At 47.3% G+C, this 72089-nt stretch overlaps 1 protein-coding gene and 1 long non-coding RNA gene across 2 annotated transcripts; one reads left to right on the top strand and one right to left on the bottom strand.

The window, feature by feature from the left end:
• Positions 1–33209: 33209 nt before the first annotated feature.
• On the bottom strand, positions 33210–33840 carry LOC120968084 (uncharacterized). Its single transcript, XR_005762168.3, has 2 exons — positions 33712–33840; positions 33210–33425 (listed from the first exon to the last, which is right to left on the bottom strand). It is a non-coding gene; the product is annotated as an uncharacterized lncRNA (long non-coding RNA).
• Positions 33841–34353: 513 nt separating this feature from the next.
• On the top strand, positions 34354–35828 carry LOC109764181 (spermidine synthase 1). The gene is made up of 2 exons (XM_020323033.4): positions 34354–35293; positions 35386–35828. Exons 1-2 carry the CDS (start codon positions 34515–34517, stop codon positions 35579–35581), a joined length of 975 nt encoding a protein of 324 aa, XP_020178622.1. The 5' UTR covers positions 34354–34514; the 3' UTR covers positions 35582–35828.
• Positions 35829–72089: the final 36261 nt, after the last annotated feature.

Consider the following 72089-nt stretch of genomic DNA (forward strand, 5'->3'; position numbering starts at 1 on the left):
TGTCATGTTGAAATAATATTTTTATAAGGTGGTTAAATACCCTAAAGTAATTAAAACAATGGCTTAAACAATTATTTAAATGCATTTCAAATAAGAAATAAATGCAAACTATTTTATTAAAGTGCCAAGTTATTTGTGGCAGTGTCCTAATTACTAATTCTAATTTAGGGGCTTAGACCATATTTTATAAAACCTAAAATAAAATAAAACTAATTAGAAAACAGAAAGGTTTTAAAAGGAAAAGAGAAAACAAAAGATAAGAAAACGCATAAAGAAAAAGAGATAAGGCCCCTGCCTTTTCCCCTGGGCCAAGCCCACTGGCCGGCCTAGCTCCCCTGCACCAGGTGCTCCCCTCCCCTGTTCCTCAAGCGCACCCGACCGTGCCCGCGGTCGCTGCCGGACCCTCTCGTCGGCAGCGCCGGGAGAGGATAAGGGCGCCACGCCCCGACTCCTCGAGCCCTTCCCCCTCTCGCCCAACATATCTCCATCTCGCTCTCTCTCTTTCCTGCGCCCCTCCTCCAGATCCGCTTCGCCAACGCGCCCGACGACGTCCGCCTCGTTCCGCCGCGGCCACCGGCCACCTCCCCGCGCCTCGCCGGCACGTCCACGAGACGCGACGTCATCCTCTACCTTGCCTGCGACGACCGCTTCGAGCCCGACGCTTCTGCATCGGCAGATCGGCGTCGTCTTCTTCCTCTACGGCCCCAGGCATTCCTCGACGAATTCGGCGACGCCGACCACCTCTGCTGCTCCTAAGCCACTCGACGGGCCTCCTTGTGCCTCCTCTGTGAGCACCGCGTCCAAATTCCCTCTCCTCCTCTTCGATTTGACGCCGTAGGATGCTCTGACCGCCACGCACGAAGCTCCATGCGACCGTTCCTCCCATGTACACGCTCGCGCCCTGCTGGCCAACCCGCGACCCCGTGCGTGGCTTCCGCTGCCTACCATCGCTCAGTGTTGCTGTTGCATCGGTGCGCTGCTGTCGCTGCTTCCAGCCGCCCGAGCACTGTGCCCTGGCCTCACCCAACCTTCCTCCCCCGCGCAGCTGCAGCCTCCCGCTCCGGCGCCTGCCCGCTGCTGGTCTCGTGCGCGTCGCGTCGTCCCTCGCGCGCGCCCCCTTCCCCCGCATGCTTCCCCTGCTGCGTGCCTCTCACGCACGCGACCCGCTCACCCCCCCCCCCACTACTACTGCCTGTCGCTGCCTGTTGCGCTCCTGCTTGCCGTCGTGCTCCGCCCGCCTCTTGCTGATGCCCACGACCACCACGCCCACTGCTCGCCCACTGCTGCCGCTCTGCGTCTTCTTATTGTTGTCGTAGCACGCCGCTGCCTGTCCCGTACCGCGTCTGCCCTCGCCCGGCCACGCCATAGCCGGTCACCGCTGCCTGTCGCCCGCTGATTGCCGCCCTCGCTCATGCCCACCCCGCGCCGGTGCCTCACTCGCCCGCGCGCCTCACCATGGCCCCGCAGCACACGCACACCGTGCAGCGCCGCGCCCCGCGCCCAGCTCGTGTGCATGCCGTTGCTGCTCTACTAAATGTACTGATGCTGCTGAATGTTACTGTAGCTGCACTAGCTAGCTCTTGTATTTCTACAATGGCTAGCCCTCTAAACAACCCCTAAGCAGCGATAAGACAAGTCCTAACATGGGCAAAAATTATATGAATGGAAAGTAGACATAACAAGCTTCATTTTGTTCCATTGGAGCTGCTTCAGATAATGCGTGGATTAATTCCTACGAAAATCACAATGTTCAATGTTCTGTTAACAAAAACTGAAAAACAGCTTTATTTTCACAGCTACTTTAGAGCTGTTGATGATCAAGCAAATGAACTCTAATATGGATGTAATTGGTACCAACATGTAGATAACAGAAAAATGCTCAAAATTGATATAAGGCACAAAATCATAGGAGATACAGATCCATAGTTGAAGCATTTTGAAAACAGCTAAAAGATGTTTAAAAATGGCGGATTCTCAGACATAGCAGAATTTCAGGGATTTTCATAATATTATTTAGTATTTGGAAAATCATATAAAATAATCTGTAACTCGGATGAAAAAGTTTTATACATGAAAGTTGCTCAGAAAAGCGAGGCGAATCGGAATACGCTCTCCCTTCATCTGTCACATGCCCCTAGCACAGCAAACATCGAACTTTTCCCCTCCGGTCCGTCTGTCGGAAAAAGCCAAACTTCGGGAAAACTTTCCCGGATGTTATCCCCCTTCGTCGGTATCGTGTAGCACCGTGTTAGAACACCCCTCGCGCTGCTTTTGTCTTGTCATGCTTAGTATTGCACTTGTTTGCTCTGTATTTATTGTTTCTTCCCCCTCTTCTCACGGTAGACCCCGAGACCGCTGTTGATGCCCCTGTGATCGACTACATCATCGACGACCCTTCTTCCCTTTCAGCAGAGCTTCCAGGCAAGCCCCCCTTTAATCATCCCGATATCGCCCATTCCATTCTCTCATGCTTGCATTAGATTTTGCTACTGTATTTAATTTCTCCTATTCTGATGCATAGCCTGCTTTTGTACCTGCTATTGTTACCTACCTGCTTACCCTAAACTGCTTAGTATAGGTTGGATAGTGATGCATCATTGACCCCCACCTTGTCCTTGTTGCCCCTGCTTAATCATCGACGACTCGATCAACGTGATCGACGACCAGAGCCCGACACCTCACATCACATCACGCCCCTTTTTGTTGCTCGACTCTGCAGAGTTACCATCGAGTGTCGAGGGTGGAACCTCATACATCACTCCTGATGAGATCTCTGTAGTGTAGCTATTCGGTTGTGGTCAACGAGGGTGATTTCCTCCTTCACCATTCCTGATACAGCTCTGACGTGCAACAACTCAAGTGTGAACCTCGAGGGTGGATCCTCATACATTCACCTTGATGATTACATCGAGTGGAATCCACTGAGGGTGATTCCTCGGGTTTTCCCCTTGATGTCTGGACACACAGTTACCTTTACTTTACTTGAAACCGTTGTGAAAGCCGGGCGGGCCCGAAGAGCACCCGTGCGATGTGACGGTGGCGGCTGGCTGTTTAGCGGTATCACCCAGGAGGGTTGATAGCTCCGGACTTGTCCCGACAGCCGTCACTTCTTTTAATAATGCACTAACAGGTTTGGGTATTTGTTCTGAATTGGCCTCTGGCCTTTACGCACTAACCACCACGCGAGAATAGTTATGGGCCTCGACGTCGTGGTATCAGCCGAAGCTTTGTCAGACGTCCAGTTTAGCATTGTGGTCGGGCCGGATCGTGCCATCCACTTCACGGGTGGTGCTGGTATCCCCTTGCGCACAACGACCCAGAGTGCAACGGGCGATGGGCCCAGACCCCGGAGTGCTTAGGATGTAGACCGGCGGGGACCTCTCTGCTGAGCCTAGGTAGGGCTGCGACGTGTTGATCTTTCGAGGCCGGGCATTGACCCAGAAAAGTGTGTCCGGCCAGAGTAATCAAGCGTGTTGGAAAACATGGTGCAACCCTGCAGGGAAGACATATATTCGAATAACGTGTCCATGATAGTGGACGTTCAGACTTATATCCTGATCTTATACAACTAGAAATGGATACTTGATATGTGATGGATATGTTGGCTCCGTGATTGCTTTCTCGCAGGGAGTCGACGAAGGATCTCTGGGCATTAATGTTACAACATGCTTGTTAATTAAACTACTATTCTTTACTCTTCTACATGCTGCAAGATGCTTGGAGCTGCTTGAAGATGGTAGTCTTCCATAGGCTAGGCCTTCCCCTCTATTCTGGCATTCTGCAGTTCAGTCCACAGATACAGCCCTTCCATTTGATACCAATGCATACTTAGTATAGATCTAATGCTTGCGAGTACTTTGGATGAGTACTCACGGTTGCTTTGCTCCCCCTTTCCCCCCTTCTTTCTTCTTTCTGGTGGTTGCAACCAGATGGTTTACCCCAGGAGTCAGATGCCACCCCCGCCGACTACGACTACTACCCCGAGGGTGCCTACTACTACGTGGAGCCCGCCGACGAACAGGAGTAGTTAGGAGGTCCCAGGCAAGAGGCCTTGCCTCTTCGATCGTTGATGTTTGTGCTAGCCTTCTTAAGGCAAAACTTGTTTAACTTATGTCTGTACTCACATATTGTTGCTTCCGCTGGCTCGCTTGTATTCGAGCTTCTGTATTCGAGCCGTCGAGGCCCCTGGCTTGTAACATGAAGCTTGTATTATTTTAATTTGTGTCTAGAGTTGTGTTGTGATATCTTCCCGTGAGTCCCTGATCTTGATCGTACACGTTTGCGTGTATGATTAGTGTACGATTGAATCGGGGGCGTCACAAGTTGGTATCAGAGCCGACTACCTGTAGGAACCCCCTTTCCAACTCCTTGGCCGAAGTTGAGTCTAGTCTTTGAAAAACTGATTTACTAACATGGCTATGTGGCTTACGGGCCCACGTTGCCAAATGGGTGGTGTTAGGATCTTTTACTCCTTGACCTTTACTCTGGGACTCTGATCTGTCTTCTATTCGGGTTAAATGATTTTGCTAACTCTAACAATAGGATCTCGTGATCACATCCACCCGGTGATTTGTGTTATGCCTTTCTCGAATTGATGGCCAAGATCTGCTTCACAATGTTCACTGCCCGCAGGATCCTTTTATCGAGGGCACCCTGCGCCGTCACATGCAAATCCCTCACTCTAGTGGTTATCTTCGACGTTGATGTAGCCTTTGCTATGTCCCGCTATTGTATCCCTCCCTCGCGTGCATACGCGCCGCCTAGTATGTCTGTGATGTTTCTCTTGTCCGAAACTCATATGAATAGCGTGTAATTGGCTCTGTATATGTATCGGTATGTCTCCAATGACTACTGCTTTGTACATACTGCGCCTTTGCTCATTGATCTGATTACACCATGAATGACTCCATACACTTGTTCCACCCCTTGCTAAACTATGCACTGTTGCATTTAAGCAAGATGGTTAGACCCGCTGGTCGTGGCCGTGGTGGCAACGCTCCACCACCGCCTAAATACATTTCCAGAATGATACATCGTTGAGCTAAATTGCGAGTTCATGGAAGGAGTCATGGCTCAGTTTCCACGTCCCAATATGAATGAGCAACCAGCCCCAGTTACTCTGCAATACTTTGCGCGTCTTAACCCTGTCATCTACCGCAGCTAAACACAGCCCCTTGATGCTGATGACTGACTCCATGACAACACTCCCAAGTCAGAGTCTGCTGATGTAGCCCCTTCCAACTATGTCGCCTTTGCGGTATATTACCTGAAAGGTCCCGCTGCTCAATGGTGGGACAGCCACATGCGTTCCTTACCTGTTGGAACCGCCATCACTTGGCCGGAATTCGAAGTTGGATTCCATCGGCCAATGACGAACCACCATGGTTAGTCTCAACGCCCACATTGAAATTGAAGGGATGAAATTCCATGTTCGCCCCATTGTTTTGAAGTCGTCCAATATCGACCTCATTCTGGGAATGGAATGGTTGAAAACGCATACACTTCTATCATTTGCGCCACTTAAACCGTCCATCTACTCCATCCTTCGAGTGAGATAATAAGCTACCATGCTCATCGTGTTCGAAATGCCGAAGCACGGATTTATTCCTTGAACGCGTAAATGCTTCTCTTATGAGAATTGAAAATGCTCCAATCGTTTGTGAATTCCGAGATGCCTTTCCAAAAGAACAACCCAGTCCATGGCCTTGAACTTGATGTAGTTAAATTTGCATTGAAGTTATGGCGGCATTTCCTTTTGGTACTCGTTGCGAGATCTTCACCGATCATTGAAGTCTGGCTTATCTGTTTACTCAGCTAGACCTCGATCTCTGTCAGCACGGATGTATGCAAACAATTACAGACTATGACTATGGTATTTCTTATACCCCTGACAAGGCTATTGTCATGGTCGATGCCCTTGAGTCGCAAGTCTTATTGCAACAACCACATGGCTTATAAAGCTCAACCCCTGCAAGATGATCTCACTTACAGAGAGCATCCGGTCCGCGTTCTCCATCAAGCTGAACGTCGTACCTATCTGAGGGCTATCAAAATTTTAAAGTCCAGTAGTTAAATCCTTCTGAAGATGAAGCCATTTGGGAACGCAAGGATTGTCTTCGTGATGAATACCCCGCTCTGTTTCCTTCTACCTCTTAAATCTCGAGACGAGATTTCTTGTAGTGGAGGAGAATTGTGACGCTCGGTTAATTAAGCTATAGTAATCCCAAGTTAATGGTGCCACGTCACCACTCTTACTGTTGCTAATCCTCGGTTGATCCAAATCGCAATTAAAATTAAAATTCAAGTTAAAGTCCAAATTCAAATTTCCCAAACATTCAAAATAAAATGTTCAAAGTGTGTCGAATAATCCCTGGATATTTGTCATGTTGAAATAATTTTTTTATAAGGTGGTTAAATACCCTAAAGTAATTAAAACAATGGCTTAAACAATTATTTAAATGCATTTCAAATAAGAAATAAATGCAAACTATTTTATTAAAGTGCCAAGTTAGTTGTGGCAGTGTCCTAATTACTAATTCTAATTTAGGGGCTTAGACCATATTTTATAAAACCTAAAATAAAATAAAACTAATTATAAAACAGAAAGGTTTTAAAAGGAAAAGAGAAAACAAAAGATAAGAAAACGCATAAAGAAAGAGAGATAAGGCCCCTGCCTTTTCCCCTGGGCCATGCCCACTGGCCGGCCTAGCTCCCCCGCACCAGGTGCTCCCCTCCCCTGTTCCTCAGGAACACCCGACCGCGCCCGCGGTCGCCGCAGCACCCTCTCGTCGGCAGCGCCGGGAGAGGATAAGGGCGCCATGCCCCGACTCCTCGAGCCTTTCCACCTCTCGCCCAAAATATCTCCAGCTCGCTCTCTCTCTCTCTCTCTCTCGCATGCGCCCCCTCCTCCAGATCCGCTTTGCCGACGCGCCCGGCGACGTCCGCGTTCCGCCGCAGCCACCGGCCACCTCCCCGCACCTCGCCAGCACGTCCACGAGACGCGACGTCATCCTCTACCTCGCCTACGACCAACGCTTCGAGCCCGGCGCTTCTGCATCGGCGGATCGGCATCGTCTTCTTCCTCTACGGCCGCGGGCGTTCCTCAACGAATTCGGCAACGTCGACCACCTCTGCTGCTCCTAAGCCACTCTAAGGCCTCCTTGTGCCTCCTCGGTGAGCACCGCATCCAAATTCCCTCTCCTCCTCTTCGATTTGACGCCGTAGGATGCTCTGACCACCACGCACGAAGCTCCGTGAGACCGTTCCTCCCCTGTACACGCTTGCGCCCTGCTCGCCACCCCATGACCCCGTGTGTGGCTTCTGCTGCCTACCGTCGCTCGCTGTTGCTGTTGCATCGGTGCGCTGCTGCCGCTGCTTCCAGCCACCCGAGCACTGCGCCCTGGCCTCGCCCAACCTTCCTCCCCTGCACAGTCGCAGCCTCCTGCTCCGACGCCTGCCCGCCGCTGGTCCCGTGCGCGTTGCGTCGTCCCTCGCGTGCGCCCCCTTCCCCCGCATGCTTCCCCTGCTGCGAGCCTCTCACGCGCGCGACCCGCTCACCCCCCGCTACTACTGCCTGTCGTTGCCTGTTGCGCTCCAGCTTACCGTCGTCCTCTGCCCGCCTATTGCTGATGCCCACGACCACCACGCCCACTGCTCGACCGCTGCTGCCGCTTTGCTGCTTCTTATTGCTACCGTAGCGCGCCGCTGCCTGTCCCGTACAGTGTCTGCCCTCGCCCGGCCACGCCGTAGCCGGTCACCGCTGCCCTGCCGCCCGCTGACTGCCGCCCTCGCTCGTGCCCACCCTACGCCGGCGCCTCACTCGCCCGCGCGCCTCACCATGGCCCTGCAGCACGCGCACGCGTGCAGCGCTGCGCCCCGCGCCCAGCTCGTGTGCATGCCGTTGCTGCTCTGCTAAATGTACTGCTGCTGCTAAATGTTACTGTACCTGCACTAGCTAGCTTTTGTATTTCTACAATGGCTAGCCCTCTAAACAACCCCTAAACAGCGATAAGACAAGTCCTAACATGGGCAAAAATTATATGAACAGAAAGTAGACGTAACAAGCTTCATTTTGTTCCATTGGACCTGCTTCAGATAATGCGTGGATTAATTCCTACGAAAATCACAATGTTCAATGTTCTGTTAACAAAAACTGGAAAACAGCTTTATTTTTTTAGCTACTTTAGAGCTGTTGATGATCAAGAAAATGAACTCTAATACGGATGTAATTGGTACCAACATGTAGATCACAGAAAAATGCTCAAAATTGATATAAGGCACAAAATCATAGGAGATACAGATCCATAGTTGTAGCATTTTGAAAACAGCTAAAAGATGTTTAAAACTGGTGGATTCTCAGACTTACCAGAATTTCAGGGATTTTCAGAATATTATTTAATCTTTGGAAAATCATATAAAATAATCCGTAACTCGGATGAAAAAGTTTTATACATGAAAGTTGCTCAGAAAAGCGAGACAAATCGGAATACGCTCTCCGTTCATCAGTCGCATGCCCCTAGCACAGCAAACATCAAACATTTCCCCTCCGGTCCGTTTGTCCGAAAAAGCCAAACTTCGGAAAAACTTTCCCGGATGTTATCCCCCTTCGTCGGTATCGTGTAGCACCGTGTTAGAACACCCCTCGCGCTGCTTTTGTCTTGTCATGCTTAGTATTGCACTTGTTTGCTCTGTATTTATTGTTTCTTCCCCCTCTTCACTCCGGTAGACCCCGAGACCTCTGCTGATGCCCCTGTGATCGACTACATCATCGATGACCCTTCTTCCCTTTCAGCGGAGCTTCCTGACAAGCCCCCCTTTGATCATCCCGATATCGCCCATTCCATTCTCTCATGCTTGCATTAGATTTTGCTACTGTATTTAATTTCTCCTATTCTGATGCATAGACTGCTTTTGTACCTGCTATTGTTACCTACCTGCTTACCCTAAACTGCTTAGTATAGGTTGGATAGTGATCCATCAATGACCCGCACCTTGTCCTTGTTGCCCCTGCTTCATCATCAACAACTCGATCAACGTGATCGACGACCAGAGCCCGACACCTCACATCACATCACACCCCTTTTTGTTGCTCGACTCTGCAGAGTTACCATCGAGTGCCGAGGGTGGAACCTCATACATCACTCCTAATGAGATCTCTGTAGTGTAGCTATTCGGTCGTGGTCAATGAGGGTGATTTCCTCCTTCAACATTCCTGATACGGCTCTGACGTGCAACACCTCAAGTGTGAACCTTGAGGGTGGATCCTCTTACGTTCACCTTGATGCTTACATCGAGTGGAATCCACTAGGGGTGATTCCTCGGGTTTTCCCCTTGATGTCTGGACACACAGTTACCTTGACTTTACTTGAAACCGTTGTGAAAGCCGGGCGGGCCCGGAGAGCACCCGTGCGATGTGACGGTGGCGGCTGGCTGTTTAGCGGTATCACCCAGGAGGGGTGATAGCTCCGGACTTGTCCCGACAGCCGTCACTTATTTTAATAATGCACTAACAGGTTTGGGTATTTGTTCTGAATTGCCCTCTGGCCTTTACGCACTAACCACCACGCGAGAATAGTTATGGGCCTCGACGTCGTGGTATCAGCCGAAGCTTTGTCAGACGTCCAGTTCAACATTGTGGCCGGGCCGGATCGTGCCATCCACTTCACAGGTGGTGCTGGTATCCCCTTGCGCACAACGACCCAGAGTGCAACGGGCGATGGGCCCAGACCCCGGAGTGCTTAGGATGTAGACCGGCGGGGACCTCTCTGCTGAGCCTAGGTAGGGCTGCGACGTGTTGATCTTCCGAGGCAGGGCATTGACCCAGAAAAGTGTGTCCGGCCAGAGTAATCAAGCGTGTTGGAAAACATGGTGCACCCCTGCAGGGAAGACATATATTCGAATACCGTGTCCACGGTAATGGACGTTCAGACTTATATCCTGATCTTATACAACTAGAAATGGATACTTGATATGTGATGGATATGTTGGCTCCGGGATTGCTTTCTCGCAGGGAGTCAAGGAAGGATCTCTGGGCATTAATGTTACAACATGCTTGTTAATTAAACTACTATTCTTTACTCTTCTACATGCTGCAAGATGCTTGGGGCTGCTTGAAGATGCTAGTCTTCGATAGGCTAGGCCTTCTCCTCTATTCTGGCATTCTGCAGTTCAGTCCACAGATACAGCCCTTCCATTTGATACCAATGCATACTTAGTATAGATCTAATGCTTGCGAGTACTTTGGATGAGTACTCACGGTTGCTTTGCTCCCTCTTTTCCCCCTTCTTTCTTCTTTCTGGTTGTTGCAACCAGATGGTGGACCCCAGGAGTCAGATGCCAGCCCCGCCGACTACGACTACTACCCCGAGGGTGCCTACTACTACGTGGAGCCCGCCGACGACCAGGATAGTTAGGAGGTCCCAGGCAGGAGGCCTTGCCTCTTCGACCGTTGATGTTTGTGCTAGCCTTCCTAAGGCAAAACTTGTTTAACTTATGTCTGTACTCAGATATTGTTGCTTCCGCTGACTCGCTTGTATTCGAGCTTATGTATTCGAGCCCTTGAGGCCCCTGGCTTGTAATATGAAGCTTGTATTATTTTAATTTGTGTCTAGGGTCGTGTTGTGATATCTTCCCGTGAGTCCCTGATCTTGATCGTACACGTTTGCGTGTATGATTAGTGTACGATTGAATCGGGGGCGTCACATCTTCATAAGAAAGGTTGCATGGCCATGATAGATTTGGATTCTGACATTTGGGACCCACAAGGAAAAAGCCTATCCAAGGTCGTGTCGACTTAGTCAACAAACGATTATGCCTACTAGCCGTTGGATTGACACCCAACATTTATCGTGTTTCTTCTATCTCTTGTCTTCTTCCTCCAGCTGCCCAAACCTAACCATGCCATCGGTCCCACCTGCTCTCGCCTCACATGGCTGGCTGCGCCTCCGCCGCCCTATCGTACGCTCAAACGTTGGCCAGTCCATCCCTCTATTCCTCCAAACATCCTATTATTCTCCAGTGACGTCAGCCCCAACCCGCACTCGCACCCAAACCAGTCAACCCTCGTACTCCTCTCCGCATGCGACTAGACTATCGCATTTTCTACGACTCATGTTCGTTCCCGTCCGAGGCATCGCTGTCGTCCTCCGCCTTGGTTCGCTCGCCGTGCATTGTGCACCGCCGTCTGACATTGTCAACATGGTCAATAATCGAGAGGAATCAGTAGATGACTGTACGCGGAGAGGATGACAATAGGGACCCACCAGAGTCATGGCAGTATGGAAGCAAGTGCCTTGTTATTACAAGCCAAAAAATGCTTCCTCCTAATGGTTTGACATCTAGGTCCCACGCCATTGTCAATGTATAGTCAATAAACGAGAGAATTACACAACAAGCGGCTAACACTAGGGACCCAGCAGCTCACGCAATTGTTTTCTAGTTTTAGAGACGGATCAGGGTATCAACGGGGATGTGCAGAGCTGTGGCCCGTCTAGCTCAGGCTTTTATTTTATGTTTACCACATGATGAGCCCAGTTGTTATTTTTTCAGAAAATGGCTAGCCCAGTTCTATTTCTTTTACAGAATACCCAACCGAGACCTACTTGCTTTTCTCAGCCCTGCTGGGCTGCAAATCATTCAAGATGACGAGGGATGTATTCGCTTGCCCAAAAAATGGGCTATAAGTAGTAAGAAATGGGATGTAAGTTTTAAAAATACAACAAACCGATAATTAGTTTCAAATTTCTTTTTTTAGGATTTCGAGATTTAAATTTCATTGATTTTTTTGCGGGGAAATTATGTTGGATTTTAAATTGATATAAATTTATTTTTCAAATTAGTTTGAATGTGACTCAAAATTTCGGAATAAAAACAGCGTGGACCGCACCGAAATATGCAAAATTTCGTTGTATTTTTTAACCGTGGCCAGAATATGGACTGTAATGCTACAAAAAGAATATGGGCTCCAAAAGGATCCTTAATAATTAGCAAATGGTTTGTAAAGTATTATAAATAATGGCAGATGAGATGTATATTGTTTTCCACATATTTAAGGATGACTTATGGGCTTACTAGGTTGACGCGTACGCTTTCCTAAAATAAATAGGTTGAGTGTGCACGCAAGGCTATGTCAACTTAGTCAACACACGATAGCAGTGACTGTCGGATGTCCATCCAACGGTCATCATGCTTCTTCAATCTCTGATCTTCCTGCTCCAGCCGCCCAACCGACGGGACTGCCTGCTCCCTCCTCCCGTGGCTGGTTGTGCTGCCGCTAAGGCCTCACCAGCCCACCCTACTTCCACCGCTGATCAGGCCATCCCTCTACCCACCCGCACCTCCTGTTATTTTTCGGCGACGACAGCCTCACCACGTAGCTGAACCTGTCAGCCCTCGTACTCCCCTCAATGCGGGCATCCACTGATGTGGGTTCGCTGACTCCGGGTCGTTCCCTTCATAGGCCTCGCCATCATCCACCACATTGATGTTGTCGGCACGACGTGGTCAATGTGGTCAACAAACGGCAGCCATCAAAAGAGGGGTGTAAGTGGAGAGGCTGACAGTAGGGACCCACATGGTCCATGGCCACACACTTGCAAGTGCCTCTTTATTATACGAACAAAAATGATTGCTCCTTCTGACAGCTGGGACCCACCAGCTACATCTTCGCATGCAAGGAAAGTGCCTCCTTATTACATAGGAAAAAAGTTTCCTCCACCTGACAGCCGAGACCCACCGTCTACATCTTTGCACGCAAGGAAGTGCCTCCTTATTATGCACAAGAAAAATGATTCCTCCTGCTGCTAGCTGGGACCCACCATAGTTGGTGGTTGGCTTGTGGGCCTACTAAGTTGACGCATACGCAGGGCTTTGTCAACTTAATCAACAAACAATTCTTGCAGCAGTGACCGTTAGATGTTAATCTAACGGCCATGCTGCTTCTTCAACCTCTGATTTTCTTGCTCCAGCCATCCAAACCAGCGCCGACCGTATCTCTTGCTTCTGCCTCCCGTGGTCGGTTGTGCAGCTGCACAGGCCTCACCGCCCCACCCTACTCCAACTGTTGGCCAGGCCTTCCCTTTACTCACCCACACCCCTGTTATTTTCCCACGACGACAGCCTCACACCGCAGCCGAACTAGTCAACCCTCGTACTCTCCTTTCCGTGGGCAACCATTGCTGAGTGTTCCCCGGCTCCGGGTTGTTCCCTTCCTAGGTCTCGCTGTCATCCACCGCGTTTGTGCTCTCAGCGCGGCGTGATCATCGAACAACGGCCATCGGAAGAGGACTCTATGTGGTGAGGCTGACAGCTGGACCCACCAGCTACATCTTCGCATGCAAGGAAGTGCCTCCTTATTACGCGGGAAAATAACGATTCCTCCCCCCGACAGCTAGGACCCACCAGCTATATCTTCGCATGCAAGGAAGACAGTCCTTATCCTGTCTAACAATTGGGATCCAACCGGTCTGAAAGTGCTAGTGATCGACTAGAGGGGGGTGAATGTTCGATATTTATGAAAGTCTTCCAAACACGAGGTCTCTGAAGACAAACAATCAATATGAACCTATATGATATGCAACGGAAGATGAACTACTCTAGAGAGGCCATAGTCAAGTAAGCAATATAGTGAAAGCACGAAGACTAATAGCGGCTAGGTAGTGCGGACCGGAATGGAAGACAGTATGAAGCAAAACAGGTAATAGTCTTCGCACAGTGAAGTCAAACATATCCGGCAAACAAGCAATGACTTCATGAAGACAAACTGAAATGTAAATGAGTTGGAAGATAGAACCAGTAGCTTGACGAAGATAAGTATTTGGTAGACCAGTTCCAGTTGCTGTGACAACTGTAGATCTGGTTAGGGAGGCTGAGATTGAACTCAGAAGACTGTGTCTTCACCTTATTCCCCTTGAGCTAAGGACACCTAGTCCTCGCCCAATCACTCTGGTAAGTCTTCAAGGTAGACTTCCAAACCTTCACAGACTTCGTTCACTGGCGATCCACAATGACTCTTGGATCCTCAGAAAGTGACGCCTAACTGGCTGGAGGATGCACAGTCCTCAAGTGTAACAAGTCTTCAGGTCACGGGGACAGAAAAACTTCAGTGATGCCTAACACTCTTTGGCTCTGGGTGTTTTGGGCTTTGTCCTTGCAAGGATCTCTCTCTCAAAGGCTTCAGAGGTGGTTTGCTCTCAAACGACAAAAGCCGTGCACTAACTCTGAGCAGCCACCAACTTATGGTGTAGGGTGGGTTATTTATAGCCAGGAGGCAACCCGACATGATATGTCCGAAATGACCTGGGTCAACACGTGTCCAACAGTCGGATTTCAAACACACGCGGCAGCTTAGCTTGGGCTACAAGCAAAGCTGACTCATCCAACTCTGGATAAGATTTGCTCTCATTGTCTTCGCTCGAAGACATAGGGTTTTGGTTGAGCATCACATCAGTCATCTGACTTTGTTCACTTGGACCCCACTTACCAGTTCGGTGGTTCCTATGACTCAACAAATAAGAAAAGAAAACTACAAAAGAAACTATGTCTTCGCACTCCATAGTCTTCAAGTGAATGTCTTCATAGGTCATTATCTTCAACGTGAATGTCTTCACGAACCACCATTGTCTTCAATGTCTTCATACATTTTTAGGGGTTATCTCAGGTAGGTAAACCGAATCAATGAGGGACCACTTCCTGTGTTATCCTGCAATTCTCACAAACACATTAGTCCCTCAACCATGTTTGTCGTCAATACTCCAAAACCAACTAGGGGTGGCACTAGATGCACTTACACGGACGAAGAATACATAGCGTTGTCTGTCTGGTCACAAACCTGTATGCACATACTGGTCGATCGGTCTGTCTACCACGATGAACCGTGGCCGAGTAAGGACGGTAGCAGTTCAGGAAGTCCCGTCTAAATCGTGTACATATTCACACAGCCATGCTACAAAAAAGACGGCCACGTACGTACAGACGGGCGTGGTCTCGAACGCGTACAACAACAGCGTCCTGTTCATCGGCAGCCAACCAGCTAGGGCGAAATGGAGAAACATCGTCTTGTTCATTGGGAGGCGCCTGACTGGGTCGGAATGCGTCCTGTTCAATGGGAGCCAGCCGGCTTGGACGGAATTGCCGAAATGGGGTCTGGTGTACCGCAGAATGGAGGAAACGGCTTTCTGTTCGACCGCCTATGGTCGAAACGGGATCCTGTTCATCGGGAGGGGTCTAGCATACCGCCAAACAGAGAAAGGAGACTTCTCTCCAACCGCCTACGGTCGAAACGGGGTCCTTTTCATCGGGATGGGTGTGGCGTACCGCAAAACGGGACTCCACGGGCTATTGTTCATCCACCATCGACTTCCTCCAGCCTCCACCTGCTACTGTTCATCCACCGTCGACTTCCTCCAGCCTCCACCAGCCACTATTCATCCACGGGCTACTGTTCATCCAACCTCCATCGAGTACTGTTCAACCAGCCTCCATGGGGTCCTGTTCATCCACCCCAACCGGCTGAGGTGTGGTGGCCTCTCCTCGTGTTGGGGAACGTAGTATTTCAAATAATTTCCTACGATCACGCAAGATCTATCTAGGAGAAGCATAGCAATGAGCAGGCAGAGTGTGTCCACATACCCTCGTAGACCGAAAGCGGAAGCGTTAAGTAACGCGGTTGATGTAGTCGAACGTCTTTGCGATCCAACCGATCAAGTACCGAACGCACGACACCTCCGCGATCTGCACACGTTCAGCTCGGTGACGTCCCTCGAACTTCTAGATCCAGCTGAGGCCGAGGGAGAGTTTCGTCAGCATGACAGTGTGTTGACGATGATGATGAAGTTACTGACGCAGGGCTTCGCCTAAGCACTACGACAATATGACCGAGGTGGAAATCTGTGGAGGGGGGGCACCGCACACGGCTAAGAAATCAACTTGTGTGTTCATGGGGTGCCCCCTTCCCCCATATATAAAGGAGTGGACGAGGGGGCCGGCCGGCCTCATGGGGTGCGCCCTAAGGGGGGAATCCTACTCCTACTACGAGTAGGTTCCCCCTTTCCTAGTCCAACAAGGACGGGAAGGAAAGGGAAGAGGGAGAGAAGGAAAGGGGGCCGGCCCCCTTCCCAATTAGGATTGGGCTTGGGGGGCGTGCCCCTCCACCTGGACACCTCCTCATCTCTTCCACTAAAGCCCATGTAGGCCCATTAACCCCCCCGGGGGGTTCCGGTAACCCCCCGGTACTCCGGTAAATACCTGATACACCTCGGAACCATTCCGGTGTCCGAATATAGTCATCCAATATATCAATCTTTATGTCTCGACCATTTCGAGATTCCTCGTCATGTCCGTGATCTCATCCGGGACTCCGAACTACCTTCGGTACATCAAAATACATAAACTCATAATACCGATCGTTATCGAACGTTAAGCGTGAGGACCCTACGGGTTCGAGAACTATGTAGACATGAACGAGACTCATCTCCGGTCAATAACCAATAGCGGAACCTGGATGCTCATATTGGCTCCTACATATTCTACGAAGATCTTTATCGGTCAAACCGCATAACAACATACGTTGTTCCCTTTGTCATCGGTATGTTACTTGCCCGAGATTCGATGGTCGGTATCATCATACCTAGTTCAATCTCGTTACCGGCAAGTCTCTTTACTTGTTCCGTAATGCATCATCCTATAACTAACTCATTAGTCACATTGCTTGCAAGGCTTATAGTGATGTGTATTACCGAGAGGGCCCGGAGATACCTCTCCGGCAATCGGAGTGACAAATCCTAATCTCGATCTATGCCAACTCAACAAACACCATCGGAGACACCTGTAGAGCATCTTTCTAATCACCCAGTTACGTTGTGATGTTTGACAGCACACTAAGTGTTCCTCCGGTATTCGGGAGTTGCATAATCTCATAGTCATAGGAACATGTGTAAGTTATGGAGAAAGCAATAGCAAAAAACTAAACGATCATAGTGCTAAGCTGACGTATGGGTCAAGTCAATCACATCATTCTCTAATGATGTGATTCCGTTCATCAAATGACAACTCTTGTCTATGGCTAGGAAACTTAACCATCTTTGATTAGCGAGCAAGTCAAGTAGAGGCATACTAGTGACTCTCTGTTTGTCTATGTATTCACACATGTACTAAGTTTCCGATTAATACAATTCTAGCATGAATAATAAACATTTATCATAGTATAAGGAAATATAAATAACAACTTTAATATTGCCTCTATGGCATATTTCCTTCAGTCTCCCACTTACGACGAGCTCTTTGTCACCTCCATAAACGAGAAACATATCCTTAGTCCTTTTTAGGTATTTCAGGATGTTCTTGACTACTGTCCAGTGATCCACTCTTGGATTACTTTGGTACCTCCCTGCTAAACTAATAGCAAGGCACACATCAGGTCTGGTACACAGCATTGCATACATGATAGAACCTATGGCTGAAGCATAGGGAATGACTTTCATTTTCTCTCTATCTTCTGCAGTGGTTGGGCATTGAGTCTGACTCAACTTCACACCTTGTAACACAGGCAAGAACCCTTTCTTTGCTTGATCCATTTTTAACTTCTTTAAAACTTTATCAAGGTATGTGCTTTGTGAAAGTCCAATTAAGCGTCTTGATCTATCTCCATAGATCTTGATGCCCAATATATAAGCAGCTTCACTGAGGTCTTTCGTTGAAAAATTCTTATTCAAGTATCCTTTTATGCTAGTCAGAAATTCATTATCATTTCCGATCAACAATATGTCATCTACATATAATATCAGAAATTCTATTGAGCTCCCACTCACTTTCTTGTAAATACAGGTTTCTCCAAAATTCCGTATAAAACCATATGCTTTGATCACACTATCAAAGCTTATATTCCAACTCCGAGAGGCTTGCACCAGTCCATAAATGGATCACTGGAGCTTGCACACTTTGTTAACACCTTTTGGATCGACAAAACCTTCTGGTTGCATCATATACAACTCTTCTTTAAGATATCCATTAAGGAATGCAATTTTGACATCCATATGCCAAATTTCATAATCATAAAATGCGGCAATTGCTAACATGATTCAGACGGACTTAAGCATCCGTACGGGTGAGAAGGTCTCATCGTAGTCAACTCCTTGAACTTGTTGAAAACCTTTCGCAACAAGTCCAGCTTTGTAGACAGTAATATTACCGTCAATGTCGGTCTTCTTCTTGAAGATCCATTTATTCTCTATGGCTTGCCGATCATCGGGCAAGTCAAGCAAAGTCCACACTTTGTTCTCATACATGGATCCCATCTCAGATTTCATGGCCTCAAGCCATTTCGCGGAATCTGGGCTCATCATCGCTTCCTCATAGTTCGTAGGTTCGTCATGGTCAAGTTACATGACTTCCAGAACTGGATTACCGTACCACTCTGGTGCGGATCTTACTCTGGTTGACCTACGAGGTTTGGTAGTAACTTGATCAGAAGTTTCATGATCGTCATCATTAGCTTCCTCACTAATTGGTGTAGGAATAACTGGAACTGATTTCTATGATGAACTACTTTCCAATAAGGGAGCAGCTACAGTTACCTCATCAAGTTCTACTTTCCTCCCACTCACTTCTTTCGAGAGAAACTCCTTCTCTAGAAAGGATCCATTCTCAGAACTGAATATCTTGCCTTCGGATCTGTGATAGAAGGTGTACCCAACAGTCTCCTTTGGGTATCCTATGAAGACACATTTCTCCGATTTGGGTTCGAGCTTATCAGGTTGAAGTTTTTTCACATAAGCATCGCAGCCCCAAACTTTAAGAAACGACAACTTGGGTTTCTTCCCAAACCACATTTCATATGGTTTCGTCTCAACGGATTTAGCTGGTGCCCTATTTAACGTGAATGCAACCGTCTCTAAAGCATAACCCCAAAACAATAGCGGTAAATCAGTAAGAGACATCATAGATCGCACCATATCTAATAAAGTACGATTACGATGTTCGGACACACCATTACGCTGTGGTGTTCCGGGTGGCGTGAGTTGCGAAACTATTCCGCATTGTTTCAAATGAAGACCAAACTCGTAACTCAAATATTCTCCTCCATGATCAGATCGTAGAAACTTTATTTTCTTGTTACGATGATTTTCCACTCCACTCTGAAATTCTTTTAACTATTCAAATGTTTCAAACTTATGCTTCATCAAGTAGATATACCCATATCTGCTCAAATCATCTGTGATGGTTAAAAAATAACGATACCCGCCGCGAGCATCAACACTCATCGGACCGCATACATTAGTATGTATTATTTCCAACAAGTCTGTTGCTCGCTCAATTGTTTCGGAGAACGGAGTCTTAGTCATCTTGCCCATGAGGCATGGTTTGCAAGCATCAAGTGATTCCAAAAGTCCATCAGCATGGAGTTTCTTCATGCCCTTTACACCAATATGACCTAAATGGCAGTGCCAAAAATAAGTTGCACTATCATTATTAAACTTATACCTTTTGGCTTCAATACTATGAACATGTGTATCACTACTACCAAGATTTAGTAAAAATAGACCACTCATCAAGGGTGCATGACCATAAAAGATATTATTCATATAAATAGAACAACCATTATTCTCTGATTTAAATGAATAGCCGTCTCGCATCAAACAAGATCCAGATATAATGTTCATGCTTAACGCTGGCACCAAATAACAATTATTCAGGTCTAAAACTAATCCCGAAGGTAGATGTAGAGGTAGCATGCCGACGGCAATCACATCGATTTTGGAACCATTTCCCACGCGCATCGTCACCTTGTCCTTAGCCAATCTTCGCTTAATCTGTAGCCCCTGTTTCGAGTTGCAAATATTCGCAACAGAACCAGTATGAAATACCCAGGCGCTACTGCGAGCATTAGTAAGTTACACATCAATAACATGTATATCAAATATACCTTTCACTTTGCCATCCTTCTTTTCCGCCAAATACTTGGGGCAGTTCCGCTTCCAATGACCAGTCCCTTTGCAGTAGAAGCACTCAGTCTCAGGCTTAGGTCCAGACTTGGGCTTCTTCACTTGAGCAGCAACTTGCTTGCCATTCTTCTTGAAGTTACCCTTCTTCCCTTTGCCCTTCTTCTTGAAACTAGTGGTCTTGTTGACCATCAACACTTGATGCTCCTTCTTGATTTCTACCTCCGCAGCCTTTAGCATTGCGAAGAGCTCGGGAATCGTCTTATCCATCCCTTGCATATTATAGTTCATCACGAAGCTCTTGTAGCTTGGTGGCAGTGATTGAAGAACTCTGTCAATGACACTATCAACCGGAAGATTAACTCCCAGCTGGGTCAAGTGATTGTGGTACCCAGACATTTTGAGTATATGCTCACTGACAGAACTGTTCTCCTCCATTTTGCAGCTGTAGAACTTATTGGAGACTTCATATCTCTCAACCTAGGCGTTTGCTTGAAATATTAACTTCAACTCCTGGAACATCTCATATGCTCCATGATGTTCAAAACGTCGTTGAAGTCCCGGTTCTAAGCCGTAAAGCATGGTACACTGAACTATCGAGTAGTCATCAGCTTTGCTCTTCCAGGTGTTCATGACATCTGGAGTTGCTCCTGCAGCGGGTTTGGCACCTAGCGGTGCTTCCAGGATGTAATTCTGCTGTGCAGCAATGAGGATAATCCTCAAGTTATGGACCCAGTCCGTGTAGTTGCTACCATCATATATCAACTTAGCTTTCTCTAGGAACGCATTAAAATTCAACAGAACAGTAGCACGGGCCATTTATCTACAACAACATAGACATGCAAAATACTATCAAGTACTAAGTTCATCATAAATTAAAGTTCAATTAATCATATTACTTTAAGAACTCCCACTTAGATAGACATCCCTCTAATCATCTAAGTGATCACGTGATCCATATCAACTAAACCATGTCCGATGATCACGTGAGATGGAGTAGTTTTCAATGGTGAACATCACTATGTTGATCATATCTACTATATGATTCACGCTTGACCTTTCGGTCTCAGTGTTCCGAGGCCATATTTGCATATGCTAGGCTCGTCAAGTTTAACCCAAGTATTCTGCATGTGCAAAACTGGGTTGCACCCGTTGTATATGAACGTAGAGCTTATCACACCCGATCATCACGTGGTGTCTTGGCACAACGAACTGTAGCAACAGTGCATACTCAGGGAGAACACTTGTACCTCGAAATTTAGTGAGAGATCATCTTATAATGCTACCGCTGTACTAAGCAAAATAAGATGCATAAAGGATAAACATCACATGCAATCAATATAAGTGATATGATATGGCCATCATCATTTTGTGCCTTTGATCTCCATCTCCAAAGCACCGTCATGATCACCATCGTCACCGGCTTGACACCTTGATCTTCCATCGAAGTATCGTTGTCGTCTCGCCAACTATTGCTTCTACGACTATCGCTACCACTTAGTGATAAAGTAAAGCAATTACATGGCGATTGCATTTCATACAATATAGCGACAACCATATGGCTCCTGCCAGTTGCCGATAACTGTTACAAAACATGATCATTTCATACAACAATTTATATATCATCACGTCATGACCATACCACATCACAACAAGCCCTGCAAAAACAAGTTAGACGTCCTCTACTTTGTTGTTGCAAATTTTACGTGGCTGCTACGAGCTTTAGCAAGAACCGTTCTTACCTATGCATCAAAACCACAACGATTTTTCATCAAGTTTGCTATTTTAACCTTCAACAAGGACCGGGCATAGTCACACTTGATTCAACTAAAGTTGGAGAAACAGACACCCACTAGCCACCTGTGTGCGAAGCACGGCGGTAGAACAAATCTCATGAACGCCGTCATGTAATGTCGGTCTAGGCCGCTTCATCCAACAATACCGCCGAATCAAAGTATGACATGCTGGTAAGCACTATGACTATTATCGCCCACAAATCTTTGTGTTCTACTCGTGCATATAACATCTACGCATAGACCTGGCTCAGATGCCACTGTTGGGAAACGTAGTATTTCATGAAAATTCCTACGATCACGCAAGATCTGTCTAGGAGAAGCATAGCAACGAGCGGGGAGAGTGTGTCCACGTACCCTCGTAGATCGAAAGCGGAAGCGTTAGCACAATGCGGTTGATGTAGTCGTACGTCTTCACGATCTGACCGATCCAAGTACCGAACGTACGGCACCTCCGAGTTCAGCACACGTTCAGCTCGATGACGTCCCACGAACTCCGATCCAGCAGAGCTTCACGGGAGAGTTCCGTCAGCATGACGGCGTGATGACGGTGATGATGTTGCTACCGACGCAGGGCTTCGCCTAAGCACCGCTACGATATGATCGAGGTGGAATATGGTGGAGGGGGGCACCGCACATGGCTGGAATAGATCAATAGATCAACTTTTGTGTTCTAGGGTGCCCCCTGCCCCCGTATATAAAGGAGCAAGGGGGGAGGCGGCCGGCCAGGAGGAGGGCGCTCCAGGGGGGGAGTCCTACTCCCACCGGGAGTAGGACTCCTCCTTTTCCTTGTTGGAGTAGGAGAGGGAAGGAAGGGGGAGAGGGAAGGAAGGGAGAGAGGAGGAGAAGGAAAAAGGGGGGCGCCGCCCTGGCCGCCCCTCCTCTTCTCCCACTAAGGCCCATGAGGCCCAATTAACTCCCCGAGGGTTTCCGGTAACCCCCCGGTACTCCGGTTTTTATCCGAAACCACTCGGAACATTTCCGGTGTCCAAATATAGTCGTCCAATATATCAATCTTTACGTCTCGACCATTTCGAGACTCCTCGTCATGTCCTTGATCATATCCGGGACTCCGAACTACCGTCGGTACATCAAAACACAAAAACTCATAATACCGATCGTCACCAAACTTTAAGCGTGCGGACCCTACGGGTTCGAGAACTATGTAGACATGACCGAGACATGTCTCCGGTCAATAACCAATAGCGGAACCTGGATGCTCATATTGGCTCCTACATATTCTATGAAGATCTTTATCGGTCAAACCGCATAACAGCATACGTTGTTCCCTTTGTCATCGGTATGTTACTTGCCCGAGATTCGATCGTCGGTATCTTAATACCTAGTTCAATCTCGTTACCGGCAAGTCTCTTTACTCATTCCGTAATGCATCATCCCGCAACTAACTCATTAGTCACATTGCTTGCAAGGCTTATAGTGATGTGCATTACCGAGAGGGCCCAGAGATACCTCTCCGACAATCGGAGTGACATATCCTAATCTCGAAGTACGCCAACTCAACAAGTACCTTCGGAGACACCTGTAGAGCACCTTTATAATCACCCAGTTACGTTGTGACGTTTGGTAGCACACCAAGTGTTCCTCCAGTAAGCAGGAGTTGCATAATCTCATAGTCATAGGAACATGTATATGTCATGAAGAAAGCAATAGCAACATACTAAACGATCAAGTGCTAACCTAACGGAATGGTTCAAGTCAATCACATCATTCTCCTAATGATGTGATCCCGTTAATCAAATGACAACTCATGTGCATGGCTAGGAAACTCAACCATCTTCGATTAACGAGCTAGTCAAGTAGAGGCATACTAGTGACACTATGTTTGTCTATGTATTCACACATGTATTATGTTTCCGGTTAATACAATTCTAGCATGAATAATAAACATTTATCATGATATGAGGAAATAAATAATAACTTTATTATTGCCTCTAGGGCATATTTCCTTTAGTCTCCCACTTGCACTAAAGTCAATAATCTAGATTACATAGTAATGATTCTAACACCCATGGAGTTTTGGTGCTGATCATGTTTTGCTCGTGGAAGAGGCTTAGTCAACGGGTCTGCAACATTCAGATCCGTATGTATCTTGCGAATTTCTATGTCTCCCACCTGGACTTGGTCCCGGATGGAATTGAAGCGTCTCTTGATGTGCTTGGTCCTCTTGTGAAATCTGGATTTCTTTGCCAAGGCAATTGCACCAGTATTGTCCCAAAAGATTTTCATTGGACCCGATGCACTAGGTATGACACCTAGATCGGATATGAACTCCTTCATCCAGACTCCTTCATTTGCTGCTTCCGAAGTAGCTATGTACTCCGCTTCACACGTAGATCCCGCCACGACGCTTTGTTTAGAACTGCACCAACTGATAGCTCCACCGTTCAATGTAAACACGTATCCGGTTTGCGATTTAGAATCATCCAGATCAGTGTCAAAGCTTGCATCGACGTAACCATTTATGACTAGCTCTTTGTCACCTCCATAAACGAGAAACATATCCTTAGTCCTTTTCAGGTATTTCAGGATGTTCTTGACCGCTGTCCAGTGATCCACTCCTGGATTACTTTGGTACCTCCCTGCTAGGCTAATAGCAAGACACACATCAGGTCTGGTACACATCATTGCATACATGATAGAGCCTATGGCTGAAGCATAGGGAACATCTTTCATTTTCTCTCTATCTTCTGCAGTGGTCGGGCATTGAGTCTGACTCAACTTCACACCTTGTAACACAGGCAAGAACCCTTTCTTTGCTTGATCCATTTTGAACTTCTTCAAAACTTTGTCAAGGTATGTGCTTTGTGAAAGTCCTATCAAGCGTCTTGATCTATCTCTATAGATCTTGATGCCTAATATAAAGTAGCTTCACCGAGGTCTTTCATTGAAAAACTCTTATTCAAGTATCCTTTTATGCTATCCAGAAATTCTATATCATTTCCAATTAGCAATATGTCATCCACATATAATATTAGAAATGCTACAGAGCTCCCACTCACTTTCTTGTAAATACAGGCTTCTCCAAAAGTCTGTATAAAACCATATGCTTTGATCACACTATCAAAACATTTATTCCAACTCCGAGAGGCTTGCACCAGTCCATAAATGGATCGCTGGAGCTTGCACACTTTGTTAGCTCCCTTTGGATCTACAAAACCTTCTGGTTGCATCATATACAACTCTTCTTCCAGAAATCCATTCAGGAATGCAGTTTTGACATCCATTTGCCAAATTTCATAATCATAAAATGCAGCAATTGCTAACATGATTCAGACAGACTTAAGCATCGCTACGGGTGAGAAAGTCTCATCGTAGTCAATCCCTTGAACTTGTCGAAAACCTTTCGCAACAAGTCGAGCTTTATAGACAGTAACATTACCGTCAGCGTCAGTCTTCTTCTTGAAGATCCATTTATTCTCAATGGCTTGCCGATCATCGGGCAAATCAACCAAAGTCCACACTTTGTTCTCATACATGGATCCCATCTCAGATTTCATGGCCTCAAGCGATTTTGCGGAATCTGGGCTCACCATCGCTTCTTCATAGTTCGTAGGTTCGCCTTGGTCAAGTAACATGACCTCCAGAATAGGATTACTGTACCACTCTGGTGTGGATCTTACTCTGGTTGACCTACGAGTTTCAGTAGTAACTTGATCTGAAGTTTCATGATCAATATCATTAGCTTCCTCACTAATTGGTGTAGGTGTCACAGGAACCGATTTCTGTGATGAACTACTTTCCAATAAGGGAGCAGGTACAGTTACCTCATCAAGTTCTACTTTCCTCCCACTCACTTCTTTCGAGAGAAACTCTTTCTCTAGAAAGGATCCATTCTTAGCAACGAATGTCTTGCCTTCGGATCTGTGATAGAAGGTGTACCCAACAGTTTCCTTTGGGTATCCTATGAAGACACATTTTTCCGATTTGGGTTCGAGCTTATCAGGTTGAAGCTTTTTCACATAAGCATCGCAGCCCCAAACTTTAAGAAACGACAACTTTGGTTTCTTGCCAAACCATAGTTCATAAGGCGTCGTCTCAACGAATTTCGATGGTGCCCTATTTAACGTGATGCAGCCGTCTCCAAAGCATAACCCCAAAACGATAGCAGTAAATCAGTAAGAGACATCATAGATCGCACCATATCTAATCAAGTATGATTACGACGTTCGGACACACCATTACGCTGTGGTGTTCCGGGTGGCGTGAGTTGCGAAACTATTCCGTATTGTTTCAAATGTAGACCAAACTCGTAACTCAAATATTCTCCTCCACGGTCAGATCGTAGAAACTTTATTTTCTTGTTACGATGATTTTCCACTTCACTCTGAAATTCTTTGAACTTTTCAAATGTTTCAGACTTATGCTTCATTAAGTAGATATACCCATATCTGCTCAAATCATTTGTGAAGGTGAGAAAATAACGATACCCGCCGCGAGCCTCAATATTCATCGTACCACATACATCAGTATGTATGATCTCCAACTAATCTGTTGCTCGCTCCATTGTTCCGGAGAACGGCGTTTTAGTCATCTTGCCCATAAGGCATGGTTCGCAAGTACCAAGTGATTCCAAAAGTCCATCAGTATGGAGTTTCTTCATGCGCTTTACACCAATATGACCCAAACGGCAGTGCCACAAATAAGTTGCACTATCATTATCAACTCTGCATCTTTTGGCTTCAACATTATGAATATGTGTATCACTACTATCGAGATTCAATAAAAATAGACCACTCTTCAAGGGTGCATGACCATAAAAGATATTACTCATATAAATAGAACAACCATTATTCTCAGATTTAAATGAATAACCGTCTCGCATCAAACAAGATCCAGATATAATGTTCATGCTTAACGCTGGCACCAACTAACAATTATTTAGGTCTAAAACTAATCCCGAAGGTAGATGTAGAGGTAGCGTGCCGACGGCGATCACATCGACTTTGGAACCATTTCCCACGCGCATCGTCACCTCGTCCTTAGCCAGTCTTCGCTTAATCCGTAGTCCCTGTTTCTAGTTGCAAATATTAGCAATAGAACCAGTATCAAATACCCAGGTGCTACTGCGAGCTCTAGTAAGGTACACATCAATAACATGTATATTACATATACCTTTGTTCACCTTGCCATCCTTCTTATCCGCCAAATACTTGGGGCAGTTCCGCTTCCTGGGTCTAATCTGCTTGCAGTAGAAGCACTCAGTCTCAGGCTTAGGTCCAGACTTGGGTTTCTTCTCTTGAGCAGCAACTTGTTTGCTGTTCTTCTTAAAGTTCCCCTTCTTCTTCCCTTTGCCCTTTTTCATGAAACTGGTGGTCTTGTTGACCATCAACACTTGATGCTCCTTCTTGATTTCTACCTCCGCAGCCTTTAGCATCTCGAAGAGCTCGGGAATTGTCTTATCCATCCCTTGCATATTATAGTTCATCATGAAGCTCTTGTAGCTTGGTGGTAGTGATTGAAGAATTCTGTCAATGACACTATCATCCGGAATATTAACTCCCAGTTGAATCAAGTGATTGTTATACCCAGACATTTTGAGTATATGTTCACTGACAGAACTATTCTCCTCCATCTTGCAGCTGTAGAACTTATTGGAGACTTCATATCTCTCAATCCGGGAATTTGCTTGAAATATTAACTTCAACTCCTGGAACATCTCATATGCTCCATGACATTTAAAACGTCGTTGAAGCCCCGGTTCTAAGCCGTAAAGCATGGCACATTGAAGTATCGAGTAGTCATCAGCTTTGCTCTGCCAGACGTTTTTAACGTCTTCAGTAGCATCTACAGCAGGCCTGGCACTCAGCGGTGCTTCCAGGACGTAATTCTTCTATGCAGCAATGAGGATAATCCTCAAGTTACGGACCCAGTCCGTGTAATTGCTACCATCATCTTTCAACTTTGCTTTCTCAAGGAACGCATTAAAATTCAACGGAACAACAGCACGGGCCATCTATCTACAATCAACATAGACAAGCAAAATACTATCAGGTACTAATTTCATGATAAATTTAAGTTTAATTAATCATATTACTTAAGAACTCCCACTTAGATAGACATACCTCTAATCATCTAAGTGATCATGTGATCCAAATCAACTAAACCATGTCCGATCATCACGTGAGATGGAGTAGTTTTCAGTGGTGAACATCACTATGTTGATCATATCTACTATGATTCACGCTCGACCTTTCGGTCTCAGTGTTCCGAGGCCATATCTGCATATGCTAGGCTCGTCAAGTTTAACCCGAGTATTATGCGTGTGCAAAAATGGCATGCACCCGTTGTAGATGAACGTAGAGCTTATCACACCCGATCATCACGTGGTGTCTCGGCACGACGAACTTTGGAAACGGTGCATACTCAGGGAGAACACTTTTATCTTGAAATTTAGTGAGAGATCATCTTATAATGCTACCGTCAATCAAATCAAAATAAGATGCATAAAAGATAAACATCACATGCAATCAATATAAGTGATATGATATGGCCATCATCATCTTGTGCTTCTGATCTCCATCTCTGAAGCACCGTCATGATCACCATTGTCACCGGCGCGACACCTTGATCTCCATCGTAGCATCGTTGTCGTCTCGCCAACTATTGCTTCTACGACTATCGCTACCGCTTAGTGATAAAGTAAAGCAATTACAGGTGATTGCATTGCATACAATAAAGCGACAACCATATGGCTCCTGCCAGTTGCCGATAACTCGGTTACAAAACATGATCATCTCATACAATATAGCATCATGCCTTGACCATATCACATCACAACATGCCCTGCAAAAACAAGTTAGACGTCCTCTACTTTGTTGTTGCAAGTTTTACATGGTTGCTACGGGCTTAGCAAGAACCGTTTTTACCTACGCATCAAAACCACAACGATAGTTCGTCAAGTTAGTGATGTTTTAACCTTCTCAAGGACCGGGCGTAGCCACACTCGGTTCAACTAAAGTTGGAGAAACTGACACCCGCCAGCCACCTATGTGCAAAGCACGTTGGTAGAACCAGTCTCGCGTAAGCGTGCGCGTAATGTCGGTCCGGGCCGCTTCATCCAACAATACCGCCGAACCAAAGTGTGACATGTTGGTAAGCAGTATGACTTGTATCACCCACAACTCACTTGTGTTCTACTCGTGCACATAACATCTACGCATAAAACCTGGCTCGGATGCCACTGTTGGGGAATGTAGTAATTTCAAAAAAAAATCCTACGCACACACAGGATCATGGTGATGCATAGCAACGAGAGGGGAGAGTGTTGTCCATGTACCCTCATAGACCGAAAGCGGAAGCGTTAGCACAACGCGGTTGATGTAGTCGTACGTCTTCACGGTCCGACCGATCAAAGTACTGAACGTACGGCACCTCCGAGTTCAGCACACGTTCAACTTGATGACGTCCCGCGAACTCCGATCCAGCAGAGCTTCACGGGAGAGTTCCGTCAGCATGACGACGTGATGACGGTGATGATGTTGCTACCAACGCAGGGCTTTGCCTAACCACCGCTACGATATGACCGAGGTGGAATATGGTGGAGGGGGGCACCGCACACGGCTGGAATAGATCAATAGATCAACTTTTGTGTTCTAGGGTGCCCCCTGCCCCCCTATATAAAGGAGCAAGGGGGGAGGCGGCCGGCCAGGAAGAGGGCGCGCCAGGGGGGAGTCCTACGCCCACCGGGAGTAGGACTCCTCCTTTTCCTTGTTGGAGTAGGAGAGGGAAGGAAGGGGGAGAGGAGGAGAAGGAAAAAGGGGGGCGCCGCCCCCTTCCTTGTCCAATTCAGACTAGAGGGGGAGGGGGCGCGCGGCTGCCCTGGCCGCCCCTGCTCTTCTCCTACTAAGGCCCCTGAGGCCCAATTAACTCCCCGGGGGTTTTCGGTAACCCCCCGGTACTTCGGTTTTTATCCGAAACCACTCGGAACACTTCCGGTGTCCGAATATAGTCGTCCAATATATCAATCTTTACGTCTCAACCATTTCGAGACTCCTCGTCATGTCCGTGATCATATCCGGGACTCCGCACTACCTTCGGTACTTCAAAACACAAAAACTCATAATACCGATCGTCACCAAACTTTAAGCGTGCGGACCCTACGGGTTCGGACCAATAGCGGAACCTGGATGCTCATATTGGCTCCTACATATTCTATGAAGATCTTTATCGGTCAAACCGCATAATAACATACGTTGTTCCCTTTGTCATCAGTATGTTACTTGCCCGAGATTCGATCGTCGGTATCTTAATACCTATTTCAATCTCGTTACCGGTAAGTCTCTTTACTCGTTCCGTAATGCATCATCCCGCAACTAACTCATTGGTCACATTGCTTGCAAGGCTTATAGTGATGTGCATTACCGAGAGGGCCCAGAGATACCTCTCCAACAATCGGAGTGACACATCCTAATCTCGAAGTACGCCAACTCAACAAGTACCTTCCGAGACACCTGTAGAGCACCTTTATAATCACCCAGTTACGTTGTGACGTTTGGTAGCACACAAAGTGTTCCTCCGGTAAACGGGAGTTGCATAATCTCATAGTCATAGGAACATGTATATGTCATGAGAAAGCAATAGCAACATACTAAACGATCAAGTGCTAAGCTAACGGAATGGGTCAAGTCAATCACATCATTCTCCTAATGATGTGATCCCGTTAATCAAATGACAACTCAAGTCCATGGCTAGGAAACTCAACCATCTTCGATTAACGAGCTAGTCAAGTAGAGGCATACTAGTGACACTATGTTTGTCTATGTATTCACACATGTATTATGTTTCCGGTTAATACAATTCTAGCATGAATAATAAACATTTATCATGATATGAGGAAATAAATAATAACTTTATTATTGCCTCTAGGGCATATTTCCTTCAGATGTAGTCGAACGTCTTCGCGATCCAACCGATCAAGTACCGAACACACGACACCTCCGCGATCTGCACACGTTCAGCTTGGTGACGTCCCTCGAACTTCTAGATCCAGCTAAGGCTAAGGTAGATTTTCGTCAGCACGACGGCGTGTTGACGGTGATGATGAAGTTACCGACGCAGGGCTTCGCCTAAGCACTACGACAATATGACCGAGGTGGAAATCTGTGGAGGGGGGCACCGCACACGGCTAAGAAATCAACTTGTGTGTCTATGGGGTGCCCCTTCCCCCGTATATAAAGGAGTGGAGGAGGGGCCGGCCGGCCTCATGGGGTGCGCCCTAGCTAAGGGGGGGAATCCTACTCCTACTAGGAGTAGGTTCCCCCCTTTCCTAGTCCAACTAGGAGGGGAAGGAAAGGGAAGAGGGGGAGAAGGAAAGGGGGTGCGACCCCCTTCCCAATTCGGATTGGGCTTGGGGGGCGCGCCCCTCCACTTGGCCACCTCCTCCTCTCTTCCACTAAAGCCCATGTAGGCCCATTAACCCCCGGGGGGTTCCGGTAACCCCCCGGTGCTCCGGTAAATACCCGATACACCTCGGAACCATTCTAGTGTCCGAATATAGTCATCCAATATATCAATCTTTATGTCTCGACCATTTCGAGACTCCTCGTCATGTCCGTGATCTCATCCGGGACTCCGAACTACCCGCGGTACATCAAAACACATAAACTCATAATACCGATCGTCATCGAACGTTAAGTGTGCGGACCCTACGGGTTAGAGAACTATGTAGACATGACCGAGACTCATCTCCGGTCAATAACCAATAGCGGAACCTGGATGCTCATATTGGCTCCTACATATTCTACGAAGATCTTTATCGGTCAAACCGCATAACAACATACGCTGTTCCCTTTGTCATCGGTATGTTACTTGCCCGAGATTCGATCGTCGGTATCATCATACCTAGTTCAATCTCGTTACCGGCAAGTCTCTTTACTCGTTCCGTAATGCATCATCCCGTAACTAACTCATTAGTCATATTGCTTGCAAGGCTTATAGTGATGTGTATTACCGAGAGGGCCCAGAGATACCTCTCCGACAATCGGAGTGAAAAATCCTAATCTCGATCTATGCCAACTCAACAAACACCATCGGAGACACCTATAGAGCATCTTTATAATCACCCAGTTACGTTGTGACGTTTTATAGCACACTAAGTGTTCCTCCGGTATTCAGGAGTTGCATAATCTCATAGTCATAGGAATATGTATAAGTTATGAAGAAAGCAATAGCAAAAAACTAAACGATCATAGTGCTAAGCTAACGGATGGGTCAAGTCAATGACATCATTCTCTAATGATGTGATCCCGTTCATCAAATGACAACTCTTGTCTATGGCTAGGAAACTTAACCATCTTTGATTAACGAGCAAGTCAAGTAGAGGCATACTAGTGACACTGTTTGTCTATGTATTCACACATGTACTAAGTTTCCGGTTAATACAATTCTAGCATGAATAATAAACATTTATCATGATATAAGGAAATATAAATAACAACTTTATTATTGACTCTAGGGCATATTTCCTTCACCTCGGGGTCCTGTTCATCCAGCGGCAACCACCTATACTACCACGGGGTCCTGTTCATCCAACCCCCATCGGGAACTGTTCATCACAGCTAACAACCAACCAACCGGCTGGACTCACCACGTCTCGACTCATTCTACGTATCGCGCGCGCGGCAGCAACAGGCACTGTTCATCCAGAGGCAACCCAACACACCGGGTGGCTACGTCTCGCACGAGGGCTCGATCGGCTTCAGTATAAGCAGCGGCAGCGACCGATCGCTCGGGTTCAGGTAGCAGCACCAGTGAAGGAAACGCTCGGGTTCAGTTAGCAGCGAAGGAATCGATCGGCTTCAGTACGTAGTGGGATCGATCGATCGCTCGGGTTCAGTAAGAGAACAACTCGCTCGGGTTCAGTTATAGCGAACATGGCTCGTACCACGCGCGCGTACGAGAGAGAAACACGCAAACCACACTGCATTGCTCGGCCCCGACCACCCATTGTAACCGGGAACTCCGCGAAAATTTCCTCGCCCTCACTCCTACCACGATTTTTTATGTCATGGACGACCCAAAGAATGTCATGCAGGTGCGTACCCTGCCCGCCCAGGACGAAAAGCCCATTTTCTCTCATGATTTTTTGTCATAGAAGTAGGAGCCCATCACATCTATGACGATACGTGTTTTTGTCACAATTATTGTAATAGAAGTGTCATAACCATGACAATCTTTTTTCGTTCGGGCCATAATGTCACGGATGTGCCTTTTTTGTAGTGGACATCATGTAGTTCAACCCCCTTTACTCGTGCATCAACACGACATCTTTGTCGTACGGTCCCGGGTTGCAATAAATGACATCATTTATTTCAAGGACCCAAGCCCAACGAGAAGCCTGGCTAGGTATCGGCGATGATGGTTGCCTAACTAGCCAATCAATGATCTGGTCAGGGTTTTTAAAGTCCATCTGACGCACTTCATCCCTTGTTTCGCACAATGCGATTTGCCTTGCAAGAGCACGTCTATGAAATTTCTCTTGCTTATCTTTTTTCTCTTTAGCTTCGTACATCTTCTCATTGTCGTCGCACTTGGACACATAGTACTTTAAAAGTCTCTACAAGCCGTATTCAACACATAGACGACTTCGACCCACGGCTTCATCTTTTCCTCAATGACTTCGCGTTCACGCTTTGCCGCCACCTCCGCAGAAGTCTCAAAGAAGGTGATCGGTCCCATCCTACAAGTCGAGGGGTAACTATAACGGTCATCCAAGGCAAAACCTTAACCCTAGCACTAACCCTAACCATTTCTTGACAAAACTACTAACCCTAGCACTAGATCGAGCTACCCCCAACAATGATAGGCACACAATACATAGTGTAAACACAAACATAACCCTAAAAGCATCATATAACTTGATTTTACCACAACACAATGATGAACTAGGGTTTCAAAGAATGTGAGCAAATCCAACAAAAAACATGATTCCAACCAACCAAAAGAAGGGAGAATGGGAGAGGTACCTTGGGTGATGAAAGTGCTCTGGATCCACCGGACAAATCTCAAGCAAATGAGAGAGATTTGGAAGGCCCTTGAGTGAGGAAGAGAGGGGGAGAAGGCTTGAGCTCGGGTGAGTGGAGGAGAATGAGGGCGATTGGTTGTGTGGGGTGGGGAGGGGCACAACCCCCACCACACAATCTTATCCACTGCGCAACACCCTACCGCCAGGGGTTTTGGCGGTAGCCTAATAGAGCCTACCGCGAGGGTCCATGTCGGTAGGGCCCTTTGCCTCGTTAGCACACGAAGACGTCCGTTCGTGCCTGCCGTTACACCTATCGCCGAAGACCATGTAGGGTGTGTGAAGCTATCGCCGAGGACTATGACAGTAGCAACAAGTCAGATCGGGAAATACTTTCAGATGAAATCAGATCCGGCTAAACTTTGCCAAAAAAATCAAACCATTAAATTTGGCTCCGTGTAGTATAGGCCATGCTCTGAGTGCTATGGACACGTGACCGGAAAGAAGACAAGGGGAAAACTCGGCAAGAGATAAGCTCGGATGGGAAAGCGGTGGGTGGTCCTACGTTGACACGCCCCCACACAGGTGGGGCAGCCGATGCAGCCCGATTTCCAGAATATCAGCCGGATGCTTTTCACGCGGAGGCAAAAGCGAAAACCCTAAAGCCGCCGCCCACACATCCCCAAGAATAAAACCACAAGGCCGCGGCTGACATCCCTCCCCAGCTTACACCTAGCCGCCGCCGCCGACGAAATCCACCCAAGCCGCCGAGCTCGTCTCGTCGTCGTCGCGCTCTAGGCTTTTGGGATGGAGGCCGAGACGGCGGCGAAGAGGGCGCGGGAGAGCGAGGTCGCTGCGGCGGCGGACGGGGCCGGTGAGCAGGCGGGGATCTCGGCCGTCATCCCCGGATGGTTCTCCGAGATCAGCCCCATGTGGCCCGGCGAGGCGCACTCGCTCAAGGTGGAGAAGGTCCTGTTCCAAGGCAAGTCGGACTACCAAGACGTGCTGGTTTTCCAGTCCTCCACCTACGGGAAGGTGCTCGTCCTGGATGGGGTGATCCAGGTGACGGAGAGGGACGAGTGCGCCTACCAGGAGATGATCACCCACCTCCCTCTCTGCTCAATCAAAGATCCCAAGAAGGTCCTGGTCATCGGGGGCGGAGACGGCGGCGTTCTGCGGGAGGTCTCACGGCACTCCTCGGTGGAGCAGATCGACATCTGCGAGATCGACAAGATGGTGGTCGATGTGTCCAAGCAGTTCTTCCCTCATCTGGCCCTCGGGTTCGAGGACCCTCGCGTGTCCCTGCACATCGGAGACGGCGTCGCCTTCCTGAAGAATGCTCCAGAGGGCACCTACGATGCAGTGATAGTCGATTCCTCCGATCCAGTAGGTCCTGCTCAGGAGCTGTTCGAGAAGCCGTTCTTCCAGTCCGTCTCCAGGGCTCTGCGTCCGGGCGGGGTCGTCTGCACCCAGGCGGAGAGCATATGGCTGCACATGCACATCATAGAAGACATTGTCACCAACTGTCGCCAGGTTTTCAAAGGCTCCGTGAACTACGCATGGACTACGGTACCCACATACCCAAGGTACGCGTAACTGATCCTGTCTTCTATGTGATCGAACTGGGTTCTCATTTCTTTAGCCACTGAGTTTATATGATTTTTGGTTTTTGTTGCAGCGGAGTGATAGGTTTCATGCTCTGCTCCACCGAGGGGCCTAGTGTTGATTTCCAGCATCCTGTCTTCAGCATCGAGGAGGACGAATACTCCACAAAATCCAAGGGGCAGCTCAAGTTCTACAACTCCGAGTTCCACACCGCATCGTTTTGTTTGCCATCATTTGCGAGGAGGGTCATTGAGGCCAAGGCTAACTAGATTCTTATGAAGATGGTCACTGAAACCAAGGCCAACTAGAAGAGCTGGTTTGGTTTCAACACAGGGAGCAATCTGTCTTAGCGTAGACAGAGGAGAAACCCCCCCCCCCCCCCCCCCCCCCCCCCCTTTTTTTAGCTTGCAATAAGCCCACATGGAAATTATTGGTACCTGTGATTCTGTGTTGTATGTCTCAGGTTGTATTTCCTGGCTATACCTGGTGGTATGAGAACCTTCTGAATTTAGTTTTTGCCCTGCAGTTTTCTTATCTTATCTTATGCTTCCTCTGTATCAAAATATAAGACATTTTTTGACATTATGATAATGTCAAAAACGTTTTATATTTTGATACGGAGGGGTATTAAAGAAAGGACGAACGAAGCGAGCAGTTTTTAATGTGTTTATATATGGGGGCAGGGGTGACAGTTTCTGTCATGGCAGTTCGTTTGGATTTTTGGAATAAGACCCTGCCTTGTGGACACAACACGGTTAGATTAAATTAGTTACATTTTTGGTATAAGACCCTGCCTTGTGGACACAACACGGTTGGATTTTTGTATCAGAGGAAGACTATTTGTTAATTATAGTATATGCTTGTTACATCAAAAAGGTGACCACTAGGCGCCGGCCCAAATTTGGGCAAGTGGCACCGTAATCGTCCGATATGTTGTGTTTTAACCGTTAGATCAGGGCCTTCCTCAAAGCGCTCTTTCCCTTGGCTTTTCGCCCAAATTTTTTTAACCGTTACTTTTCCCCCAAATCATGCTAGCGTAGTGCGGGACGAGCCACCGGGTCGCCGGATCCCCATTGCTCGTCGGCTTGCCGCCCTTGCTACCGGGTTGCATCAAACCTCCCCCCTCCCGGGACCGCCGTTCCAACAGCCCCGGCGACCTTGTAGTGCGTCTTGCCGTGGTGGCCGTCACAGCTCACATCGGTGACCCATCACGGCTCTAAAAAAAGCTTTGGTTGTCGCATGCTCGGAATTGCTGGTTCCAGCAAGGCTTTTCCCCCAAATCACGCTAGCGTAGTGCGGGATGAGCCGCCGGACCACCGGATCGCCATTGCTCGCCGGCTTGCCGCCCTTGCTACCGGGTTGCATCAAACCTCCCCCCTCCCGGGACCGCCGTTCCAACAACCCCGGCGACCTTGCAGTGCGTCTTGCCGTGGTGGCCGTCGCAGCTCACATCGGTGACCCATTACGGCTCTGAAAAAAGCTTTGGTTGTCGCATGCTCGGAATTGCTGGTTCCAGCAAAACTAGACGCTGGTTGAAGCAAATTTTCTCACCGGTTGAATCAAAAATTGTTTTGCAAGTCCCAACGAAGAAGAATGCTTTGCATCTCTGGAAAACATAGGCTCCAGCTAAAAAAGATACTTGTTGAAGCAAAAAGAGTAAAATGCACCCGCGGTCATTGAACTTGTGTAAAAAGCTCATTTTGGTCACTGTAGTTAAGAATACGGTCAATACGGTCACTATATATGACTTGAGGTGATTATACAGTCACTGGGTCACCATATAGCTTCGTATTTTACTCTGTTGACTGGTCAAACATCACAGCACCCTTTCTCTATCTATGTGGGCCCCAACTGTCATTGAAAAAACGCCATGCGTGGCAGGAGAACCAGCGATCATCTGCTGAAGCCCACGTACGCTAACAACTGTGCCCACACAACCTCGTTTTAATTTGTCAATAAAAGAACACAACTTCTTGTTCAACATATATACTCAGAGAACACACATACTACACACTTAAACGCATATTTAATTAACACACACAACACACTTAAACGCATGCACGCAACACTTTCACAAGTCGTTGGGCTACTTAGAAAACACGAGGTCGAGGCGCGACGTTGTATTATCTCAGTTCTTCGTCGGTGTCGCCATCCTTCTGGGGTGGTGCACATCCTCGGCGCCGTCACCATCATGGGTTTCGTTTACGTGTCGCCGGTGGCATGGCGAAGCTGCGGGGCAAGGTCTAGATGTGTGAACCTTCGCCGTGCTCATCATGGTGTCCATGTTGTCGAGCTAAGGCCTGTGCAGTTGCACGTGCATGCCGGTGAAAGGGAACATGGCCATGTTTAAGCGAGCACACCGGTCTCAGCTGCTTGTGCCGAGATGTTGGTCGAGAATGTAAGACGAGATAGCACGAGAGAGACTGCAACTGCAACTATTTTCAACTGTATTCATTCACCATGCTCAACTATATTCACCATCGTCGCACGAGAGAATGTACAGGGATGATGAGCACGTAGAGTGTGGCCACTACGCTAACAACCTCCGTATCTAACTCATCTAGATAAGATCATGCAATCATGTACGTGAGATTAGATCTAGTGGTTACAGTTTCTCTAAAAAAGGTCTAGTGGTTACAGGGAGAGAGCTACGTGAATGAATCTTACGCTGGTGCAGCTGGTCTTCTAGGGGTATACCAACAGAGAACACGCTATTCCTCGTTGTTGGCTGCGTGCATAGCCTGCGCGTGGAGCTCAAGAAGTGAAGAAGATGATGACAGGGGGCAGGGAGCTAAGAGGATACTAGTACCTGCTTCCAGCGTGGAGCTGCTGTTGGCTCAGTCCGTATTGCCCAGTACTTTTCGATGACACATGACGAACAACGACGAACGACACTGACAATCGCGGTGAAGTTCTTTTTTACACCGAGAGACACCATAGTATGCAAAGCTAGCTTGTACTAGCTAGTCTGCTCCCGATCGATCGTTTCACAAGCAATAACAAAAACACACACGTGGCGAGCCGCCGGAAAACAAACACACGCACGCGATATTTGGATAGCCACATGAACGTGTCGTTCCTGTTTATCTTTATCTGCTTCACATCTCGATGCAAGTTTTTAGAAGGGGATATACTACAAGCTAAGCCAACTAGTACGTCTCGTACACGATGATGATTTAGAAACCTATACGGACACGGCAACTACTCGTGTACTGAACCGGACAAGATGTCCACATCGTGTTTAATTCTGACGGCTGCGCAATGCATGCAGCTATGCTGGCCAGGCTCGTCGGGATGCAGGTGGCGATGGCGTGCGGCATGGAGTGGAGCGGCACGCCCTGGGAATGTGTCCGCGTGGGAGAAGATGGCGAACGTCCTATATACGTACAGTAGGTAGCATGCAGAGGGAGCTACGACACTAACAAAACTAATCGCACAAATTGTGCACACAAAGATCCTGCGGTTAACTGGCTAGCAGGCATAGTGATTTATTTCTTTTTTTTGCTGAAAGGTGGGACCCATGCAAAAGGGTTCCGTGGCGTTTGACCGGTCAATATAGTGAAATACGGAGCAATACGGTGAGGCAGTGACCGTAGAATCATCTCAAGTCGTATATGGTGACCGTATTGACCGCATTCTTAAGTACAGTGACCAAAGTGAGCTTGCGGTACAAGTTCAGTGACCACGAATGCATCTCACTCAAGCAAAAACTGCTCGCTGGTTGTAGAAGAAATGGCTTGCCGATCCCAACGAAGAAGAATGCTTCTATACTCGCATCCATGAAAAATTTGTTGGTTCCAGCAATAATGCCTAATGGTTCCAGCAAAAGCAATGGCTGGTTGAAGCAAAAAACAGAGTCGCGAACTCACATGTCATGAAGATGGATGTAGGAAAAATCCACAAAACACCGGTAGTAACAAAAACCAAAATGGTTGTAGCAAAATGGCTCGCCGGTTCTAGCAAAAATCACCGTGGTAGCAGATTTTGGGTAGGTGGGTTGTAGCAAAGACACAGATTGATTTCAGCAAAAACAAAATATGGTTGTAGCAAATTCGTGCTACGACGGTCATGGAGAACAGAGCACCCAATCGCGGGTTGCCATGGCGACGAGCGCTTGCAGCCCGCTCAGTTCTAGACGCGCTCGCGGCAGCGGGCGGCCATGGCCACGAGCGCTGGTTGCAGCTCCGGTCACCGCTTGCAACAGCGGGTGGCTCTGTTTCCAGCATGAAACGGCCACTCCTCACCCCTACAGTAACTCCGGGCACCGCTCGCCGGAGCAGCAGATCGTCGGGATCGGAAAAATGAAGGGTGCGGTGCTCATGGCTTGTTTACAAGAGAGATGAGGGGGAATAGATGAGGATCGTGCTGGAAGAAAGAAAAGTAGTGGAGGGGAAGAGATAAGACAAGGGTCCCACGAGATTACGTGTCGCTTGGAAAACGGAAACACAGCATAGCGGACGCGTGGGTGAGGCGCCGGCCCAAGCTTCGGCCGGCCTGCCAATCCCAAACATTTCCCCATCAAAAAACATAAATGAGTGCTATAGGAGTGCATGTTTAACGGAGTAACATGGTTGTTGGGGTTGGGGTGGGGTGGAGAGAAGCATTTCCTGGCATATCATGAACAACCTGAAATGACATTTTGTACTCTCTTTGCTCCAAGATGTTGGCAAACGAAGCAAACATTCGATATTTGATGAATCCATTAGGCAGGTTAATTGTTACTCCCTCCATTCATAATATAAGACGTTTTTGCAGTTCAACAGAGGTAGTATAAGCTATAGTACAACTTAGAAAATAGTGATAACTGTGGCGTACGCAGCCGGCAGCATATGAACTAACAGGTACAACCCATATCATTAGCAGTACAACACATTCTAAACCAAGATGGATCCAGTGAAACCATCCGGTCCATCAATCCGTGTTCATCATGCCTATATTGCTAATCAGTTGACCTGCTAATAACATCTAAATCAGCCAAAAAGGTGTATCTGTTCTACCATTTGTCCTACTTTTTCTTCTTTTTCTGAGCTATGCCGCTCCGAGCTAGGGATAGAGGCCGACCCAAGGTTACAGGGGGGAGAGGGGGGGTTGTGAGGTAAGTGCCTTAAGGATTATCATACTCAATCTTTTTCCTCTCAGTGAACTTGTTGTCCGTGCCAAACTCTTCTGCAAACATCTCGATGTCACATGCAATTTCAGAGCAATCCTTTCGACCGACAAATGTGGGGGTTCTGTGCCGCATCGCTCAAGCCCCATAGAACTGCCAATTTGGCTGTGTAAGTCCTCCATGTTTTCTGCACCCACGGCTTGCCTCTTCGTGCCCATCTCAAGGTCCATGCTTTGAGGGTCCACATCCATTAGTCCATGCCATGTCAATCATTGATCTTTTCTGAAATCTATCATCAATGTTCATTAGATCAATGACATATATGTTGTTATTAATTACCAAACCCACCCGGGGATTAGTTTCACTTTCACAACTCAAACCAATCAAGATCATCAATCAATCCAAAGGACAATATAAATCTACTCAAACATCATAGGATGGCAACACATCATTGGATAATAATACGTGGCATAAAGCACCATGTTCAAGTAGGGGATTACAGCGGGGTGCAGGAGAGTGGACAGCCGAAAAGACATGAGGGAGGGGATGAAGACGGTGATGTTGATGATGACAATCACCGCGCTGATGGTTCCCCCGGCGGCACTCCGGCGCCACCGAGAGATAGAGGAAGAGAGGCTCCTCCTCCGGCTTGCTCCTCCATGGCCTCCCCCTAGATGGGGAGAGGTTCTCCCTCTGGTCCTTGGCCTCCATGGTTCCCGGAGGGGCGAGAGCCCCTCCGAGATTAGATCTATCTATGCGTTTCCTTCTGTTTCTACGCCCCTATTTCTGGCCGAAAACCATTTCTTATATTCCCGGAGATCCATAACTCCGATTTGGCTGAAATTTTTAGGGGATATTTATCTGGAAATTATCTTTCTTGCGGCAAAAGAAGAGCATCAACCGACCTACGAGGTGCCCACAAGGCAGGAGGGCACGACCAGGGGGTAGGCCGCGCCCTCGTGCCTTGTGGGGGCCCTCAAGCACCGTCTTGTGTTGATTCTTCCTCCCAAAAATCACATATATTCCAAAATAGACCTCCGTAAATTTTTATCGCGTTTGGCATGGTATTTCTACGAAACAAGAAACATAAAAAAACAGGAACTGGTACTGGGCACTAGATTAATAAGTTATTCCATAAAAATAATATAAAAGTGGGTTTCTCAAAAAAATATAAAAGTGCACCAAAACATACAAAATTATAATAAACATGGCATGAATACTTCATAAATTATAGATACATTGGAGACATATCAACCGCCCGGACGACCGTTGTGGTCGCATCAAAGCCCGTCTTTTGATCTCTTTCTTTTGAAACTTCTTTTTTCTTCTTCGTTTTCCTGTGGCTAGTTCCAACACATTACATAGGCATATTTCCAGGCATCCAAATTTCAATACAACATATAATTCAATTTGCACATAGCAATTCATTAGAGAAATTCTTTCAAACTCACTTCTTTATATAGAAATTCAATCATTTTTTACTGAAACAAAAATAAAAACTCTTGTCTACTTCATTTGCGCGGGTTGCCTCCCACAAAGCGCTTGTTTTCGGTCGGTTAGTGATGAGCGACAAGTATAGGGGATCGATCGTAGTCCTTTCAATAAGTAAAAGTGTCAAACCCAACGAGGAGCAGAAGGAAATGACAAGCGGTTTTTGGCAAGGTATTTTCCGCAAGCACTGAAATTATCGGTAACAAATAGTTTGATAGTAAGGTAATTCGTAACAAGTGACAAGTAACAATACTAACAAAGGTGCAGCAAGGTAGCCAAATCCTTTTATAGCAAAGAACAGGCCGAAACTTTCTCTTATAGAAAGCAAAGCGTTCCTGAGGACACATGGAAATTCATCTAGTCACTTTCATCATGTTTATTTGATTCGCGTTTGCTACTTTGATAATTTGATATGTGGGTGAACCGGTGCTTGGGTGTTGTTATTACCTGAACAAGCCTCCCACTTATGATTACCCCATCTCTCAAGCATCCGCAACTACAAAATAAGAATTAAGATAAATCTAACCAAAACATGAAACATATGGATCCAAATCAGCCCCTTACGGAATAGCACATAAACTAGGGTTTAAGCTTCTATCACTCTAGCAAACCCATCATCTAATTACTACTCCACAGTGCCTTCCCTTAGGCCCCAGTATGGTGAATTGTCGGTAGTCAACGTTCACATGACACCACTAAAGGAAGCAACAACATACATATCATCAAAATATCAAACGAATACCAAATTCACATGATTACTTGTAACCGGACTTCTCCATGTCCTCAAGAACAAAAGTAACTACTCACAAATCATATTCATGTTCAAGATCAGAGGGGTATTGAATATCATTAAGGATCTGAACATATAATATTCACCAAATACACCAACTAGCATCAACTACAAGATGTAATCAACACTACTAGCGACCCACAGGTACCAATCTGAGGTTCTAAGACAAAGATTGAATACAAGAGATAAACTAGGGTTTGAGATGAATGGTGATGGTGAAGATGTTGATGAAGATTGGTCATCCCATGATGAGAGGATCGTTGGTGATGTCGATGGCTTTGATTTCCCCCTCCCGGAGGGAAGTTTCCCCGGCGGAATTGCTCCAGCCTAGGTTCCACCTCGAGACGGCGGCGCTTCGTCCTGAAATCTTTTCCTTGATTTTTTCTAGTTCAAATGGCATCATATAGCAGAAGATGGGCTTCAGAGGCATGCAGGGGCCCCACAAGCTTGGGGGGCGCGCCCCCAAGGCTTGTGGCTGCCTGGTGAGTCCCCCTCTGGTAATTCTTTCACCAGTATTTTTTATATATTCCAGAATAAATCTTTGTAAAATTTCAGATCATTAGGAGTTGCTCAGAATAGCTATCTCTGTTGCACCCCTTTCCGGTCCAGAATTCCAACTGCCGGCAATCTCCCTCTTCATGTGAAACTTGCAAAATAAGAGAGAAAGGCATAAGAATAGTATCACAAAGTGAAATAACAATCCAAATTGCAATAAATATCAATCGGAAAACATGATGCAAAATGGTCGTATCAACTCCCCAAGTTTATCATGATCACATGTTTAGAGAGAGAGAGAGTTGTCGATAAAAACAAAATATGGGCATGAAATAATCATGGTCATTATCATAACAGCAATATATCATCATAAAACTTATCATGCTAAAGTAACAATTCACTCACAAGCTAAAGTATTAAACATAAACTTCATTGGAAACTAACAAACTATGTTTTAGTAATTGTAACGATCACAATCCATCATAATTTCAGAAAGAGTCTATGTAAGAGCTTTGTTTAGCAAGTTCACATACTCAGCTATCATTTAGTCTTGTATGATTGCTGACACTCAAGGCATATTTATACAGCAAAAATTTCAGTCAGACGCATAGAAAGATATGGGCTTATGGTTTCACCTCCCAACTTATTTACCTCAAGGGTAACATCAACAATAATAACTCATGACCACCTACACTGTACGGGACACACACACACACAAACACACACACTTGCGAATAAAGAGTACATAGAGAGGAATAGGGATGATCATTATTGACTCTTGCATAAAAATAAATACATGAAAGTAAAAGATAGGCCCTTCGCAGAGGGAAGCAGACGTTGTCATACGCTTTTTGTTTTTGGATGTGCAATCTCTTAATGTAAAGGAATGATCACTTTATATTGCCCCTTGTGATAGCAATCTTTATTATGAAGTCTATCGCTTTTATTTCGTTACCATCACAAGGTCATACAAAGCTTATTTTCCCATAAAATAAAAGAACATACATATTAGAAGCAATTTTTATTGCTTTATGCACTAATGAAAACTTACTTGAAGGATCTTATTGAAGGAAATATGTCCTAGAGGCAATAATAAAGTTGTTATCTATATTTCCTTATATCATGATAAATGTTTATTTCATGCTAGAATTGTATTAACCGGAAACTTAGTACATGTGTGAATACATAGACAAACAGAGTGTCACTAGTATGCCTCTACTTGACTAGCTCGTTAATCAAAGATGGTTAAGTTTCCTAGCCATAGACATGAGTTGTCATTTGATGAAAGGGATCACATCATTAGAGAATGATGTGATTGACTTGACCCATCCGTTAGCTTAGCACTATGATCGTTTAGTTTATTGCTATTGCTTTCTTCATGACTTATACATGTTCCTATGACTATGAGATTATGCAACTCCTGAATACCGGAGGAACACTTAGTGTGCTATCAAACGTCACAACGTAACTGGGTGATTATAAAGATGCTCTACAGGTGTCTCCGATGGTGTTTGTTGGGTTGGCATAGATCGAGATTAGCATTTGTCACTCCGAATGTCGGAGAGGTATCTCTGGGCCCTCTTGGTAGTGCACATCACTATAAGCCTTGCAAGCAATGTGACTAATGAGTTAGTTACGGGATGATGCATTACGGAACGAGTAAAGAGACTTGCCGGTAACGAGATTGAACTAGGTATGATGATACCGACGATCGAATCTCGGGCAAGTAACATACCGATGACAGAGGGAACAATGTATGTTGTTATGCGGTTTGACCGATAAAGATCTTCGTAGAATATGTAGGAGCCAATATGAGCATCCAAGTTCCGCTATTGGTTATTGACGGGAGATGAGTCTCGGTCATGTCTACATAGTTCTCGAACCCGTAGGCCCCGCACGCTTAACGTTCGATGACGATCGGTATTATGAGTTTATGTGTTTTGATGTACCGAAGTTAGTTCGGAGTCCCGGATGAGATCACGGACATGACGAGGAGTCTCAAAATGGTCGAGACATAAAGACTGATATATTGGATGACTATATTCGGACAACGGAATGGTTCCAAGGTGTATCGGGTATTTACCGGAGTACCGGGGGGTTACCGGAACCCCCCGGGGGGTTAATGGGCCTACATGGGCTTTAGTGGAAGAGAGGAGGAGGCGGCCAAGTGGAGGGGCGCGCCCCCCAAGCCCAATCCGAATTGGGAGGGGGGCCGGGCCCCCTTTCCTTCTCTCCCTCTTCCCTTTCCTTCCCCTCCTAGTTGGACTAGGAAAGGGGGGGAACCTACTCCTAGTAGGAGTAGGATTCCCCCCCTTGGGGCGCACCCCATGAGGCCGGCCGACCCCCCTCCTCCACTCCTTTATATACGGGGGAGGGGGGCACCGCATAGACGCACAAGTTGATCTCTTTGCCATGTACGGTGCCCCCTCCACAGATTTCCACCTCGGTCATATTGTCGTAGTGCTTAGGCGAAGCCCTGCGTCGGTAACTTCATCATCACCGTCAACACGCCGTCGTGCTGACGAAACTCTCCCTCAGCCTCAGCTGGATCTAGAAGTTCGAGGGACGTCACTGAGCTGAACGTGTGCAGATCGCGGAGGTGCCGTGCGTTCGGTACTTGATCGGTTGGATCGCGAAGACGTTCGACTACATTAACCACGTTACTTAACGCTTCCGCTTTAGGTCTACGAGGTACATGGACACACTCTCCCCGCTTGTTTCTATGCTTCTCCTAGATAGATCTTGCATGATCATAGGATTTTTTTTGAAATACTACGTTCCCCAATAGTGGCATCAGAGCCAGGTCTATGCGTAGATGTTATATGCACGAGTAGAACACAAAGAGTTGTGGGCGATAATAGTCATACTGCTTACCAGCATGTCATACTTTGATTCGGCTGTATTGTTGGATGAAGCGGCCCAGACCGACATTACATGACCGCGTTCATGAGACTGGTTCTACTGCCGTGCTTTGCACACAGGTGGCTAGTGGGTGTCTGTTTCTCCAACTTTAGTTGAATCGAGTGTGACTACGCCCGGTCCTTGTTGAAGGTTAAAACATCAAACCGACATTACATGACCGCAGCTGGCGAAAAATCATTGTGGTTTTGATGCGTAGGTAAGAACGGTTCTTGCTAAAGCCCATAGCAGCCACGTAAAATTTGCAACAACAAAGTAGAGGACGTCTAAATTGTTTTTGCAGGGCTTGCTGTGATGTGATATGGTCAAGACGTGATGATATATAAATTGTTGTATGAGATGATCATGTTTTGTAACAGTTGTCGGCAACTGGCAGGAGCCATATGGTTGTCGCCTTATTGTATGAAATGCAATTGCCATGTAATTGCTTTACTTTATCACTAAGCGGCAGCGATAGTTGTAGAAGCAATACTTGGCGAGATGACAACGATGCTACGATGGAGATCAAGATGTCAAGCCGGTGACGATGGTGATCATGACGGTGCTTTGGAGATGGATATCAAAGGCACAAGATGATGATGCCCATATCATATCACTTATATATGTTGCATGTAATGTTTATCTTTTATGTATCTTATTTTGGTTAGTATGGCGGTAGCATTATAAGATGATCCCTCACTAAATTTCAAGGTACAAGTGTTCTCCCTGAGTATGCACCGTTGCTACAGTTCGTCGTGCCGAGACACCATGTGATGATCGGGTGTGATAAGCTCTACTTCACATACAAGGGGTGCAAGCCAGTTTTGCACACGCATAATACTCGGGTTAAACTTGACGAGCCTAGCATATGCAGATATGTCCTCGAAACACTGAGACCGAAAGGTCGAGCATGAATCATATAGTAGATATGATCAACATAGTGATGCTCACCATTGAAAACTACTCCATCTCACGTGATGATCAGACATGGTTTATTTGATATGGATCACGTGATCACTTAGATGATTAGAGGGATGTCTATCTAAGTCGGAGTTCTTAAGTAATATGATTAATTGAACTTAAATTTATCATGAACTTAGTACCTGATAGTATTTTGCATGTCTATGTTGTTGTAGATAAATGGCCCGTGCTACTGTTCCGTTGAATTTTAATGCATCCCTAGAGAAAGCTAAGTTGAAAGATGATGGTAGCAACTACACGGACTGGGTCCATAACTTGAGGATTATCCTCATTGCTACAGAGAAAAATTATGTCCTGGAAGCACCGCTAGGTGCCAAACCCGCTGCAAGAGAAACTCTAGATGTTATGAACACCTCGCAGAGCAAAGCTGATGACTACTCGATAGTTCAGTGTGCCATGCTTTACGGCTTAGAACCGGGACTTCAACGACGTTTTGAACGTCATTGAGCATATGAGATGTTCCAGGAGTTGAAGTTAATATTTCAAGCAAATGCCCGGATTGAGAGATGTGAAGTCTCCAATAAGTTCTACAGCTGCAAATGGAGGAGAACAGTTCTGTCAGTGAGCATATACCCAGAATGTCTGGGTACCATAATCACTTGACCCAGCTAGGAGTTAATCTTCTGGTTGATAGTGTCATCGACAGAGTTCTTCAATCACTGCCACCAAGCTACAAGAGCTTCGTGATGAACTATAATATGCAAGGGATGGATAAGACAATTCCCGAGCTCTTCGCGATGCTAAAGGCTGCGGAGGTAGAAATCAAGAAGGAGCATCAAGTGTTGATGGTCAACAAGACCACCAGTTTCAAGAAGAAGGGCAAAGGGAAGAAGGGGAACTTCAAGAAGAACAACAAGCAAATTGCTGCTCAAGTGAAGAAGCCCAAGTCTGGATCTAAGCCTGAGACTGAGTGCTTCTACTACAAAGGGACTGTTCACTGGAAGCGGAACTGCGCCAAGTATTTGGCAGAAAAGAAGGATGGCAAAGTGAAAGGTATATTTGATATACATGTTATTGATGTGTACCTTACTAATGCTCATAGTAGCGCCTGGGTATTTGATACTGGTTCTTTTGCTAATATTTGCAACTCGAAACAGGGGCTACAGATTAAGCGAAGATTGTCTAAGGACGAGGTGACGATGCACGTGGGAAATGGTTCCAAAGTCGATGTGATCGCCGTCGGCATGCTACCTCTACATCTACCTTCGGGATTAGTTTTAGACCTGAATAATTGTTATTTGGTGCCAGCGTTAAGCATGAACATTATATCTGGATCTTGTTTGATGCGAGACGGTTATTCATTTAAATCGGAGAATAATAGTTTTTCTATTTATATGAATAATATCTTTTATGGTCATGCACCCTTGATGAGTGGTCTATTTTTACTAAATCTTGATAGTAGTGATACACATGTTCATAGTATTCAAGCCAAAAGATATAAGTTTAATAATGATAGTGCAACCTATTTGTGGCACTGCCATTTACGTCATGTTGGTGTAAAGCGCATGAAGAAACTCCATGCTGATGGGCTTTTGGAATCACTTGATGCTTGCGAACCATGCCTCATGGGCAAGATGACTAAGACTCCGTTCTCCGGAACAATGGAGCGAGCAACAAACTTATTGGAACTAATACATACTGATGTATGTGGTCCGATGAGTGTTGATGCTCGCGGCGGGTATCGTTATTTTCTAACCTTCACACATGATTTGAGCAGATATGGGTATATCTACTTGATGAAGCATAAGTCTGAAACATTTGAAAAGTTCAAAGAATTTCAGAGTGAAGTGGAAAATCATCATAACAATAAAATAAAGTTTGTATGATCTGATCGTGGAGGAGAATATTTGAGTTACGAGTTTGGTCTTCATTTGAAACAATGCGGAATAGTTTCGCAACTCACGCCACCTGGAAAACCACATCGTAATGGTGTGTTCGAACGTCGTAATCATACTTTATTAGATATGGTGCGATCTATGATGTCTCTTACTGATTTACCGCTATCGTTTTGGGGTTATGCTTTAGAGACTGTTGCATTGACGTTAAATAGGGCACCATCTAAATCCGTTGAGACGACACCATATGAACTGTGGTTTGGCAAGAAACCCAAGTTGTCATTTTTAAAGTTTGGAGCTGCGATGCTTATGTGAAAAAACATCAACCTGATAAGCTCGAACCCAAATCGGAGAAATGTGTTTTCATAGGATACCCAAAGGAGATTGTTGGGTACACCTTCTATCACAGATCCGAAGGCAAGATATTCGTTGCTAAGAATGGATCCTTTCAAGAGAAGGAGTTTCTCTGGAAAGAAGTGAGTGTGAGGAAAGTAGAACTTGATGAGGTAATTGTATCTGCTCCCTTATTGGATAGTAGTTCATCACATAAATCAGTTCCAGTTATTCCTACACCAATTAGTGAGGAAGCTAATGATGATGATCATGAAACTTCTGATCAAGTTACTACCGAACCTCATAGGTCAACCAGAGTAAGATCCGCACCAGAGTGGTACGGTAATCCTGTTCTGGAAGTCATGTTACTTGACCATGACGAACCTACGAACTATGAGGAAGCGATGATGAGCCCAGATTCTACGAAATGGCTTGAGGCCATGAAATCTGAGATGGGATCCATGTATGAGAACAAAGTGTGGACTTTGGTTGACTTGCCCGATGATCGACAAGCCATAGAGAATAAATGGGTTTTTAAGAAGAAGACTGGCACGGATGGTAATATTACTGTCTACAAAGCTCGACTTGTTGCAAAAGGTTTTCGACAAGTTGAAGGAGTTGACTACGATGAGACCTTCTCACCCGTTGCAATGCTTAAGTCCGTCCGAATCATGTTAGCAATTGCCGCATTTTATGATTATGAAATTTGGCAAATGGATGTCAAAACTGCATTCCTTAATGGATATCTTAAAGAAGAGTTGTATATGATGCAACGAGAAGGTTTTGTTGATCCAAAAGGTGCTAACAAAGTGTGCAAGCTCCAGCGATCCATTTATGGACTGGTGCAAGCCTCTCGGAGTTGGAATATACGCTTTGATAGTGTGATCAAAGCATATGGTTTTATACAGACTTTTGGAGAAGCCTGTATCTACAAGAAAGTGAGTGGGAGCTCTGTAGCATTTCCGATATTATATGTAGATGACATATTGTTGATCGAAATGATACTGAATTTCTGAATAGCATAAAAGGATACTTGAATAAGAATTTTTCAATGAAAGACCTCGGTGAAGTTGCTTATATATTGGGCATCAAGATCTGTAGAGATAGATCTAGACGCTTAATTGGACTTTCGCAAAGCACATACCTTGATAAAGTTTTGAAGAAGTTCAAAATGGATCGAGCAAAGAAAGGGTTCTTGCCTGTGTTACAAGGTGTGAAGTTGAGTCAGACTCAATGCCCGACCACTGCAGAAGATAGAGAGAAAATGAAAGTCATTCCCTATGCTTCAGCCATAGGTTCTATCATGTATGCAATGCTGTGTACCAGACCTGATGTGTGCCTTGCTATTAGTTTAGCAGGGAGGTACCAAAGTAATCCAGGAGTGGACCACTGGACAGCGGTCAAGAACATCCTGAAATACCTGAAAAGGACTAAGGATATGTTTCTCGTTTATGGAGGTGACAAAGAGCTCGTCGTAAATGGTTACATCGATGCAAGCTTTGACACAGATCCGGATGACTCTAAGTCACAAACTGGATACTTATTTATATTAAATGGAGGAGCTGTAAGTTGGTGCAGTTCCAAGAAGAGCGTCGTGGCGGGATCTACGTGTGAACCGGAGTACATAGCTGCTTCGGAAGCAGCAAATGAAGGAGTCTAGATGAAGGAGTTCATATCCGATCTAGGTGTCATACCTAGTGCATCGAGTCCAATGAAAATCTTTTGTGACAATACTGGTGCAATTGCCCTGGCAAAGGAATCCATATTTCACAAGAGAACCAAGCACATCAAGAGAACCTTCAATTCCATCCGCGATCAATTCAAGGAGGGAGACATAGAGATTTGCAAGATACATACGGATCTGAATGTTGCAGACCCGTTGACTAAGCCTCTCTCACGAGCAAAACGTGATCAACACCAAGACTCCATGGGTGTTAGAATCATTACTGTGAAATCTAGATTATTGACTCTAGGGCAAGTGGGAGACTGAAGGAAATATGCCCTAGAGGCAATAATAAAGTTGTTATTTTTATTTCCTTATATCATGATAAATGTTTATTATTCATGCTAGAATTGTATTAACCGGAAACTTAGTACACGTGTGAATACATAGACAAATAGAGTGTCACTAGTATGCCTCTACTTGACTAGCTCGTTAATCAAAGATGGTTAAGTTTCCTAGCCATAGACATGAGTTGTCATTTGATGAACGGGATCACATCATTAGAGAATGATGTGATTGACTTAACCCATCCGTTAGCTTAGCACTATGATCGTTTAGTTTATTGCTATTGCTTTCTTCATGACTTATACATGTTCCTATGACTATGAGATTATGCAACTCCTGAATACCGGAGGAACACTTAGTGTGCTATCAAATGTCACAACGTAACTGGGTGATTATAAAGATGCTCTACAGGTCTCTCCGATGGAGTTTGTTGAGTTGGCATAGATCGAGATTAGGATTTGTCCCTCCGATTGTCGGAGAGGTATCTCTGGGCCCTCTCGGTAATGCACATCACTATAAGCCTTGCAAGCAATGTGACTAATGAGTTAGTTACGGGATGATGCATTACGGAACGAGTAAAGAGACTTGCCGGTAACAAGATTGAACTAGATATGATGATACCGACGATCGAATCTCGGGCAAGTAACATACCGATGACAAAGGGAACAACGTATGTTGTTATGCGGTTTGATCGATAAAGATCTTCGTAGAATATGTAGGAGCTAATATGAGCATCCAGGTTCCGCTATTGGTTATTGACCGGAGATGAGTCTCAGTCATGTCTACATAGTTCTCGAACCCGTAGGGTCCGCATGCTTAACGTTCGATGACGATCGGTATTATGAGTTTATGTGTTTTGATGTACCGAAGGTAGTTCGGAGTCGCGGATGAGATCACGGACATGACGAGGAGTCTCGAAATGGTCGAGACATAAAGATTGATATATTGGATGACTATATTCGGACACCGGAATGGTTTCGAGGTGTATCGGATATTTACTGGAGTACCGGGGGGTTACCGGACCCCCCCGGGGGGGGGGGGGGGGGTTAATGGGCCTACATGGGCTTTAGTGGAAGAGAGGAGGAGGCGGCCAAGTGGAGGGGCGTGTCCCCCAAGCCCAATCCGAATTGGGAGGGGGGACGCCCCCCCTTTCCTTCTCTCCCTCTTCCCTTTCCTTCCCCTCCTAGTTGGACTAGGAAAGGGGGGAACCTACTCCTAGTAGGAGTAGGGTTCCCCCCTTGGGGCGCACCCCATGAGGCCGGCTGGCCCCTCCTCCACTCCTTTATATCCGGGGGAGGGGGCACCCCATAGACACACAAGTTGATCTCTTAGCCGTGTGCGGTGCCCCCTCCTCATATTTCCACCTCGGTCATATTGTCGTAGTGCTTAGGTGAAGCCCTGCGTCGGTAACTTCATCATCACCATCAACATGCCGTCGTGCTGAAGAAACTCTCTCTCGGCCTCAGATGGATCTAGAAGTACGAGGGGCGTCACCGAGCTGAACGTGTGCAGATCGCGGAGGTGCCGTGCGTTCGGTACTTGATCGGTTGGATCGCGAAGATGTTCGACTACATCAACCACGTTACTTAACGCTTCCGCTTTCGGTCTACGAGGGTACGTGGACACACTCTCTCCGCTCGTTGCTATGCTTCTCCTAGATAGATCTTGCGTGATCATAGGATTTTTTTTGAAATACTACGTTCCCCAACACTTATTCAATCCATAGGTAGATATGGTGGACACTCATGGAAAAAAAACTAGGTTTAAGGGCTTTGGATGCACAAGTAGTATCTCTATTTAGTGCGATTTTTTGGCTAGCAAAAGATCCTAGACAAGCACCACATGTTAGAGGATCCATGACAATACAACTTCTTTGTGAATATAAGCAACCATTACTCATTACGTCGTCTTCCTTGTCCAACACCAACTAATTAATATAGAATATTTGATGAGGGCTCACAATCATAAAAGATATCTAAAATAGTGTATTTATATGTGATACCTCTCTTTCTTTATTACTTTTTTCATGGATTGCACGAATGACCAATGCTATGCTTGTCAACTTCCAACAAATTTTATTAACTATACTTCTTTTATGTGAAATCATTACTTCCCATGGGATTAGCATACGATTTTTTATTCTCTTATTATTTTTCTTTCAATGCTATGATCGAAACAAGAAAGCAAAGCAAAAACTTAAAACTACTCTTTATTATATAACTCGCACATGATTACATAGATAGATAGATCACTAAGCAAGCACTCGAAAATAGATCAAACTAAAACTTTATTCTTCTAAATCATGAAATAACTAAGGATCAAACTAAGACAGATAATGATGATAAAAGTGATGATGATACGATACCGGGGCACCTCCCCAAGCTTGGCACAAGCCTAGGGTGGTGCCCATACCCGTGTACTCAAGTCTCCTTCTTTGATGGTGGTTGTGGTGATGAAGTAGCAGGCTTGTCCTCCAGCTTCCAAGGCATAGGCTACCCATCATAAAAAGATGAGCGTGTCTCTAGGGTCCTGAAATTTCCAGCTGGCCTCATACTCAAAATTCTGATTTTGCAGATCATAAATTTGGGCCAGAAGGTGATCGATCCTGTCATTGAGCTTGAAGATTGTTGGGAAACGTTGCATGGAAAACAAAAAAATTCTACGCACATGCAAGATCTATCCATGGAGATGCATAGCAACAAGGGGGAGAGTGTGTCTATGTACCCTCGTAGACTATAAGCGGCAGCGTTTAACAACGCGGTTGATGTAGTCGAACTTCTTCGTGCTCCAACCGATCAAGTACCGAACGTACGACACCTCTGCGCTCTGCACACAGTCAACTCGGTGACGTCTTCCGCCTTCTTGATCCAACAAGACTGCGAGGTAGTAGATGAGTTTCAGCAGCATGACGGTGTGGTGACGGTGATGGTGAAGTGATCTCCGCAGGGCTTCGCCTAAGCACTACAGAAAATATGACCGGGGGTGTAAACGGTGGAGGGGGCGCCACACACGGCTAGGCAATTGTCTGTTATGTGCTAGGCGCCCCCCTCCCACATATATATAGGTGGGAGGGAGGGAGGAGCAGCCAAAGGAGGTGCCCAAGTAAGAGGAATCCTACTTGGGGTCCCTCCCAAGCCACGCCCCCTTTCCTTATTTGGAGTGCGGGGAAAGGCAGGGGAGGGTGGCGCCCCCCTTTCCTTCTCCCATGAGAAGGAAAGGCAGGAGGGGCTAGCTCTCCCCCTTTTCCTTCCCTAGGGCTGGCCAAACAAGGGAGGAGGCGCACCAACCCCCTTGTGGGCTGGTCTGTCCCCTCCTTTGGCCCATAAGGCCCATAACTTGCCCCCGGGGGGGGGGGGGAACCCCTTTCGGTGACCCGATTCCTTCCCGGCACGTCCCAAAACACTTCCGGTGTCCAAATACCATCGTCCTATATATCAATCTTTACCTCTCGACCATTTTGAGACTCCTGGTCATGTCCGTGATCTCATCCGGGACTCCGAACAACATTCGGCCACCAAAACATACAACTCATATAACACTATATCATCAACGGACGTTAAGCGTGCGGACCCTACGGGTTCGAGAACTATGTAGACATGACCGAGACACCTCTCCGGTCAATAACCAATAGTGGAACCCATATTGGCTCCTACATATTCTACAAAGATCTTTATCGGTCGAACCATTATGACAACATAAGTAATTCCCTTTGTCCATCGGTATGTTATATGCCCGAGATTTGATCTTCGGTTTCTTCATACCTAGTTCTATGTCGTTACCGGCAAGTCTCTTTACTCATTCCATAATACATCACCTTGTGACTAACTCCTTAGTTATTTGCTTGCAAGCTTATGATGTGTATTACCGAGAGGGCCCAAAGATACCTCTCCGGTACTCGGAGTGACAAATCCTAATCTCGATCTATGCCAACTCAACAAACACCTTTAGAGATACCTGTAGAGCATCTTTATGATCACCCAGTTACGTTGTGACATTTGATAGCACACAAGCTATTCCTCTGGTATCCGGGAGTTGAATAATCTCATAGTCGAAGGAATATGTATTTGACATGAAGAAAGCAATAACAATAAACTAAATGATCATTATGCTAAGCTAGTAGACGGGTCTTGTCCATCAACTACTACAGGATGCTGCTAACGCGACACTACGATCAGAGACCCTTTCATGAAACTATGTGCGATGCATTAATCGCAAACGGGGATGTAAAAAACCGTCAAAAAAGGTGCAAAACGTTTGCGATGGCGGAGCCATCAAACACGGTTTAGATTTTAGTTGCGTGTGTGATGCAGGGCACACAGTTAATCCATTCAGACTGTTTGCAATGAGGCAGAACAACAGAAACGGGCAGCCGTATCAATGTGTGTGCGATATATGGCATACAGTTCGCTCCGATGAACCGTTTGCTATTAGGGAGTGCAACAGAAACGGTTAGCCAGATCAAAGTGTGTGTGATATATGGCATACGGTTCACTCGGACGAACTGTTTTTGATTAGGGAACACAACAGAAACGGTTCAACTTAACAAGATGTGTGTGATACGTGGCAAACGGCCGACTCGGATGAACGGAGCGCGCCGCGGCCGCCTCAACGGCGAGCAAAACGCTCGGATGGACGCGAGTAGAGCGCGTCGCGGCCGCCTCAACGGCGAGCAACCACGTGGTCAACCTTCTGCCATCAATAAATTTTGACCTTGTTTCTCGTCATATTGCAGATTACAACACAATAAGTAATTGCAAATCTGTTCACACCTATCAAACTAATATGTGTTCACACTTAGCACCGGGCTATAAAAACTACCCACTCAAAAATTACTTCACAGTTCCTCTCCTCATCACCCACAAAACTGGTGTTTCCTGTCAAGTCGTTCCGCCATGACCGGTAGGAGGAGTTTAGGGTGGACATATAACCAGGCAGCAAAGACCAAGCCGCGGAAGCACTAGAGAGGTCCCGCAGCGATGCCGCAGCCGTAGCAGAGATGTCCCGGCGCGCCGCAAAGCCCTCGAACGAGCTCTCACGGGCATGCGAGGGCTCTCACAAGCACATTCGCGGTGTCGGCCATCGCGACGAGCTGGCATTCCTGAAGTCCTTTGCCAGCGATGATGACATTCTTGCTGGCGTCACTAAGTAGCAGGAGCTGGTCGACGGCTTGATGAAGCTGCTCAAGATCAGTGATGCCTGGGTTGACAAGGCTACCGGCCTCGTTGAGAAACTCATGGGTGACAATGCGAAGCTCCTCAAGGTGCTCGCCGAGAAGGAGGAGGTGGCCGCCGACTGGAAGATGCTGCATGAGCAGAGAAGTGCCTCGGGTATGACGCTGACAGCAGTCATCGAGGAACTGATGGATGACTTGAGGAAGCTCCGGATCGAGCGCGAGCAGGAGGTGGAGGAATCCGTGGCTGCTTTCAAGCAAAGTCATGAGGAATTGAAGAAAGAGCTAGAGGATGTCGTCGCCCACCCAGATTGTTGTCTGCAATTTCCTTCTTCTCTTGCCCCCATGTCTTCCGGGCTTTGCCGCATGTGGCATTTTAAATTATCCGGAATATGTAAGACAATTATTATCTGCGCCATTGTAAATTTGTCGTCGTATTATCCGTTGCCATTTTATTTGTGGTCATATTATCCATTGCCCTATGTGGCAATTTAAATTAGGGCGAAAGACGAGTTGAAAACGCGAACAAAGGAAATGCTGCCATGGGATCACAAGCAAACACCCTCCGTCGAGGTGCTTTAATTAACCCATTAATAGAAAGTTGTGAGCGAGGCGGACGGTGGCTGGTGCATGGAGGTCAAAGAGCTCGCTTCCCGGTGAGCATGGGAGGCCTTGCTACTCGCAGGTGTCCATCGAGCCTGCGGGTGTATAGGATGCACGTGTCCCGTCGAGCCTGCGCGACGGACTGCTCGCACGTGTCCCGTCGAGCCTGCACGGCGGACTTCTCGTGCTCGTCCTGTCTAATCAAATGGCCGCACGCACGCCACCGAGTATGGTTAAATTTCGACACGGTTAATATAATACAACCGTTTGCGATATTAACGTGTCAGCTTTTTGTTTCAAAAAGGACTTCATTGGCTACTAATGTGTGCGCCTCTTCTCAAACTGGACGATTTTTTTTACCACGGCATATATGTGCCATGTCATGAAACCATGCCAAGTTTCATTTTTTGGGTTGAGTTTTTGATTTACTGGGATTTAAAAACCGAGATTCTCAATATTTCAGGAGGACGACAAGTTTATAATTCATTCCCATTCCTTAAATGAGACCTAAACATGCACCCAATGACACATGTATGATTTCCCACCCATTTTGCTTCACTGGAGCATGTGCTTGTAGTTCAAATTTGAATTATGGACTACATTAAATGCACAAAAAACTTAATTAGTAATATATACAATGGCCAAACGAACCCTGAACAGCTTCAAATTTCAGCACGACACTCCTGTTATTCTATGTTGCATGTAGAAAACAAAGTTCAAGGCGAGAAGAGGCAGCGATTATCGTTTCGCCCACAAGAGGGGCATGTTTCCCTACCGGAACCATGAGGGTTGTGACAGGCTCCAATTTGTAAGAGGCTTGTAATTTAGCTTCCCCCAAATTGGACAATTATATGTACCATGTAGTGACACCATGGCAAGTTTCATGATTTCCTGGTGAGTTTCGGATTTGCAGAGATTTAAAAACCGAGATTCACAATGTTTGTGGCCAAGCCAAGACGGCGAGATGGTTGAATTCGTTCCCATTCATTCCATGGGACATAAACATGCACCCGAAGGAAACATGTACGTTTTTCTAGCCATTTTGGTGCACTCGAGCATGTATTTGTAGTTCGGATTTGAATTATGGACATTAAATGCCTAGAAAACTCAATTAATGAATAAAAAAGGTCAAACGAACCCTGAATGATTTCAAAGTTCAACGTGAATCTCCCGTTGTTCTGTGTTGCATGTAGAAGAAAATACGAGGCTAGAAGAGGGAGCGATTATCGTTTGGCCAACAAGGGGACACGTTTCCCTATCGAAACCACGAGGGTTCTTGCGACAAGCTCCGGTTTGTAAGAGGTTTGTAATAAAGCTTGGTCCAAATTGGCAATGTTTTTACCACGACATATATGTGCCATGACATGACACCATGCCACTTTTGATGACTTTCTGGTGAGTTTTGACTTTATGGGGATTTAAAAACCGAGTTTCAAAATGTTTGAGGATGAGCCAAGACACCGGTACGGTTGTAATTCGTTCCCATTCCTGACATGGGACCTAAACATGCACCCAAGGGCACATGTATAATGTTTCTAGCCATTTTGGTGAACTAGAACATGTATTTGTAGTTCAGATTTGAATTATGGACATTAAATGCCTAGGAAACTCAATTAGTGTATAAAAAGGCCAAATGAACCCTGAATAAGTTTAAATTTCAGCACGGATATCATGTCGTTCCATGTTGCCCGTGGAAGAATATACAAGGCGAAAAGAAGCAGTGATTACGTTTCGCCCACAAGGGGAACACGTTTCCCTATCGGAACCATGAGGCTTCTGAGAGAAGCTCCGGTTTGTAATAATGCTTGGCCCAAATTGGACAATGTTTTTACCACGACATATATGTGCCATGACGTGACACCATTTCACCTTTGATGACTTTCTTGTGAGTTTAGGATTTACGGGGATTTAAAAACCGAGATTCCAAATGTTTGAGGACGAGCCAGGACACGGGTACAGTTGTAATTCGTTCCCATTCCTGGCATGGGACCTAAACATGCACCCACGGACACATATATAAATTTTCTAGCCATTTTGGTGAACTGAAGCATGTATTTTAAGTTCAGTTTTGAATTATGAACATTAAATGCCTAGGAAACTCAATTAGTGTATAAAAAGGCCAAACGAATCCTGAATAAGTTTAAATTTCAGCACAAATATCTTGTCCTTCCATGTTGCCCGTAGAAGAAAATACAAGGTGAAAAGAGGCAGTGATTACGTTTCGCCCTCAAGGGGGACACGTTTTCCCTATCGAAACCACGAGGTTTCTTTGGAGAAGCTCCAGTTTGTAAGAGGCTTGTAATAAAACTTGCGCGAAAATGGACGAAAAAAATTCCTCGACATATATGTGCCATGTCGTGACACCATGCCAGTTTTCACGATTTTCGGGTGAGTTTTGGATTTACGAGGATTTAAAAACCAAGATTCTTCTCATGAAATGTTTTCAAATATCACACGGTTCACTCAAAAAAGCCGTGTGCCTACCAAACCGTGGCCGATGCCCCCCTCCCCCCTGCTGCGCACGCGATCTGAGTCGTGCATTCTGTTTGGCCAGAACCCAAACCCACGGATCGTACGTGTGCACCATTGGATGCTCCCAGATCGGACGGCAACCCCGAGCCCTTTTGACAGCACATGCAGTACATGGGTAAGCATTGTGCGCATTCGTGATAGATCACACTTCCTTCTCTACTAGGTTTTCCAAACAGGCTACCGTTTCTCGCCACTCCTCTCATCGGTTTCCCGCTTCTTCTCCCATCGTTTTCCTGCTACCAGTGTCAATGCTCATTGAAGGCTAGCGGCAACACACCGGCCATGTAAATATCCCACACAGTTTCTAAAGGCACAAATGTGTGTGATAGGAGGGAGTTGGTCCCATAGGATGACCAACGTGAAATGCCTTAATGGCAAGGAGGCAATTCTTATCAGCAAGGGGCGGCTTCCCATCAGCTAGCCTAGTCGAATAGAATGAAGAAGTTAAGCATGCTCGGGCTGGAGTAGTCCAAGGATGGGTGACTCGGTGGGAAGTTGCATATCTCAAGCTTCATTTAAATGCCATGACACGGTCATTATAGAGATATATTATATCTCTATAGTGACCTATCATGGCAATTATGTAAACCTTGGGATCCTTGTTTTGCTAATTTGTAGACTATGTTTTTATGGGTTATTTTTTGCTCTAAAAGATAAAAAATGATTGACTTGACCTGTCATGGAGATTATATAAACCTACTATGTTTTTATGGGTTATTTTTTGCTCTAAAAAATTAAAGAATGATTGACTTGACTTGTCATGGCGATTATATAACCTTTTTTCAGGTTGCATGCAGGTTATAGGGGGCAGGGTGGTCTTCTCGAGCATGTCTCCCTTGTGCGGCTTATAGACACGACACGTATCTGTGGGCTCCCCGAGGTATATATATATCGTTTACCGACAATTAGGGGGGCCTACACAATCTGTCCCTTTGACCCAACAACGGGAAGGGTTTGACCATGATGGTTTCCTATATATTGATACTAGTAAGGTACACGTGCATTGCACGCATGAGATTTGGTAACCAAATTATGAATAAATACCACACTATAGCATGTAAGCTTTGAGTCATATATGCATGATGTAGATGTTTGTTTAATTCTTATAGTTCATCTCATCCAAAATCAATTATTTTTATTAAAAAATATATTTTAAGATTCATGGAATTGTGCATTGTAAAGCATAAAGTAAAAACAAAAAGTGACAATTCACTAAGGAAAAAAAGTTTGGGCAATCAAGATATGGAAGATTCTAGAGAACAAAGGAGAAGTGCTTGTGTTTTGAGGTTTGTGCATTATGCTTAAGTTCAACCATGGAGTCTTCTAGATTGTACTTGTGGCAAAATCTGGTGGAATGTAGATGATATCCAACGGCCAGTAGTGCTTGGATTTGCGATCTCTGTACCGTCGGATTGGCTTCATCCAACGGCCAACTTTCAAAATTATTCGCACACTATATAGGGGTATAGATATAGATGTGTCCCATGCTAGACCAAATAATGTTTGAGCGCATGCGTGGGACGACCCCCTCCCCCCCGCTGCCGCCTCAAAGTTGGGAAACCGACATCGTACATATTGAACCAGGCTTGGAGTCGGGTACGGTGTTCAGTTAGTAATGTAGTATGTGGCCCATCGAAGTTGTGCATTCGAGATTTAAACACATCACACACCACCATACCCATACATATTTTCGGGCCGCATGCAGTGTATATGGGGTCATCTGATCGACCATGTCTCCCTTGTGCGGTTTTTTGTGATGACACGCATATCTGTGGGCTCCCCGAGTGTGTATATATCATCCCTTTGACCAATAATGAGGGGTATGTGTTGGCCATGAATGGATTCCTCCTAGTTCGTGTTAGGGCTGGTCACCGTCACATGTCACTCAACCAAAGCTCAAGCTCATGCATTCTCAGGATTCCCTCCCACATGCTCGGATTGCTGGGTTCGGCCTACATCATACCCTGTGTATCTCGTCCTTAACTACCTTGCCTTCATGGTTGTTGTCCGTATCGAGAGGTAGGCACCACATCTAAATTGTACATTATTCTATATTGAAAACACACATCACCCCTTCCCAACGTACATCATTTTGGGCCGCATGCAAGAGGTGCTGGTTTTGTGGTCCCTCTTGTGTGATTTTTATGATGGTTCAATCTATTGGCCCAAGCGGTTTATCGACAACAACAGCTGTCGTTTGACCAAATGATAGATTCATTGGTCCGTCTTATGGTAGTTCATGGCGACATGCATGTATGACCAAAGTATCGATCATTACGTGCATCCGCCCCGCTAACACGAAGTGGGAGGTGGTGGGCCAAGCATCCTAGCTAGGTACGAAATTATGTCATTATAGATATATATATATCCAAGGGTGCTTTCGGGTTTGCGAGGCAGGTGCCACCAAAGTTATGCATTTTGTATTTAAAGTTTTAAACATCCCCAATATTCCTACATATATTTTTCCACTTCCAGGTGGTTCTTAACTTCTGGCCCCTCTCATCGATCTTCGACGACGCGCCCAACTGTGGGCCCGCACGGTCAAAGTTGTGCATTGGAATTTTGAACATCACAGACCACCATTTTCACTCATATATATTTGGGCCACATGCTGATGTGGCTGTCTTCTGACCCTTGTCGGTGTCAAAACCAGCGGATCTCGGGTAGGGGGTCCCGAACTGTGCGTCTAAGGCGGATGGTAACAGGAGGCGGGGGACACAATGTTTACCCAGGTTCGTGCCCTCTCGATGGAGGTAATACCCTACTTCCTGCTTGATTGATCTTGATGATATGAGTATTACAAGAGTTGATCTACCACGAGATCGTAGAGGCTAAACCCTAGAACCTAGCCTATGATTATGATTGTTGTTGTCCTACGGACTAAACCCTCCGGTTTATATAGACACCAGAGGGGGCTAGGGTTACACAGAGTCGGTTACAAGGGAGTAGATCTACATATCGGAATTGCCAAGCTTGCCTTCCACGCAAAGGAGAGTCCCACCCGGACACGGGACGAAGTCTTTAATCTTGTATCTTCATAGTCCAACAGTCCGGCCAAAGTATATAGTCCGGCTGTCCGAGGACCCCCTAATCCAAGACTCCCTCAGTAGCCCCTGAACCAGGCTTCAATGACGATGAGTCCGGTGCGCAGATTGTCTTCGGCATTGCAAGGCGGGTTCTTCTCCAAATCCTGAGTACCTGTCGAGTAGTGTCCGGCTTCCCATGAATGTTGCACTCCTCGGCTTCTGCGCCTAATAATGGCTATCTTCCACGTGTCGAGCGAATGCGAGAAGTCAGGGCATTTTTACATTTGCCACCGTAACCATGTGAGTAAATCGTATATTTAAAGAGCCGGGGATCCTTAGATCCAGATCACACCATCCTCCCACAGCGAGTATCCATTGGAGCGCGCCCGGAAAAGACCACCCCATCATGGCCGGCCATCGCAGCTCCTCCTCTCGCTCCCGTAGCACTAAGCCAGGCAATTGGGAGAAGTGTTCCGTCCCCCACAGCCAATTAGTAGAGTTACAGACCCAGGGGTTTCTCCCTCATGCGTATATGGTCCCCGTCCGAGCCGGACTAGCCACTTACAATGGCGGGGAGCAAGCGGAGAGCTCTCCCAACCCATCCATGGGGGAGTGATACGTCTCCAACGTATCTATAATTTTTGATTGCTCCATGCTATATTATCTTCTGTTTTGGACATTATTGGGCTTTATTATTCACTTTTATATTATTTTTGGGACTAACCTATTAACCGGAGGCCCAGCCCAGAATTGCTGTTTTTTTGCCTATTTCAGAGTTTTGCAGAAAAAGAATATCAAACAGAGTCCAAACGGAATGAAACCTTCGGAAGCGCGATTTTTGGAACGAACAAGATCCAGGAGACTTGTAGGGGGGCGCGCCTACCCCCCAGGGCGCGCTCTGCACCCTCGTGGGCCCCCTGTTGCTCCACCGACGTACTCCTTCCTCCGATATATACCTACGTACCCCCAAACGATCAGATACGGAGCCAAAAACCTAATTCCACCGCCACAACCTTCTGTACACACGAGATCCCATCTTGCGGCCTGTTCCGGAGCTCCATCGAAGGGGGCATCCATCATGGAGGGCTTCTACATCAACACCATAGCCTCTCCGGTGAAGTGTGAGTAGTTTACCTCAGACCTTAGGGTCCATAGTTAGTAGCTAGATGGCTTCCTCTCTCTTTTTGGATCTCAATACAATGTTCTCCCCCTCTCTCGTGGAGATCTATTCGATGTAATCTTCTTTTGCGGTGTGTTTGTTGAGACCGATGAATTGTGGGTTTATGATCAAGTTTATCTATGAACAATATTTGAATCCTCTCTGAATTCTTTTATGTATGATTGGTTATCTTTGCAAGGCTCTTCGAATTATCAGTTTGGTTTGGCCTACTAGATTGATCTTTCTTGCAATGGGAGAAGTGCTTAGCTTTGGGTTCAATCTTGCGGTGTCCTTTCCAAGTGACAGTAGGGGCAGCAAGGGACGTATTGTATTGTTGCCATCGAGGATAACAAGATGGTTTTTTTATCATATTGCATGAATTTATCCCTCTACATCATGTCATCTTGCTTAAGGCGTTACTCTGTTCTTATGAACTTAATACTCTAGATGCATGCTGGATAGCGGTCGATGTGTGGAGTAATAGTAGTAGATGAAGGCAGGAGTCGGTCTACTTGTCTCGGACGTGATGCCTATATACATGATCATACCTAGATATTCTCATAACTATGCTCAATTCTGTCAATTGCTCAACAGTAATTTGTTCACCCACCGTAAAATACTTATGCTCTTGAGAGAAGCCACTAGTGATACCTATGGCCCCCGGGTCTATCTTCATCATATTAATCTTCCAACACTTATTTATTTCCTTTGCTTTTATTTTACTTTGCATCTTTATCATAAAAATACCAAAAATATTATCCTATCATATCTATCAGATCTCACTCTCGTAAGTGACCGTGAAGGGATTGACAACCCCTTATCGCGTTGGTTGCGAGGATTTATTTGTTTTGTGTAGGTGCGAGGGACTCGCGCGTAGCCTCCTACTGGATTGATACCTTGGTTCTCAAAAACTGAGGGAAATACTTACGTTACTTTGCTACATCACCCTTTCCTCTTCAAGGGAAAACCAACGAAGTGCTCAAGAGGTAGCAAGAAGGATTTCTGGCGCCGTTGCCGGGGAAGTCTACGTAAAAGTCAACATACCAAGTACCCATCACAAACCCTTATCTCCCGCATTACATTATTTTCCATTTTCCTCTCGTTTTCCTCTTCCCCACTTCACCCTTGCCGTGTTATTCACCCTTTTTCCGTTCGTCTTTTCGTTTGCCTTGATGTCTCACTTGGCTCGTTTGCTCGTTTGGTTGAAATAGTTGAGTATTTATTCCTAAACAGAGAAGCTAATATCTATGGATCCTCATCCGCTTGCCAATCTTTTTAAGAGATCCAATTATGATGAACCAATTTCTAGTGATTTGGATGCACTAGATTATCTTTATAAGGTTTTGCTTGAAATCCGAGAATCTGAAAATTGTGATGAAGTGCTTTATGAAGTGATTCACGATAGATCTTTGAATAAAAAGCATGATTGCAATGATTTTATTATAAATTCTATTGATGTAAATTATGCTAATAATATGCAAAGCCCTAAGCTTGGGGATGCTAGTTTTGCTATGTCCACTACCTGTTGCAATAACCATGATTGGGGAGATTCTTCTTATTGTCTTGAAAATTTATTTAAGCCCCATGATGAATATAAGATTGATAATAGTGTTTGTAATAATATTGAAAGTGGGTTTGGAATAGTGTCAACTTTAGATCCCACATATTTGGATAATATTCAATCTTATGAATTTTTTGATAAAAGTGGGCTTGGAGAAATCATGACTTTAGTTAATGATAATCCCACTATTTTGGAAGAGTGTCAACTTCGCATGCATGTGGATCGTGTTGAGAATATGTTATGTGATAGCTATATTGTTGAATTTTCTTATGATCCTACATGAGAGAGGAAAATATGGTTATAGAAATTTTCATGTTACTAAATTACCTCTCGTTATGTTGAGATTGCTATTGTTCTTTTCCGCTTCCTTGCATATGCTAGTTTTTGCTTGCTATGATAATTTGTTTTTCTATAAGATGCCTATGCATAGGAAGTATGTTAGACTTAGATGTGTTTGTCACGTGTTTTATGATGCCCTCTTTGTGCTTCAATTCTTGTCTTTCATGTGAGCATCATTAAAATTATCAATGCCTAGCTAAAAGGCTTTAAAGAAAAGCGCTTGTTGGGAGACAACCCAATATTTTTCCTTGCTGTTATTCAATAAATCTTTGTTCTAGCCTCTGGTTAGATGTGTTTTTATGTTTTAATTAGTGTATGTGCCAAGTTAAACCTTGTCCGCGTTCTGGGAACGGGGGTCCCCAGACTTGCCTGCCTGCAGCCCACAGCGTGGCCAGGCAGCGGGCCGTACGGCCCATCTTCATCAACAAGACACCCAAGACCCTCGCGAGGGTCCAAGCCTCGCGAGGCGGACGACGCAAGACCTCCTCTGGGGTGGCCTAGCCAGGCAAGCTCACGAGGAGCGGAGATATCAAGGCAAGGCATACCTCACGAGGCTCTCGTGACGTGAGCCATGACGAACGGTACCAGGCGGGTGCCAGGCGGGCGCCGGTGCGCGCAACGTCCTTATTTCCTCTTTGGTGCTAAGGGGGCCAGCGCAGGTGAATTGTACCGAGGCATCAGGCAAAGGTTGCCATATTGGTGCAATGAGACCAAGACCAGGAGGACGGCCAGGCGGAGGTCATCGTGGAGCCCAAGACGGCGTCACCCCAGGGCTTTTCGCAGGCGAAGACCGCTTTTGTCAGGATAGCTTGTACTAGCTGTCCCCCTTCAAATTTGCCCGCCGTTGTTGGCTCCCTTCCCACTCGATATTTGGGAAGAGGACCAGGGCCTATATAAGTAGAGCTAGCCACCACAGTAGAGGCGGGTTGAACTGACCGAGTCCTCACGCCACAAGTTCACAAGCACAAGAACACCTCAACCTCAGGAGGCCGTTCTTCCCTTGTACTGTTCATCATCAGCCCAAGAGGCAATCCACCACCACCACACTGGAGTAGGGTATTACACCACAACGATGGCCCGAACCACTATAAACCTCGTGTCTTTCTGTGTTGCGAGTTCGACGAGTTCATCCGCAAGATCTTAGCGAGCTAGAGCGTAGATCGGTAGGAGGGAGAGACTTCGCGCGCACCCCAGTGTTCGAACCTTAAGGGTTTGCCGGAACCCCACATCCGACATTTGGCGCGCCAGGTAGGGGTGCGCCGGAGCTTCTTCTCCGCCAGCCAGCTCGCCGACGCTCCCCAGCCACGATGTCTGGTGATTCAAGGGCCGGCTCCGACCGCTGGGCAGCCTGGCCAGCCCGGGCAGCGCCGCCTACCCATGAAGGTCTCGACCCTGCACTCCAAGCGGCACGGGCGCCGCCAAACCCTGCCGGGCGCGGGCAGCGCGGCCAGGCATCATCCACCCTCACCCCACAACAGGTACAGGCCGCGGCAAGAGCAGCAAGCCATGCCGCAGCAATGGCGCCGCACTCACGGCGGGAGCAAGCAAACATGCGGGCAGCGCTCACCGTGGCAAGGGAGCTGTTGCGGTTCAGGCTGATGGAAAGCGGCCGGGATACGCTGCTAGAATGTGTTGCCGAGCTGCTGGATGCAGCGGCATCGGGAGCACCGCCCTTCTGCTATCGGCTTCCTCCCCAGGCTACTGCAGGGTCGCGCGGCGAACCTCACCACATCCGCACGCCATCGACTACGCCCGGGGGCTTCATCAACATCAACACGGCCGGTGGCGTAGGGGGCTCCAACTCCCCCATGCCGCCCTCGACAAGCACGAGTGCAAGCGCCGCCCCCCATGGTCCCGGCCGGATGCCGTATTGTCATCCCCAGGACGCCATCATGGGCGGAGCAACATGGAGCGTGGGGCACCACGGCGAGGTGTTCGGGGTGACGGCCCCGGAGGCCTACGTGCCTCGCATGGTGGACCAAGGGTACGCACCAGAGGACGACATCGGCTCATTCGTTGGAGAAGAGTGGGGAGAGGGGGCGCTAGGAGCCGAAGCCTTCCAAGAACCAACGGAGAACCACAACGATCGCGCCGGCAGCGGCAACTACAGGGTACCGCTAGTCTCTCAGGAACAGGCTTATGCTAACCATGGACTACAGATGAATCAGGTTGCAGCATCGATCAATGACCCAGGCACGACGACACCAGTTCCAGCAAGGGAGACGCGCTGGGGGCCGCCGGGAGAAAGCCAGGAGCAAGGCTCCACCCCGCGGCGCACGACGCCTGGCGACACCCGGAGGTAGGCCCTCTGCCGGGGAGGCCTCGCCAACCTTTCCCCCGGCAGAGGACCTGTGGTCGCCGAGGGAACCGCTGGCGTCCTCTTTCCCTCCTCTGTGTCGTCCTGGTGGACGGTCGGCTCAGAGAAGGTCAAGAGTGGCGCAAGGCGGGGCCCTCGTCTGGCGATATGAAGCAAGGCCGGTACCTGTGAAGAAGGCCCAGTGCCTGAAGCTCGCCGCCCGTGACACTCTCACGTAATAATGAGTTGGGGCTGTACACGCCCCGGAGTCTCAGGGGTGTCGGCCTCAGGCCCTGGGGCTCCCTCCCACGCCTAGTGGCAGCACTTAGCTCCGCGCTGGTGAGAAGACTTGAAGACCAGAAGACTAGACTAGGTGCTGGATGCGGCCTTTTGCTTTGGACCTCTCTTTCTGTAGCTTTGCTTTCTGGATCTGGATTTGAGTTGAAGTTGAGTTTTTATCGATGCGCGCGGGGGGGGGGGGGGGCTTTTCTTGTTTGAGCAATTTCTTGCCTTCTGGATATCATTTTGTCTGGGACTCATGTCCGTCGCCTTTCCCTCATGAGCTCCTCGTGAGCGGGACTGCGCGAAGCACGCGCGCGCCGAGCGCGCGCTGCAACTGGTTCTCACCTCTCGTAGGGCCCCTTCCGACGGGGCGACGAGTTCCGTAAGGTCCTCAGGAACTCAACACATCGCAGCCCAGCTCAAAGCTGGCGCTGACTAAGGTAAACCAAGATAGAAAACTCGCATTAGGATTCACAAGTTCACGAGGACACAGACTCACATCGCATGGAAAAGTAAAAACTGCAATTTGCTTACATGAGGGGCTCCCCCTCTCAAAATGCTCTTACAAGTTTCCAAGGGCCACGCCCGAGTTTGTGCGCAGGAAGAAATGACAGGAGAACAAGGGATCAGCCAGAAATGTCACTCGCTGCGTCACCCGCAGACGCGTCACTCGCGTCGTCGTCATCTTCATCGGCATCATCGCCGCCATCGGCGACGCCCTCGTCGCCATCGTCGACCACGTCGCCTTCATCTGCGACGACCACCACCGCATCATCCTCCGAAGCGAAGGCCCTGACCAACGCGTCCACATGGTCCTCAACCCAGCGAGCTAGGTCGCCCCGGACAGCCGTGGGTACGGGGGCGATGGCGGTGTCAAAGTCAAAGTTGGGGTCGGCATTCAGGAGGTGGCTAAAGACACGGGAGAAAGCGCGCTCGAGCAGGCCACACCCCCTTTCCCCCACAAGCTGGCGAGCTCTGGCAGATCGAGCCTCCAGGCGCGTCACCACCTCGGTGAAGAAGGTCAGGTGGCTGGCATAATCATTTGAGTGAGGGGTCGGCGCCTCCACGTCGCAAATATGGCCCAGGGCGATATTGGCCCTGTTCCGGAGATCCTGAAGCATGGGGGCATGCTCGCGCTCCAGCGTTCGACGTTGGAGCACCTCCTCCGTGTTCTGCCTTGTGACGACCTCTGCGTCATCAACCCGCCTCCGGAGGGAACGCAGCTCGGCGCGGGCGGAGGCCAAGTCCGCCTGCGCCGTGACCAAGGCAGCGGCCGTGGCTTCCGCGCGCCTCTCAGCCTCGTTCAACCTGGGCCTGAGGGCAGCGGCCCTGCCCTCATCCTCCACGCCCGCGAGCTTCAGCTTCAGGTCGTACCTGCCCTCCAGGTCCGCGCGAACCTCGGCCACCCGGCGGTTCACCTTCTCCTCAACTCCAGCCTCGCGAGCCCCAATGGCGTTTTCTGCTTGGGCAACTTGACGCTCCCTCGTCTCCAGTTGCTCGAGCTCGCGGTTACGCTTCATGGCCTCCAGGGCCAGCGCCTCCTCACGCTTCCGGACCTCCTCATCCTCCGCGGGCGTCCCCCTTAGCGACACAAGAGCAGCCCTGCACGCCTCCACCTGCTGCTCAAGAGACGCGCACCAGGCCTGGAGCTCCCATGCGCGTTTCTCCGCAGCCTCATGACGACGATCAGCCTCACGAGCCTCTTCCAAGGCTCGTGAGCGGGCATCGTAGGAAACCTTGAGAGACGCCTCGGCCTTCGCGTTCTCAAGGTCACGCTGATAGCGGCCGAGGTTGATGGCCACCTTCAGCTTGCGCCGCTCCTCCGCCAGCCGGAGACCTTCAGCCTCAAGACGCGAATCGACACTCGCGAGCTCTCCACCAAGCCGGCTCATCGCGTTCATCGCCTCCTGGAAGAGCTCATGGCGAACCACGCTTTGCCCGTGCTCGAGCTCGAACGCCCGTCCTTCTTCGTCCTCCACCTCGGGGGCTGCGGGCGGGGCGTCAAGCGGCGCGCCACCCCTCGGCAGGGTTCTGGGGGCTGGCGCCACACCCGACACCATCCCGTCCTCGCGAGAAGCCCAAGCCTGTTGGGGCTCGCTGCTTGAAGAGGAGCCGAGGATCGAAGCCAACAAGTTGCAGTCAAAAATCAGCGGAGGAGTCTTGGGCACGCCTGCCAAGCTCCACGCCAGACCAAGGGGGAGGAGCGACGAGGCCGCAGGTTCAACGCGCCAGGAAGGCAACAGTGCCCCTTCAACCAACCCTGCTCCAGGGGCAACCAGCAAACTCGGAGCGCTCGAGGCTGGCGGAAGAGTTCAGGAAGAAGGAGGCCGTTTCTCAGGAGATTCAGCAGCCTCAGTGGAAGGAGCCCTGAAAGACTGGCGTCAGAAGAAGAAAGCAGCACACAGGGAGCCACAGCGGTACGATACTTACACGTCAATGGCAATGTACTTCCTCCGCTTCAGCGGTCCAAAGATGTTGCTGCCGCTGGGAGATCCTTTCCTCTTGCGAAGCTCCTCGAAGTCCACACAAAGACGACCAAAATGCTGGACGTGATGGTCGGTGCGCAGCGGGGCCGAAGAAGAGCTCGGAAGAATATCTTCAGGGGTGCCCAGTTGCGGCGAACAGCCGGGCACCGTTTCACCACGACCTCCCGAGGCTCCTGGAGCCTTGGCCGCGGGAGCCGAATGCAGTGTCTCCTCAGCAACCGCCCCCCCTAGGAGGGGAGTGGCAGGCTCCTGAAGACGATGCCCTAGGATCACCACTCGGCACGTGCTCCTCAGCACTCGAGCTGCTGGCCTCCGCCTAGGCTCGCCCACCTGCACCGTCACTTGGGGCGAGCTCAGCATCAGGGACAAGGAAGGGAAACATGACGACGGGGTTCTCACGAGGCCCCTCCAGGCCGATCGGCCGCGGCCCCCATTCATCGAAGAGAGGCATGTCCTTCAAAAATTCATCCTTATTCTTGCAGCGGTACAGCAAACAGTTCTTCCCAGGCAGTTCGGCTAGCAGAAAGACACCCGTCAGGACCTTGAGCACTGTTCGCCGCGTCCCGAGGAGGAGCCCGGACTCCTGAAACCTCATGTGATCCTGGCTGCTGAGCAAGGTCCACATTGTGCGAGAATGGCGTTGAAGCGGAGCGACCCGGCGTTGGACGAATTCCTTCACCACCATCGGTGCAGTTACGCCGCGATCCTTCAGCAACCTCAACCTGAGCCAGACGCGGGCAAGGTCGGGGCTCGCGAGCCGCTGATGGCTCCAGCCGGAGTTAGGAACAGCGGGCCCCGACGGAGCCTGAAGCAAAGGATTGAGTACACCAGCATCGACGAACACCCATCGTATCCGGAATTCGCTCGTGGATGGAGGGAGCTCGAAATCGATCCCCTCGCCCGCCGTTGCAGCCACGGCCTGGAAGCTCACACACCCCGAGCATTGCTGAGGGTCGGCCAGATGCAATGAGAAGAAGTGACGGAGGAGAGCCACTGAAGGAGCGATGCCCACCATGGCCTCACACACGAAGGCGAAGACAGCAAGAAGAGTCACAGACCGAGGGTCGAGATGCAGCATGTGGATTTGATAATGCTCAAGCACAGCATTAAAGAAGGCGGAGAAGGGTGGAATCAGGCCAGCCCAGAGGGCATCTATGAAGATTGGGACCTCGGTGGCCGTCTGAGCCATGCGAGTGCGAGACGCGGGCCAAGCCACCGTCTCCCCCCACTCATTGAAGCTGGAAGCAAGAATCAGGTGCACATTGTCCATGGCCTTGTCGTTGAGCACCCGAGACCGGCCGAGCGCCGGCGCAAAGGACAGAGGCGCAGCTGGAAGAGACAGAGAACTCTTCCCCTTCTCAGCTTGTTTAGGCGCCATGGCGATG

This window comes from Aegilops tauschii, chromosome 7 (assembly GCF_002575655.3).
Source record: "Aegilops tauschii subsp. strangulata cultivar AL8/78 chromosome 7, Aet v6.0, whole genome shotgun sequence".
Taxonomy (NCBI): Eukaryota; Viridiplantae; Streptophyta; class Magnoliopsida; order Poales; family Poaceae; genus Aegilops; species Aegilops tauschii.

Excerpts from the sequence above, each read along its gene's own strand:
- LOC109764181 (XM_020323033.4), top strand. The coding sequence starts at position 34,515 with ATGGAGGCCGAGACGGCGGCGAAGAGGGCGCGGGAGAGCGAGGTCGCT. Across the intron at positions 35,294-35,385 it reads ACGGTACCCACATACCCAAG|CGGAGTGATAGGTTTCATGC; the intron begins GTACGCGTAACT and ends TTTTTGTTGCAG.